General features: G+C 42.9%; 3 protein-coding genes across 14 annotated transcripts in view; 1 reads left to right on the forward strand and 2 right to left on the reverse strand.

The window, feature by feature from the left end:
* Positions 1–12,496: 12,496 nt before the first annotated feature.
* Positions 12,497–16,966, reverse strand: CD24 (CD24 molecule). Its single transcript, XM_083830170.1, has 2 exons — positions 16,760–16,966; positions 12,497–14,528 (listed from the first exon to the last, which is right to left on the reverse strand). The coding sequence occupies exons 1-2, from the start codon at positions 16,826–16,828 to the stop codon at positions 14,346–14,348; spliced, it is 252 nt and encodes an 83-aa protein (XP_083686296.1). The 5' UTR covers positions 16,829–16,966; the 3' UTR covers positions 12,497–14,345.
* Positions 16,967–28,659: 11,693 nt separating this feature from the next.
* MTRES1 (mitochondrial transcription rescue factor 1) lies at positions 28,660–32,818 on the forward strand. 3 transcript variants are annotated; one of them, XM_083830184.1, is made up of 5 exons: positions 28,660–28,801; positions 29,267–29,356; positions 30,113–30,548; positions 31,309–31,381; positions 32,467–32,818. In XM_083830184.1, exons 3-5 carry the CDS (start codon positions 30,121–30,123, stop codon positions 32,641–32,643), a joined length of 678 nt encoding a protein of 225 aa, XP_083686310.1. In that variant the 5' UTR covers positions 28,660–28,801; positions 29,267–29,356; positions 30,113–30,120; the 3' UTR covers positions 32,644–32,818. The 3 variants fall into 3 exon arrangements, with proteins under 3 accessions (XP_083686310.1, XP_083686308.1, XP_083686309.1); XM_083830182.1 differs by lacking the exon at positions 29,267–29,356 and having other exon boundaries at positions 28,685–28,801; XM_083830183.1 differs by lacking the exons at positions 28,660–28,801; positions 29,267–29,356 and adding an exon at positions 29,372–29,808.
* A 5,419-nt stretch (positions 32,819–38,237) lies between these two features.
* The window catches only part of BEND3 (BEN domain containing 3), a 151,161-nt gene continuing 118,208 nt past the window's right edge, over positions 38,238–71,190 (reverse strand). The window contains exons 1-4 of one of the 10 annotated variants that reach the window (XM_083830171.1): positions 59,008–59,114; positions 48,976–49,020; positions 48,287–48,510; positions 38,238–43,186 (exon numbers count right to left, since the gene is read on the reverse strand). In XM_083830171.1, the coding sequence (XP_083686297.1) occupies positions 40,934–43,186; positions 48,287–48,510; positions 48,976–49,009 (2,511 nt within the window). In that variant the 5' untranslated portion in view covers positions 49,010–49,020; positions 59,008–59,114 and the 3' untranslated portion in view covers positions 38,238–40,933. Of the gene's footprint in view, positions 43,187–46,228; positions 48,029–48,286; positions 48,511–48,975; positions 49,021–52,845; positions 53,001–59,007; positions 59,115–62,560; positions 62,758–70,374 lie in introns of those variants that run through there. The other 9 variants (XM_083830174.1, XM_083830175.1, XM_083830176.1 and 6 more) reach the window with 9 other exon arrangements.

A 71,190-nucleotide genomic window follows, 5' to 3' on the forward strand; every position in this document is an offset into this window, starting at 1 on the left:
GTCCTCGAGAAATGCTCCTGTTATTTCACAGGTATAAACCCCCCCCCGCCCTCCAAACTCTCCCCTACATCGCAAGGGAGGGCCATGGACAGAAGTTTAATCCATCCATCCATCAGCGAGGTGCAGTACCTAATATGTAGCTTGTCCTTCTCCCTTACTCCCATGGATCAATGCAAGGTTCTGTTTATTAGTCAGAATAAGGATCATGCCATTAGCAGAAACCATTTGTTACAGGCAGCTCAGGCATTTGCCTTCCCCAGAATGGTAGATGTTGTTTTTTGCTCTAGTTCCAGCAAATTAGTGATTAACTGGAAGCTACTCAGATTTCCAGTGCCAAAGTGGGTAAAAAACACCAAACAAGATCTTCTGAACATCTTTTTTTCTGTTACTAAAAGAAAAAAAAAAATTCTCATCCAGGGTAGCTGACACAATTCATTCTTGAATACATTTCTGTCTCTTTTTTCCAGTCACAGGTGAGTGTTATTTGATGCTAGCAACACAGTGCATGTTTCTCCATTCACTGGGGACAGAGAGTGCTGCCAAAGGGGAGCTGCACCATGGGCTTGAACTCGGAAGGAAGTTCAGGTACGTGTCCAAGTACCACTGCCAAATGTAAAGCTGCAGAGAGCCGAGCAAAAGTGTCACACCACCACGCCACGTTAAGGACAAGCCTCTGTGACCCCAGTCCCCATTGTTCAGTATCTGACAGGAGAAATTCCCCATTTTCTTGTTCTCCTGTGATCTCCTTCTCTTCTGGGTGGAGGGAGGCTGCTTCCCCTCTCCTGGGCATGCCCTCATGCACCAGATATGCACCCTATACCAGCCCGTGGAGGGAAGCACCTGCATTGGCTGGAGAAGGAGAGGCAGTCAGAGACTTAACTTCTGGAAAAGCATGGGAGGGGGAGGAAGCCTGCTCTGACTCCTAGAGTGTTTTTTAGCAGCCCAGTCTCCAGCCATGTGCTGGTTCAGAAGTCGTGGGAAAGGGAGTCTTTGGCTCTGTAATTAATGTCCCGGACAAAAGAAGTGTCAAGCTTTGAGGTCACCTCAGATAATTCTTTGTTCCTGTTGCTCTTGAACTGCAATGTAAATGGTACCCCGTCCTGTTCACTGGCTCTACTTTTGGGAAGGAAATCTTTGCATTTGGTATAGGAGTAAAGAAGACCAACTAATTTAGGCTGCTTCTAGACTTAACAGGAGGGGCAAATGCAGAGTGAGGAACAGAAATAATTTAGCAGGATGCCAATCTCCTTTGTGCGACATGCTGTTTCGTTATGAGATGAACTGTATTTTGTTCATTTCTTTTATAGTCTCTATAATATGACTGATGGTCAGCTCATTCCACACCCTCAGTCTGGCCTGTGCATTTTTTGTAGGCAGTTTTCGGTTTGCTCTTTTCCCAATCTTTTCTTGTTTAGTTCAATCACTTTCTCCTCCCTTAATCTGAGAAAAGCAAAATTCTCAGGTGGTGCCAATAACATGCAAGAAATCCTTCTTGTTAGTAAGCTGTCCTGTAAGAAAACTATGCTTGTGACTTGGTGAAGTGTATATACTGCTCTTTCAAAGTTCCCTGACAAATTCAGGTGGCTGAAACACAAGGGGAGAAGTGGAGCCTCAAGAGAATTATTCTTCCCTCTGCCACTGGCTCACTGCTCCTGTGTGGTAACAAGTCCTTGCCTTGGTTCCTCTCTCAGTGAGGACTCATTTGTCTTCCGGGGTGTTTTAAGATGTAATGGATGTTTTATTACACGGTACCACAAGCCTTTCGGATGAAAGGACCAATGTAAACTCAAGGAACTTACTAATGAAGAGCATTAATAATAAATGCAATTACAGAGCTTTTGTAATGATTCAACAAGTTCAGAATATTCTTACCATCTGTATTATCAATTTACGATTTTAAAGCAGAGGAAAATAACAGATTTTTTACAGAAAGCTGCAAAAAGAATCAGTTCTACATAGTTATTTAAAAAATAATTTCTTCTGAGAAAAAAAAATCCTGCTAGTGGGGCAGAAATGAAGGGAACAAATCTTTAAGATACAGTACAAATTTCTAGGTCATAAAAAAGACTCTCAGAAATATGCACAGTTTAAGACTGGGGAGGGGGACATTATAGCTGATGCTAAAATAGTCAAAACCAGACACAGATTCATGCACTGAATATCACAGGAAAAATTTAATTAACACTAAAAATAGAACAGTGGGGAAGAAAATGGTTGAAATAGCAAAAGGAAATAGTTTCTAATGGAAAATATGAAAACAGGAAAGGTCATGTAAACCAAATAACATATAATCAGAAAACTTCATATCCCATTTGGTTTTCCTCATTGCATTTTTCTTACATACAATGTTGAGCATTCAGCGATAAGAACATGTACAAGGGTATTACCCCTCCTTAGAAATCTCCCAGGTGCAGTTTCCTCAACTTTTCCAAGTTATTTCTTCCTCTGAGATGAAGAGGTTTTCATTTTTCTAACCACAACACACATCATGATTCAAATCGTATTGTTAGCGTCTAACTGTTTCTGATATCAGGAACTGAACAATCAACTGCCCCATTTCTTTATCACCTTGCCTGGCATCACAACCTTACATCTCTGATAAATGAGAGCTCTTTATAAAATAAGTATCCCCCTCCCAACACAGTTTTATCACAACAAACCTCCAAGATATAAAGTTTTCATACTGTATTCTCTGTCTTTCTTGCCAGGCTCAAGACAGATTTTTACTTCTCTTGATGCATCTTGAAAGAGGTAGGAAAAAGTAAGTAAAAACAAGAAGAACTAGTAGAGTCCCAAAAGCTTTTCTCAATCCCTATACATTGCAAATAACAAAACAACTGCTTCAATCAGAATTCAATGCTGCAGTCTTTGGCTTCCAACAAAAATCCCAGCTAAAATTAGAAAACCAGACCTCAGTAGTACTAAGCCTTCAACAGACAATGCTACTAATCACAAGAAATCCAATGGGTCTTAGCTTAGTTTCTCAAAAAGGTCTGATTTTTCCCTACTTAATATCTGAAAGGCTTTAAAATTAACACCTGTGTATAATGACTCCCACAAGATTATACAAAGAGTGGGGATCTGTTGCTTGTATTCAGCTACGCAAGTATTCACTGGAGAAACACAGGTTGTTGATATGCTTGCTGATATTCACAAAGCATTTTGAAGAAAGTATCATGTGCTAAGTATTAAGGTAGTCTGACCATCTTCTTGTTACAGCACAGATAGACAATCTGTCAGAGCAAGAAAAACAGGACACAAAGCTGGTCTGGTGAGGATCCTGTTTTGCTTTTGAAAAGATGTTAAAATAATTGATAGCGTTGACAATAGATAGTTTCAAAGCATTAAGCATTCCTTTGCTCACTGCTTCAAAAGAGTCCCCAAATACCTAGAAATACAGCCATTTTCCTACTTGTGTTTGATAGGAAAAGTATTTAAAAGTCTCTTAAAAATACAAAGAAAAAGCTCCATACATTTTTTGATTCACCCTTATCTGAAATTAAAAAAATAAAAATAAAAATTGTTGAGTGCTTTGCATGTCCTCCTGCAATGAAAAAACTCTCATAAAGACTCTGATGTGGAACTGCTTTGCATTCTGAATATGCTGAATAGACTACTACAGAGACTATTGTAACCTTTAGAGAATCTTTATTGTTAAAAAAGTTGTTCATATTATATCTCCTTCCACAGAAAATGAAAGGTTGAAAGATGCAAATTCAACGAAACAAACAAACCTTTCATAGTGTATTATGAGCCCCAGGTCTCCTGTGCATTTACTAAAATTTCAGTAACTCCTCTTTCAATTTCAAGCACAGTAAATTCAGGCCATTTGACAATGCTTTATCACCATGTTAAGTGTTGCCACATACAGAAGCATATTTCAAGGAGAGCATCTACAAACACCTTCTTTGAACTTGCTTTCCCCTTCCCTACACCCTCCCCCATGCAATCAAATGTATGGCAGATTTTTTTGTCATTTAAAACTCCCTTAATTTTCAGCCAGGCTAACTGACTTCTAGCTTGTGTGATCGTGTGGTGCATGTACATCTCTACATTTCTTCAGTTCATGCATTTGAACCCAATGGCCATCTCAACTGGATTTGGCAGGGTGGTTGAAGTCTCAAACAAAATTAAGTTCCTACTCACCCCATGAAAAAAAAAGTTGGGAAAAGGGAAATATCATCTAAAAACCTTGATTAAGAAAACGGGAATCACATACACTTATCTCATATAAAAAGACAGCAAGCCTTTCTAAAGGCTCGTCTTGCAAGGACGGTGTCTGTTATTTCTGATAATACAGAATAATTACAGAAATCACAATCTATAGGAATTCCCTCAGCATCGGTGCTCATGGGGATGTTCATTAGAAGATAATAAAGTTAACTTCAGAAGCAAAAGAATAGTAATTTGATAACAATTCCTTATCCCCACCCTGCACCGTCATTAAAATGATGTCACTGTCATTTTTACCCCTGCAAGACGCCCATCTTTCTTTCTTTCCCTTTGTCCTTATACCAGCTCTGCTAGAGCTCTGTGTAGCTATGCCATTTACTGAAACAATTCTGCATATCCCCCAAATCCTTGGCTGCTTTGGCCTTTTGTCACGCACTACACAAATTTCTCTGCAGACCCGAGGTAAAGAGAGCACCCGCTGACACCTGCTATGGAGACACTAGCCTCTCTGACACATGCTTTGCAGATCTCCAGCTCCAAGGAGTGCTGTGCAAGCTGAAGTTTCTCCTCCTGCTTCTGAAGACCGACGTCTACTTGTGCAAGAGTCTTCACACCTCCCACCTGCCATAGTTAGGGCTGTGGTGAAGTTGTGATAGCCCTTTTTCAAACGTGCCCTGCAGAGCTCTACCCCAAGCACCTGAAAGGACTATCTAGCTATGAGGATTTGCTAACTGGAGGCATGGGTAGGAGCCAGAGACATATATCCACAAGTCTTGCTAGCAGGTGTTGGGGAAAGATGCTTCCAAACCTCCCCTGATTACTGACAACTGGTCACCACAAGGGGAAAATGACATAGTAAATGCACAAGCCTGGAGTTATCTGTGGCTATATTTTTTATATTAACATAGTTGAAACAAAAGAGGTTGTGTCTACTTTAGGCACTAAACACACACACAGAAAGCTGAAGTCTAACTCAGGCATGACATTTAAGCTTGTATTATCCACCTGAAAATAGCCTTTATTAAATCTCAGAGGATCCATCTGAACGTTCAATATCCAAGCAACTGATTTAGGAAGGCAGTGCTCTCAAAAGTGGGAAGCTAGGGCAACTCGATATTATTCATTTGGATTATTTTGTTTAAAAGGTCATTTTTCACAGAAGAAAATTCCCATTTACAGGAACTGAGGGATGGTAACAATGCTATTATTGCAGAATTAGAGAAAAGAAAGGGCAGTGAGAGGCCATCCAGTTCTCCCTTTTCCCAAAGGCATGATCAGCTAGATCTAAACTACTCCCAAATGATGTTTATTGAACCTGTTTTCAGAAACATCCATAGCTCCTCAACAACCTAGCTCAGCACTCATTCTCTCCTCCACTTTCTCCAGAGGTTATTTCTACCTTGCCCATGAGCTGACGTCCTCCCTGAGGCAGCTGAAGTGGGTGATTTTTTTCTCTTGAGAGCACGCACGAAGAATGGGCAATTCCCTATGTCCTAGCAGCTGCCTCTCACCTGCAAGTTGCATTACGCTTCCCACTTCTATCTCACAACTGAATAAGCTCTACTCTTTCTATTTTGTCCATCCACACCTCTCATGGTTTCTATTGCTCAACTCTAAACTCTAATGGCTTGTACCTCTTAAGTGCAGCGTCCAAAACTGAACACAATAACTACATCCTTGGGGCTTGTTAAGACTTCTGGTGAAGGATTTACTATAAACATTTTTCAGATATTTCTCTTTTTTTCAGTCCCTTCATGATGTTGTCCTCTTCCACAGCAGATCCTAGCCCAGCTCTGCCTTCTCCCAACCCACCCTCCTCTTCAGGACAGTGAAAGACTCAAGGAAATCCCAGTTTGTCCTCCTTTTCCCAGGCTGATGAAACACAGTTCTCTATGCCTCTCCTCTTACAGCACACGTTCCAAGTCTGAGACCACCTCTGTGGCTTTCTTCTGGCCTTTCTGTCTACTCTTGTGCTGGTGGGATCCCATGCTGCACACTGTGTTGTGAATGTGGTCCCACGGTAGACAAATGAAGGGTAATAATCATTTCTCCCAACCTGCTTTTGATGCTCTCGAGCTGAGGAGTTCAGAAGTGTGTGCCACCACCGCGGGCTCCAGCTTCAGCTTCCACCCTGGGGAGAAACCTGCTTCTCAGGTCCCAGCCCGGGGCTTGCCCTGATCCTAATCTGCAGCCAGCAGCTCCCTCTCGCCCCGAGGGGGCTGCAGGGCAGTGGAGCCTTGCCTGCTGCAGGTGGGAGGGCAGAGGGCCTCATTGCCCCCACGGCCCCAAGGCTTGTGACTCTGCACTGCCACTGCCTCCTTCAACCCTGTCATTACTCTGTTTTCTCCTTGTTATCCTAATTCCAGCCCCTTTTGTTCTCCCCCTCTCTACCTTCCCCAGTTCTCCTTCCCATCCCAGTCCTCTAGGCAAACAACTGGATCCTGCTGCACCAAGTACCTCCAGACTTGCATTTAAGGCAACCTGTTTTTAACAGCAGAGACAATAATCATCCCCCATTGCCCCAGAGACAATAACCATCCCCCACTGCCCCGCAGTGAGGAGGTGATTACCCCGAGGGAGGTGGAGGGGACAGGGAGGAGATCCTGTGTGGGCAGGCAACATCGTCCCTTGCTCCCAGCGAAGTCTCACCATGAACCTGTGCCTTGCTGGGTGGGTTACTGTTGTATTTTCCAGAAAGTACCTGGGTTCTTTCTACCGCTTGTTCTCTCAGAAGTAGTATCTGGTAGATATTCACAAGCTCACGCCATTCCTCTCCTTCAAGCATCACTTCAAGCACAACTTTGACGTGAGGCCCTTAAGATACATATCAATATATGCACTGTGGGTGTGTAGAGATGGTTAGGAATCATATTTTTCTTTGTCCTTCTCTGTCTGTACATCTGTTATGTCTGTTTTTGTAGTAAGGCTGCAAGCTTTTCAGGGCCGAGACTATGTCATCTGATAGTTTGAGTGTGACAATAACATAAATGATAAGAGTAAATACCATACCTCAGTGTTCCTGGAATTCAAATTTGAAGGGTTCATCTGGAAGAAAATGCAGCCTGCAAGATTCCCAGTTCATCAACCTCTCATTCAAACCTCTCTTTCAGCAGCCAGTTTTTTCAAAATCAGCACAAACCTGCAGTTCAGGTCTTCAGTACTGGGTCAAGCCCAAACCTGGGGCCTGACCAAGCCCCCAAGGCATCCCTGGTCTGAACTACCTAAAGAGCCTGGCTGCCTGCAGGGCACTGCCTCCATCATGGGGGCCTCTCCCCATGGCAGGAATGCTAGCAAGCGATGGAAAACAGGCAAAGCTGAACTCCAAAAAAACCTTTCGTCACCCTGTAGCACAGGTGAGAGTTGCCACCTTGATGGAAAGGTGTTTCCTTGATGGAAAGGTATTTCCAAACAAGAACATCTCCTGTAATAGAGGAAGCAAGAAAAACAAAAAAGAAAGGCGCTCAACCATTGTTTCCCTGAAAAGTGAGCAGAGACCCCAGAAGATCCATAAAAGCTTTCAGTATTGTTACTAATTTACATGGAAAGCAGTCAGACCGCAACCCACAAGGATACTAACTTCAACAGGAACTAGAAGTCAGACACCAAATTACCTTTGAAGACATGGGCTTTAATTATGGCTGTTACGGAAAGCAATGTAAAACCTTCTGACGAACAGCTAATGGCTGGTAGGGGTTTTGCAGACACTCAGCAGTGACTGCCTCTGCTTTGAGGAATGCACGACATAAGACTGGAGAAAAACACAAGCAAAGTAGAAGCTGAACAGTACCAGCCTGCATCGCTGAGTGAGAACAAACGTGCTAAATGGAAACACGTTGAAATAGTAATTCAAATCCCAGACCCATATCAGCTAGATAGCAATACCCACAAATCCCTAGCATATAGGATCACATGCTTTGGGATCAAGCCTGACATCCAGCTCAGGTCACAGGAGTTTATGTTTACCAGTTTCTCCACCATGTTGGCAATGTCCTTTTGCTTACTGTGAAACTGTGGCAGAGGGCTTAGATCAATGACACATTACCAGGGCTAAATTAATGTGGAGTTTGCATCGTGTCCTAAAAACAACTGAGTGTTGTTTTGATAATTTAATTTCAGTAAAAACACAGACTGGCAGGGGGAAAAAAAAAAAAAAAAAAGCACACGCACACAAATCTGGTAATATTTCATGATGGTTCATCTACTGTTAGTATTTTACAAGAGTGCACACCTTATGGGAGCCTAAGAAGTTCAGAATGAAGGCAAAGAATAATTTCAAGTTGAAAAAAATCAGCCACGCTGAATGTAGTTTTCTATTAGTTTCCTGAAACAGGAAAGAGCAAAATAAGAGTAGTGAGATTAGCCTAAAAATGGGATTTGATGATACCGCTGTAAGCCTATGAAAAGACACTAGCTGCCAGCAAATTTTAGAAAACACCAAGAAGAGTTGTAGATAGTAAGTACAGTAGATACGTGACAGCAAATATCATCATGTCTTAGGGTATTAATGCCATCATGGCTTTGCATTACCCTCACAGTCCTGACAAAGCCTAGAGCCTCTTCTTGCTGTTTTTTAAAGACTTCTTTGTAGCTAAGCGTTAAAACCCTGGAACTGCCACGTTAGAGCCAAGGCTCCATCGGGACTGCTTTCATGCTATTAACATGCCCCCAGACCAGCTTCTCAAGGGAGAAAGCCTTAAACAGCTAGCAGGTCGTCTGCTTGCAGGGGAAATTCTCCCTGACTCCTAACCAGTAAAGGTCCCCAAAACGTGAGAGTTTCCATCCAATTTAAAATTTTTTAATCCTTGCTATTATAGCTCTGAACACTATGATTAACTGCATGTACACAATCAGTTTTCAATCCTACTGGTCTGGTCAATCAGACAATCTGCATTTGTTATTTTATTCTGGTAGACATACCTCCCCAGTCTCAAAGCTGTGCCTTACCTAACAAAACCAAAATCTGTGTTCTGTATAATTCAGTAGAAAAAAACATGCAGGTTTTGTCATGTGAAGCTTACACGTTTCAGTATTATGACTGCAGCCTGTAAGTCCAAATTGTGCACCGTAAGCAATCTGAAAAATGCCCAAGCTGTGTTTTCAGCGGCAGCTGTTGAAAAGAGGGAAACAGAACAATTGCTTTAAAGAGGCGTTGCTTCCTTTAATAATTTGTGCCACATAAAGAATACTTTTCACACCAGGTCATTCAAGAGAGATTTTGGTGGAATGTGATCATTCAGTTTATGCAGCAAAACCAAGCTACCACGATTTAATTCTGCTGCGTGCTCAATTTTTATATTGTATCCCCATTAGTTGTTAAAGCACAGCTCCTGCTAAGCTGAAAGCATGAAAGGGTCTCGGATCGCTTCTGAAAAGCTTGAAAATGTTTTATTCATGTATTTATAGCGCATACATTGGAGGGAGTACTGCTGGATTCAAAAGAGATTTGAATGGCCCTTCCTAGACGAGATTTTTTTAGATCAGGGTTGTGGTTGGGCTGGATTAAATTAACTATGTTTTTCTTCAGCTCCAGGTCGTTCATTACAGACGTTTTGATGAAGACTAAACCGGAGCAATTATGCATTCATGAGCAGGAAGCTGAGGGCTTCACTTGGAAAACCGAAGGCTGATAACCAACGCAAGGATCAAGTATCTTTCCCAAGGCTACCGCATAATGGTGGAAGCAGCACGTCTTAGAGCACGTCTTGCAGACAGCCTCGTGCTCTTAGAGCTGCTGCAGATAAAAACGACGGATTTAAAGTACCCAGCTTCTCCATCCGTCAGGGCACGGTAGACCTGTACGGCGCGCAGAATGCAGCGTGGGCTATATAATGAAAGGCTTTGTGCTGCTGCGAGGCAGAGCCGACAGATCCCATTTCAAAGTTATCTGTAATGCAAAAACAAGAAATGTTTCCAATTGTATCTGTTACAATACAGACGCTGAATGACAATGTCTGCCACCTAGGTCATTTTAGTCATATACGGGCAAATCGCATCCCCGTGAAGCCTGAATGCACACCAAATGCAAATCGCTCTGAAATACCTCTAACACACGCGTGTTTATATACGTCCTCACTTGCAGATAGAAGGTGTCACTGAGAGCTGTGCTGTGGAGCCTGATGTAACCTGAGTGCAGGGAAACGCTGACTTGGGCAGATGCATGACAAGGGCCAGGCCCTGCAAGTGTTGGTTCCCAGGAGCCCTCCCACAGCCCAAGAGGCTGCCTCAGAGCTGCTCTCCGGAGAAACCACTCCGTGCTAATGAAATTAGTGTGCTCCTACCTCGAGCTGGCTTGAGAACATTTGCATTGCATGGGCAAATCCTAAGCATCTGAGGACTTAGGCTAAAAGCTGGGGATAGTTTGGCAAAATAGTGCTGCGTTCATCTGAAAAAGTCTTTTATTGAGACATCAACAACATCACGTCTCCCCATGGAGAGAGGGGGGCTATCCTTAGCACAGCACCACAGCCCCACGCGCCCTGCCTTTGCACACTTGGAGAAAGGCTCAGGGCATGCCATTTCATCTTGCTGCAAACAAGGAGGCCGCTAGCAGAAGCTTATGGGTTGTTATGAACAGTGCCGTACGTGGCCTGGGATACTTCACCACCTGGAGATTTTCACTGCATGAAAGACGCTCAAAGCCCCTGCATTTTTCTGAAACAGATGAAAACTGATTTGGAAAAAAAAAATTAAGGAATATGATTTTGTGAAAGAATGAACAGTAGGCTGCACACAAATTTTGAGTGCTCCTTGTGGGTCATTTCGTTCAAACAATAATGTTATACTTTATTCGGGACATATGTGGCTAGCACATTTACAACAAAAGCAGTGCCATGCATCAAACAGAAGAATCGTTTCAGTCATTGCAATATACATTATCCAGACACGTTCCAGCTGGGCAGATCTGTGAAAGTGAGAGGCATAGGTGAGAGCTGGTTCCACTTATTAGAGGTGTCATTTTAAAAAATGGGATAGTCATGAAGTAGGGAGGCTATATTCTCCTCCCTTGCCGTCTGCCTTCCCCTTCCGTTAAATAAATCCATCAAGTTCTCTTTCTCCATGTGGATTTCTTCCTCAGTGATTCCATTGTTCTGCAATGGAATGGAACGGAACAAAGGTGACCCCATCATTTTTCTAAATCAGTCAACTGGTCTGGTGAAAACTCGAGAGAGTTTAAATATGCCTAAATGCTATTAAAAACCAATCTGTTCTTTTTTTTTTTTCAAAAAAAATAAAGAGAAAAAAGGAAAACACACCACCAATTAAACCAACCATCCTAGTTCATTTAAATATTTAGCAAACGCTGAACTCCAGGCACGTTCCTCTGTTTCATTCATTTTACTGATACATCATAGAATGAAGGCCTATCATCGCAGCCTTTGTTCTCAGTCTTTGAATATTTGTGTTTTCAAATTTGTTTTTCCAAAAAAATACACAGCCAGGTAGCAGTTGCTATAACATTTTATCTTCATGCTTCCTTCTAGAAGCATTGAGAGGGAAGCTAAATAGGGGAACAATGCACTCCGACAGTCCCCGCAGATTCCAAGATATGCTCAAAGGGCGAGCTTTGATAAACCCCTTCTGCTTCTTGGGTTTGTTCAGCCTACTGGAAAAGTAAAGGAACACAATCAAAGGGCTGCCGCTCTGCCTTCCCTCCTGAGCCTCGGGAGGCCTCTCTGGGGGCCTCTTTCCCACTGAAAAAAATAGAGATTGTTGTGCAGCTTGCCTAAGTAGCTGGGCATTTTTAAGTGCATTGCTCCACATCTAGGGAGTAAAGATGATCATGCAGAATATAGGGTTATTAGAAAGGAGCATAACTGAAAAAACCCCACAACTCTGGAATATCATGAACTGTAAATACCTGTATTTTGAGTTCTGATCCAGTTTATTTTTTGCTTTTCAATGAAATAGCGCACATATTACTGCTTCTTCTAGCCTCTGTCCTTCATTAAGCATGGTGAAACTTGTATTATTAGAATATTCCTGTTATATTCATGTAGTGTGTGGGAGTTGGGAGTCAGAAACCTCAAGCAGTTAATTCACAGGCTCGATAACCACAAGCTGAAAAACAGCTTTAGCTGTTATAAGGGAAATAACTCACTGCCACAACAAGAAACAAAGGAAAACTCTGTTTAAGCACTGTTCACCTAAAATGAAAGCACACTACTTTGAAAGGGAAGAGGCTGGAATGAATACAGAAAAGCTACTAGTTATTAGAAATATTAACAAAATCTCACTCACTGATTTACTCACTGATTTCAGAGTAGAACCCAGGCTTTTAATATCACTAAACCTTAGAGAGAAATAAAACTAACACACATCAGTGTTTCTAGACCTTGAGGTTTTTAATCACATACACTGTCTTGCTTAACAGCTCATTCACTTAATGCAGGCAAGTTACAAGTTCTTGTAGGAGTGTCTGGAAGTGCACCTAGAATGCATTGCCTGTCCACTGTTTTATTTACAGTTCCCCCCCCCCCAAATGAAAATCAGTAGCTAATAAATCAAAGCATAATTACACAAACACAAAAATACAATCATTAACATTTTACTCAATACAAATGATAAGCATAAGGAAATGCCATGTATACTCACTGACAGGAATGTGTGTTAGTTTGCTATTAATATCTGATAACCTGGATTGGTGGTAATGTAACTGGAAGATGTTGATTTTAAAAAAATTGGGAGCCACTTTCGTTTGACATGATCTTATACTGAGATAGATATCTATATACAGAGTGATATGATCATATATGCTCCTGTTATATCAACTTTTTTCCTTACCAGCTGTTATTAAGGTAGTTGAACTTCCTTAACAAAGCTTACTTTGATCAACTACCAGATGCTATTATCTAAAGGGTTGAATGATGCAGAAACAATCTGTGCAAGTGTAGCAATTTTGATTCAGAAAGTTTTTAAAAAGTATTTACAAAGGTCATTTTTAAATTGATTAAGTTGAGACTCTAGTCTTCAGATTCCAAACACCTAATCATTTAATGTCTTATTTTTTGGCGTTTCTCTCTCCTCTCCCCGTTCCTTCTCCCCACCACAAATATTAGCCCATGTTTAAAGTAAACCATCACAATGAAAACTCTTCAAAACAAAACAGTAAGTTATTTACTTTGTGCCAAAAAAAAAAAGCAGCACTAAAACATTACTTAAGAGGTTCTATAAATCCTTCATAATTAAGGAAAGTTCCAGGAGCAAAAAGGACTTGCACAACTTGTAGAACTGGGAGGAGAAATAGGGGAAAGAGGAGATTGTTATCCCTTGACTTTTTTTTTTGTCTGAACTTCATTTACAAAAAGCTCCTGGTACTTTTCCCAATGTTTCCACACCTCATTACTCTGGCACATAGGGTTTAGTATATGAACAGTTTAAATAAAGTGTCAAAACCAAATCCCCATGGTAAATAATTCAATTCTTAGGAAAACTGTTGATTTTCAACATTTCAAAACTAGTCCTGCCTGACTAGCCACTTGGTTAGAACTCAGGAATTAAATAAAAATAAGGATTCTTACAAAATTTGGTGTTCTGTTTTAGCCTCATAGCAATTTCATACAAATTAAATCTAGAAGAAACCCTTCTCACTGTTACTTTGTGTCTTTTGCATACCTTCTTACTACCCATTGATTATAACCATACAGGCTGTGAAAGGAACAGAACCATTTGAGCTTTTCTGTGTTTTCTAGCATTTCTATGAGCTACTGACTTTAATGAACTTAAAAGGAAGATAAAAATCTCTTCAAGTTGTCATTCTAAGTGGTAGATAAAGTCTCTAGCCTTCTGCCTTGAAGTGTTACCATCCAACACTATTACAAGGACACTGCATTTCTTCTCAGCTTTAAATCGGGAGTTGTCAATACTGTCTTTTTGCTTCCATCTTGTACTTCGAATTCAAACTCATTTGGTGAGAGAGGTTTTGTTTGTTGTTTTTTTTTAACCTCCGTGCTGAAGTTGGTCACATCCTTTTCATATTGGGTCAGCTCTGGAAAGTGAGAACAGCAGGTGATTCTCTAGGTCAGACTGGTGCTAATTACAGTATGGAGTGGAACCAAGCCGGTTTGATGCAGAGTTTGGACTGATTCATTTTCATGCTGGGTCGAAGATCTAGCCATCTCAGATGGTTCAGGAAACTGGGTGGGGAGTGGTAGCCATTTCCCTGCCAGAGTCTCTTAACAGCAAAAATACAGAAGAGAAACTGAGAGAATGAAAAGGAGGCTTGTGGCAGAGTGAAGGCAATTTCCATGTCCGTGAGGGGTGGTACTGTTCACTGAATTTATGACAGCTGACAAAGTGGAAGCTGCTGAAGGGTTGTTTGAAGGTGTTGGACTTGTTCCATTGGGATTGCAGTAGATCTAGAATGTGGGTAGAAAAAGTTAAATAGAAGTGTTGTTTATTTTTTTTAATCAAAAGACATAAATTAGTAGTAATTAGCAACATGTAACACCGCACAGTCACAGTACTCATATAATACCCACAGTTGCTCATGCCTCTTGTTGTACAGAGAAGGATAAAGTTGTTTAATAAGTCCTGTTTCTTGAATTCAAAGGAAATAAATCTAAAATTTTTCTAAATGTTTGTTATAGAGCTATAGTTTTACCAAAACCCTGCAACAAAACAGAATAGAGAAGTAGGTTTCTAAAAACCTCATCCAAAAAAAATATCTATGAAGTATAGAGCAATTCTTTTGATAAAAAAGACTTCCAGATAACTGCATGAATCCATTGTCTTAGCAGATTGAGCCACAAACAGAAATATGAGCAAACAGCGTAGAATCTATTGATTTTATTTCTGTAACTGCTTTGGGTATTCCTTTCAAGCAACAGTGAGGCTTGTGTAAATGGACTTTTCAGCTTCACGTCTCTTATCTTGCTATGATAGCACTGAACTGCAGAACTTAAAACAATGGAATTATACTGATTAAATCACAACCTATTGGCATGCTAGAGCAGACATAAGAAATGCAGTGGAAAGTCTGTATAACAATAAATAAAGATTCTGACAGAAAGCAAGGTAAAAAACAGTCTCCTTCCACCACCAACCACTTCCCCCCACTCCCCCAAATTATAGGCATAGAACATAAAAATTTTGCACTTTAACTTCAGCATCAAGCTATGTCCTACACATGTACAGGACAATTTTCAAAGCTAAATTAATGTGTTCTTCTCTTCTAGTGAAGAATGTGTGATATACAAGGATGAAAAGCAAGGGCAAGAACAACGTATCTGCTCCTAAAAAAAGTATAGTTTGGCAAACTTGGCTTCAGTTCTACGGCAGGAAACTTGCATTATACCAGCGCTTTCTGGTACACAATGGTAGTTAGCTAAAGTAAGAACATTTTATAAAAGAGCACCTACTTTAGTAAATTCTCTCCATAAAAGGTCTTCATCATATTTCCAGTGCTACTGCAAAGGTTAACTACCCTTAACAGAAATATATATATGTAATAGCTCAGTGCTGAAGCCATTAAAACAATGCTAAATTTGAAACTTGTATGACCATATCCTTAGAGCATTTTCCACCGAACAAAAGAAAGTCACAGAAAAATTTCATGACCGTATACAGCTTCTAGTACTTAGGATTCTGGGCAACCAGGAACATGCTGGAAGCAATTCAGGACTGCAAGATTTTAAAATAAATAAAGATTAAAAAATCACAGTGAAACACACTTCCACACAGTGTGAAAGCAGTCAAAATGATAAATACTGAATTGCAGAGAAACCTCCTAATCAGTTTGCGGGATTTAAGTCCCAACCTACTCCGGATTTTTTCTGTCTTCACACAATACCCAGCACACTTGAGTTATATTATTTTAAAGTTATCTTTGCTTTGAACACAAAGCCTAGATTCCTGGTGGGTGCATGCATGCCTACAGAAGGGAGGGGTTCCACAATATCATGGTATAAGGGACCTCAGACAAACCTCCCTGCAGTGCCCATTACAGATATCAGTACCCATAAGGTACGATCCTGCTCTACAGAGGACAATGGAAAAGGGATGAAGTTCTTCCTTACAAAGAAAGGGGTTAAAAATATTTAAAACAGCCTCCAGAAAGCTCTTTGTTGCTTGTTTTCCCAACGCCGTCTTACCGACCCTTCCCAAAAGGAGGTCTATAGAGCTCATCGCTTCAGTGTCCGGGAGCAGTTCGGCCGAACCGCTGGCATGCAGGCAGGCACAACAATACTGCATTATCTGTGCACCGAGGCTAAGACCCGGCCAGCAGGGTAGCAGCAGCAGGAGGCTGATGCCGCTCCCCCTCAGCGAGCCCCCCACTCCTGCCATGCCCTGAGCACCGGGACCTCACCCAAAGCCTCAGACGCTTAAGGGGGGGCTCGGAGCAGGGCGTCGCTGCCCCTCAGCTCATCTCTTCTTGAAATGAACTCAGCTTTGGAGGGCTCCACCGCCGCCCCCTGAGCCCTCTCCCGCCCCGCTGCCGCCTCCCAGGGCAGCGAGATGGCGGCCGCCGCTCCCTCAGGAGCCCCCCGACCCTGAGGGGACACAGCGGCTGCGGGGCACCGGGCAGCTGAGGAGGGCTCGGGCGGGCCGAGGAGGGCTCGCTCGCTCCCGTCCCACCGCCGGGGCTCACCTGCGTGGGTAGGAGGAGCGCCAGGAGCAGGAGCCCCAAGCCGAGCCGCGCCGCCAGCGCCGTCCCCATGCCCGTCACTGCTGTCCCGCTGCTGCCGTCCCCACCACCGCTTCTCCCGCCGCTGTGGCTGCGAGCGACACGGCTGCGCCGCTCAACCGCGCCCGGCCTTTTTATGGCCGCCGTGACGCCCCTCCGCCGCCTTCCCCCTCCTCCACACACCTCCGCCCCCGCCCTCAGCGCCTCCCGGCCCGGCACGGCTCGGCACGGCCTGCCCGCGCCCCCCGCCGACCGCCGCTGCCTTCCCCCCGGGGCTCCTGAGGGGGCCCGCCGGGCTGCCCCCGCCTTCGTGGCGGAGGGCGTGAGGCACGGCGCGGCACTGCGAGTACTCCGAGATAAATTCTTACGTTGGCGGAAACATCGAGCTTTTTATTAAAAAAAATCATCAAATGGTGGGTGAAGGGTGGGGACAGGTAGAGAAAGCTGTGCTGCCAGATGGCAGCAGCAGGGCTGAGGAGGCGCGGTCCTGCCTTTCCTCTGCATCTTGCTGAGGGCGCCTTACCACAGGCACGGTGCTCCGGCTTCAGACCACAGGTTGCAGTTTCAGGCGCCCTCTGGATCTAAGTATTTTATTATTATCATTATTTCTTAAAGAGCAGGAAACCCGTGTAACAAGTGGAACAGAAGGTTCTCCCAGTTGTAGCCGGTGCTACAGGTTCGAGCTTCTGGCACAGCCGGCGTCGTGGCTGTGTTGTATATCCTCCCCTCCCTGTATATCCTCCCTCAGCTCACCGAAGATAGTCTGCCTCACCAAATAATCAGTCAGGTGTCTTGGTGTACAGACAAGTCAGCAAAATGGTCTGTGTCCACTTTATAAGGTACAAAAGGGATGCTGACGTGACGGTTTCGTTGTGGAAGTGGTTACTTCCATTTAAAAGAAGATGCTCAGTTGTCTTTAGTTCAAGCTAATCAATAGGTTTTAAAATGTGTTCGTGTTTATCCCAGAACAAACGGAAAAGATCCGTATGTTAAGCAATACATGCCTGACTCATTTGCTGTCCCCAGGGCCAGGACTGCTTTCCATGAGCTTCTTCAGGCATTGCTAGAACTTGGTCTTGAGGCGCTGGAAACACGGATGGTTGTGCTGCAGGACCAGATGCTGGGACTTGCGTTAGGCAAAAATATATAATTCTAAAGCCAGTCCCACCTTAATTGTTTTAGAACACCTGACAAAGACATAGCCGCTTGATTTTCTAGGAATAATGGCGTTTTGCAAGCTGTACCACCCAAGATGCAATCCTTAATCTATACCAAGATGAAAGATCTTCAGAGTTACACAATGCCCAAAGCACTCCTGGAGTAATGTTTCCCTGGTTTCAGTGGTTGTTTGCGTTTTAAATCCCTGAACACAGTCAGAGTCAAGTTCCTAACTGTTAGAGGCATATTCTATACATAGGGTAACTCTGAGAAGAGTCATCAAACTGAGGATTTTCTGTTTCTGAATATTTGCTGGTTGTCCGCTTTAAGCTGGTTATTGGGGAAGCTGGGTTTTCGTGATTGTAGAGAGATAATAGAAGAAAAAAGGGAACTGCAATCAACTTCAAATAAAAGAAGGATGACAATGCTGAGAACATTCTTGTTACCACTTTTCCTTGCAAACAGTTTGCTTTAGTTGTCACAGTTAAAATGAAACCACAAATGGGAGAGAAGGTCACCTTTTCACCCTGCGGACATGGATACCACCACAAAAGGTGAAATTCCCTGTGGGAGAAGTCACATGAATCACAGCAATAAGGGAGGTCTCAGACTGTTCTATCACCAGATCCCTGTTCTGCCACTGGAGGAGCTGCCAAAGAAATGCAGCCCTGCTGGGGCTCTCCGATATTCTTCTCCACAATGAAGAATATTCTTGTGTGAAGTGGACAGAGACAGTTTCCATTATAACCTCTCCCACCTTGTATGGGATGAAAGGCAGAATTGCATGATCCCTTTGGGACCATAGCTGGCTGTTCAGGTTACAGCAGCAGCTGAGACGCTTTAAAATCAAAGCTGGGATGCATGGGAATGATAGAATAACACCCAGACGGCCTTTCCCATTCTCTGTACCTGGTGCACCTTGCCTGAGGTCTGGAACTATGTCTGTAAAAAGTGAAGCCGGTGCAAGGTTCTTGTAAGGTGATGTGAACCTATACAACATTATATCACTGCTAATTACTATTATATAGTATATCACACTTCTGCCATTTTAACAAAATACACTAAAAATAGGGATACCTTCTTGCTAAGAATATTATAAAGTCTGCTCCTTTAATAGTCTTTTAAATAAAGAAAAATGCAAATGCTTTAAAATATTTGGAAGAAGTGATAAATTGCTAAAATAATGTAACTAAGTAAAGGTTGTGTTCTGAGGCCAAAAACCACACCTTTCTGATATATTCCTGAAATATTAATGCAAATAAGGAAATATATTAGCAGCAAGGAAGAAGCACTAAAATATTTAAGTGCAAGATTTGCATTGAAACTTTTGTCATTGGGAATGATAATGTCTGCATTCCGTTGTATTTCTACAACCAACTCCCCCCACTCAGCAAAGCTGCAATATCCATGATTTCTCCTGAACACATAATTCCTAAAATGATCTAGGATTCACCTAATCACACCTAATTCCAAAATCTTTACTTTTTTTTTTTTCATCAGAAGTCTCTAATGAATTCTGTTAGAGATATATCTGAGCAAGACACTAGGACCCAACATATAAATATTTCTACAGAGGCAAGAAGTACTGTAATTGAGTTTAGAACTGCAAAAAGTGAAGCACTGCTATCTGGTGGCCAATAGGCACTTCTTTTTCCCACAGGAAAGAAAATATACTCTCTCAGAACAATCACATGCCCTTTGATAGCTGTGTGTTTTCATGATGCTGACATATGTTGTTAAATACCATTGTTAAATCTCTCATTGTTCTGCTTCCTTTGTTTTTCTAGGTTGGAACAGCACTCAGCATCTCTCCCAGTTAAATACAGAATATATGACGAGAAAGCTTAACAAAGAGAAGGGCTAAAGTTACTTCAATCTTTTGGGTTAAATGTAAGTTAATTTGTATATCCCAATGATGAGTTTTAAGTAGATTTAACTTTGCAAAAGACAATTCACAATCTAGTGAACAGAAGCAAAACTTGTGCTGTTTTGTATAATACAATAGCAAACAGGATTGGCTGAAATGACAGGCAGAAAAAAAATAGTCATCTATAAAAGGAAGCACAGAAGTAGTCTCTGAGAATAGTAATGTAAAAGTACTAAAAAAGTAATGTAAAAGTACTAGAAAGCAATGTAGTTAAATTTGGACAAGCTTTAGTTAAATAGGTGTAGTCAGAGCACTGAGTGGAGTTCATGAGAACTAAATTTGACTTAACCATTAATTTACTCTGGCTTTTATCTGCCAGTCTCAATTCATTTAAGCTTAAATATTTTAGGAGCATCAATTGCCAATGAGAATCACTGGATCTTGTGCTCCCAACCAGCTCTTCACTTTCCTTGGCTGTGTATAGACTGAAACTTTCTACACACTGTGGCACATCCCAGGGTCTTCATCCATTTTAAGATCATTCTAGGGTGCACTACAGCTCTCAGTACTCACTCAACTATATTATGAGCTATTTTTGTTAATCCCCGACTGTGAGCATGTTATGCATTTATGTGTTAGGTTCTGATCTTTTTACAAAGGAGATCTTTGAAGAGGGAAATCCAGCTTGCCAGTGTGCACTGTCTAGCCTACATATGCTGATCTATGCTGACATCCTCTGGCGATAAGTTTCTTTGATGTCCATTTTTGCCATAAGGATTTTGCCTTGAGAAACTCACAGGTCCGTATTTTCTAATCTATACAAACGCTGTCTTTTCATAACCTAAGCTGGTTCTTCTTTTGCTACTTGTTAGTGGGAAGGACTCACCTTGTGGGAGCATCAAGGCTCCAGCCACATAATCAAAACTTCGCAGCTGCTTTGAAGCATCCTTTGTTACAGTTGCACCTTTCTTACAACTGCACCTTCACTGGCATTGCAGATCAAGACTGAAATACTGATGGGAGCTGGCTGGCTGAAACGCATTTTAGACATCTGGACAATGCAGTTTGGCATAAATCTTGGTTAAGCACTAGGAACATATTTTGAGGATTATATTCCCTCTTCCAGTGGAGAATTTATATTCATTTTTTGTTAGCAGAGCTTTTAATGGAAGGCAGGGTTGGTGGAGTTGTAAATCTCCACTTGGTATTAAATGATGATTGGATTCAGCTATACGTGTCTTCAGACATGAACCTTGTTGCCGTGATTCAGACCATCACTATACCAGGATTCCAGCGTGGTTTCTGTCTTATGTCAACCTGAGGCAAAAAGCATAAGGCTGCTTAATTAGAGGTAAGTAGTTATGGAGGTAAGCAAAACAATGATTTCCAGCCCTGGAATCATAAGACTGAAAGTTTGACCAGAAGTGACATGATGATTCTGGAAATGTTCTCAAAAGAAATGCTGAGGATAAGAATTGCTGTTTGTCCTGGTTTTAGCTGGGATATTCTTGTGAATATAGCAATGGGTCGTATGATTTCCCAGTCAACTTCAAGGGATGGTGTCAGCTTGCATGGTACAGTGTGGCTACAGGTCTGTTCAAAAGCACACCTTTCTCTCTAAGTCAAATAAACTCTTGGGTGACATCAATACAAACAAATTAAAAATAACAGAGCCTGTTCTTTGGCCTTCAGGCCAACTGGCATGTCTAGCCACCTCCATACTATTAAACTCTCTTAGCCTCCAGAAAAGAGTGGCTGAATCTAAACTGCCTGTTGGAAGGCAGCTGTCCCTGGCCTGGGCCAACCCCTGAATCATGCTCAGGAATTATTTGGTATCATGTTACTGGTACAAAACCAAGCCAGGGTTTTTCTTTAGCTCATGAGGCTTAATGTCAGATTAGAAGTCTATGAAGACATAAAGAGGACCAAAAGTCATTTTCTCCATCTTCTGATCGGAGGCAAGTTTAAACATAATTCTCAGAAAACTTCAGTGAAGGGTATTCCACAGTCCATAGGTCCCCTGTTTCTTTGTTAAACTATCTGTACAGAAAATGTCCCTTAATAGATAGTTGTCCTTGTTGCAAATTTAAAGTAACAATCTGCTATGTCACCATGGTAAAGCACACAGATAGTAAGGACGGTCAAATTTATAACAAACTGTTTTAGCAATTGAAAACCTATCAACCACCTCGCATTGAAAGGAGGAAGGAAGGAAGGCTCACCTTAGAGCGACCGTCTACATCAAGTGGGTCTCCCCGGAAACCCTTGATAGATGGTGAAGAGAAGCGATGTACTTTATCTCATTCCAACATAGACATTTGAAACAGATTAATCACATCCTGGAGGTGCCTACATCACTCTCAAAATTGACTAGATGGTTAGTTCAGACGTTTGTCACTGAGTTTTTTCCTTATTTTGAGGAACAGGTCCAGTTTCTTCAATCTTTTCTTTTTAACAGGATTTCTAAACCTCATGCATTTTTGTTGCTTTCCCTTGCACTCTCAAGTCCATCAGGTGCAGAGAAAGTTTGAGCCCTTTATTTTAGAATGCACACACACAAATATGATTCAAAGATGCATAAATGAACAAGATCTAGAAGCTACTCCTCCCATTTCATCTTAGAAATAGGGACCAGTTGGGATTTGAAATGATGGACTGCTGAATCCTGAATCATTGTTAAGAATTCAGGTATCTCCCTTTTATATGAAGAACTTCTCACCACGTGGTATCTTTAGGCAAGGTGCTGAGAAGGATTGGTGGCTTATCAGTGAGAACACCCAGAGTTTAAACAGCAAGCGTTGCAAGGACACACATTCATAAAAGATAGATCATCCCAGATTTTCCTACTATGTGATTTACACAATCTTTTATACCTCTGGACCTGGACACTGTGAAAGGACAAGATGTCCTCGACTCCAAATGATATGATTATTCTGACATTCTATCCATCCCTATTGCACCTTTATTTATATTATTTGTTTTTTTTAAATATCAAAAGTGTATTGCAGCCTACAGGTACATTTCTATTTCCTGATGCAATAATGTTTACAAATGCTGATCAAAATAATGTTGTTCCTGAGTCACGATGGAAGCTGAAGTACTTCGAACATCCTTTTTTCTGCTTTTAAAAGCAAACCCAACACAAAACATTGAAAGAAAGAAAGAAAGAAAGAAAGAAAGAAAGAAAGAAAGAAAGAAAGAAGAGAAGAAAGAAAGAAAGAAAGAAAGAAAGAAAGAAAGAAAGAAAGAAAGAAAGAAAGAAAGAAAGAAAGAAAGAAAGAAAGAAAGAAAGAAAGAAAGAAAGAAGGAGAGAAAGAAAGAACAGAGAATAATAAATCTTCAATTGTACACGGAGGAACAATCTAAAATCCCTCATTGGAAATTAATTATGTTAGACTCGTACATGCATATATCTCAAATTAGTTGCTATTAATTAGAAAAGAGAACATTATATTCTAAGTAGTAGAGCCATTATTCTGAGGAGAATACAGAGGAAACAGAAGTAAACAAATAATTCAAACTAATTAACATTTGCTCATAGAATATATAGTTGTTAAGGCTAATAAGTAAGTTTCAAATAACAAATGCTTAATTGATTAGTTTTTATTATGTTTGCCACCCACTGTTAGTGGGAGCTAGGTAAATCCTAGAGCAGCAACAAAAGCCAGCAGGACCCGAACATGTTCACTGCATAATGAATGAAACTCTGAAATCCAGTGTTAAAAAATAGTACATTAACTTATACTTCAAAACCGAAGACATTGTATTTTATATAATTAGCAAACAAAGAAGTGAGAGGAAAAAAAAAAGGAAAAAAAAACCAACACAGGTTTTATTGCAAAACTCTCACCAAACTGGGGAGATTTAATTAGCAGTGGAACTATGGATCCTTTAACCTCTGGGTAGCTGGATTGAATACCAGGCTGACTGATGGAAGTTACTATTTTCCTCTCATGTACTTAACCACTGGTGTAACACTGATTTTCACTGTCGAGGAGACTATTAATTTCTGGTTTAGGTGGGTCACTGGTCAGATTTATTAGGGTGGCCTCTATCAGCTTCTTTAGCCGTGGTCAGAGCAGTCTGCACTGCCTACCCCTATTTTCTTTCTGATTATAGCTCAGTGTGGTGTTGTAAAAGAGACAATTGTTTGGCTGACAAAAGCTGAATTAGTCAGGTAGTGAAAAGGATGAATAAAAAAAGGAAGGCTACTTTAGCAAAAGGCTATATCTCTACCACTTAAAAAATGTAAAATCCATCTATGATGTCCAAGTTGAGTTTTCAAGGAATAGGTAGGCTGCAAGGAAAGAGGGTCTGTGAGACCTTGTTCACCTCCAGAAAGGGATTCTGTGTGCAGGATGCCAAAGTGGCTGCGGGAAAAAGTGACAGAAATTTGTAACACTGTTGTTATTGGAAGAGATGAAGGGGTAACACAAAAGGTCAGAAAGAGGGCCATGTTTCAGTGTACAAGGGAGCTGAAGACATTAAAGGAATCTTAAAGAGAAGAAGGAAAGAAGGAAAGAAGGAAAAGAAGGAAAGAAGGAAGGAAGGAAGGAAGGAAGGAAGGAAGGAAGGAAGGAAGGAAGGAAGGAAGGAAGGAAGGAAGGAAGGAAGGAAGGAAGGAAGGAAAGAAGGAAGGAGGGAGGGAGGGAGGGAGGAAGGAAGGAAGGAAGGAAGGAAGGAAGGATGGAAGGAAGGACGGAAGGAAGGACGGAAGGACGGAAGGACGGACAGAAGGAAGGAAGGAAGGACGGAAGGAAGGACGGAAGGACGGAAGGACGGACAGAAGGAAGGAAGGAAGGAAGGAAGGAAGGAAGGAAGGAAGGAAGGAAGGAAGGAAGGAAGGAAGGAAGGAAGGAAAGAGAGAGAAAGAAAGAAAGAAAGAGAGAGAGAAAGAGAGAAAGAGAGAAAGAGAGAAAGAGAGAAAGAAAGAGAGAAAGAGAGAAAAAGAAAGAGAGAAAGAGAGAGAGAGAGAGAAAGAAAGAAAAAGAAAGAAAGAAAGAAAGAAAGAAAGAAAGAAAGAAAGAAAGAAAGAAAGAAAGAAAGAAAGAAAGAAAGAAAGAAAGAAAGAAAGAAAGAAAGAAAGAAAGGAAAAGAAATTCTATAGTAAAAATGGCACAGTTGGGTATATATATATATATATATATATACATATATGGGTAAAGGTGTAAGAAAGGGAAAACAGTTTAGAGCGTTGTACCAACTGGAAAGGCAGCAGTGGAAGGACCAGAAGAAGAATTTCTGCTGCATGCCAGATTAGTTTTCAGAGATGTGCTTTAGAGAAAGAGACAGTAAGGACATGGATTTTTATGCAAGCAACAAGCTAGAGGAATTCTCTCCAGACTATGGACTAAGAAAAGAGAGCATCTAAGCAGTTACAGAAGGTATGTAGTACTGGAAGAAGTGAATTAGTGGTCAGGGAGATTTAGCTCATTATTCAAATGAATATGGGCAAAGTTAAAGGTGGTGCTTACACAAGGACACTCTGTTTTCCTAGGCCATATGCATGCACAGAACTGTCCAGTCACCTCCTCACTGCACCTTGAAATATTCAGCGTCCTTTAAAGGGTGTGTGGTTCCAGCAAAGTACTGCTGAAGATAAATCCACAGTGAGAAGTAATCTGGTGAGATGGGCATTGTATGGGGAGTTATAGCATTATAGATAATGGTGGAGTTAATAGCTACTAACAGGGCTAGAACAGTTATATGGTGGTCTCGATGTTATTTCGAGATGCAATGAGTATCAGCAGATCTACTGCTGTCACTTGACTGACCTTACAGAAAAATAAAGGCAACAAAAATCCCTAGGCAGTGGAGAAGGAGTTCTCAACTACAGATTCCAATACACAGCTCAAATGTTATTAAGAATTTTCTCTCTGAGCTATCAAAACAAGATGACCAAACTCCTCATGACTGAACGTCGTAGAGTGTATATTGCAGTGTACAAAATGAAAACGATAAAGAAGAGAGGAACTCCATTGAAAAAATGAAGCAATTGTATGAGAAAACCATGGAAAGGTAATACATCTTGGTCTGACTAATTTCTCACTTGATCTTCAAAAGGTTACATAGATTACTATTAATCTGCCTGAGATGAATGATCACTGTTTCTTATCAAAGCTGAAATTTTCAAGTGTATGTTGCTGAGGTGTCATGTGATATTAATATATATATATATCTTAAAATCACTTGAGGGCAGTTTAAATAACATATTTGTCTGATATGTCTATGACTAGCATGTTTTTGAGAAAAACTTCTGAGTGTGCAGCCTGAGCTTGTGAGCCTTTTACAGGGAGCTATTCACTGCCATCTAATGGTAAACTGGAAAATGAGATAAATTACACTACGGGCTTTACCCAGTCTGAACATTGTGGTTACAATTACGGTTTGATATAATGAAAGTAGGAATAATGAATATTACCTTTATTTTGGTCTTTTTGGTCAGTAAAAAAATGCACTTAATGACACAGGTTGGGTGTTGCCAAGATGACACGTGACTGGAGTACAAATCTTAGATGAGGGCTTTCATGTCTCCTTGTACTCTGTGGCATGGAGAGAATTAGGTGGCAAGGAGACCTGTGTGACATGTTCCTCTACGACCCAGGGCTGAATGAATCCTGACAAACCCCCTGGTAAGGCCGGGCATCGTGGCAGAGACAAAATATTAATATGATGTACCTTCTAACTAGAACAGCTAGAGCTGGACCGTGTAGCTGGACTGGGAAATGAAGCAAGTGTGACAGAGGTGATGTCTGTGTTTGGAGTTGTGCAATGAGGAGATAAATCAGATGCACGATGCCTGTTCATGACAGCCAAGTTACATTTTCTCTCTGAGTGCAGAGGGACCTGTTTGAGGGCAATGCAATTAACCTTCTGCAAATTCTAAGGCCTGCGGGAAAGGCTACTGAACAGTGAATTGATTGCTTTCTGTTTTTTAAAGGGACCATTATATCACGGTATCTGAAAAATACAAAAGACAGAAACACTTTAAGCAAGTTCTTCACATTGCCTTTCAGTATGAGGATGCAATAAAAATGTGTAAGGCCAGATTAGCCTAGAAAGGTTACATTTAGTAAACAAAGATATCTTTACTCTTAGCAAAGTTAGAGCATGACTTTAATCTTATGTGAGGTAAATCACATTCTAAGAGCTCTGAAAAGAGTGGGTTGTATGAAAAAGTTGTTTTGTTTTGTTTTGTTTTTTGCTTTTGTTTGTTTTTGTTTGTTCATTTGTTTTGTTTTGTTTCGCTTTGTTTTCCACAGGGGAGCTAGCATTTTTGCTCAGGGATTCCCCAATGTTCAGAGACTCATTTTCTGTTCTGACTCATGCACCATTGTGAATACAAGAAAGTGACTTTTATTAACTTTTTTTTTCTTGATAAGGATGTATATATATTTTAAGACATATGGATGGAAAGTATGAAAAAGCTAGCAGCTATATTCCCAACTGAGATTGGTCAGAATCTCGCTGAACTGGGCACTGGGATATTCAAAATACGAAAAGACATGAAGATGTTTGCAGCTTCCTTTCCAGTGAGGTTTCCAAGGAGGGGAGACAGCTTTGCAAAGGAATTGCTCCATTATAACATATCCCTGACATAAAAACTTCTTATTCAAATGTTTTATGACAAAACTTATGCAAGTGTAAAATTAAGCAATCAATTATAATGCCCATGTTAATTGCACAGCTTCTGTGCAGCAGTAGCTCCACAGCCATATCACTTGCCATATTTGCTGGTAATTTGCCAAGGGTGGATTGCTCTGACAGGTGAGGTGAAGGGCATTTTAAAGTAGAAATTGAAAACTGTAGAGTTCTTCCATCTACCAAAATTACCCCAAACCTTGTATAGCAGTTTACATCAGGGCAAGATGCTGCCAATTTGATGTGGTTGCACCTGTACCCATTTTGTATGGATATGGAGAATCTCCCAAATGCTGAGCAATCAACACATTGAGAAACACCAAGAGAGGTGTGAGTGGGGCACAGCAGAGAGAAACCTGGCAGAATACAGGAGGAGGGATGGACTTTGCCTCATTTCTGAGCTCTAAAGAGAAGGGGTTATGGATTACCACCAGTAGAATCACAGAATCATTAAGGTTGGAAAAGACCTCCAAGACCATCTGGTCCAACCGTCCCCCTGCCACCAATGTCACCCACTAAACCATATCCCTAAGCACCAAGTCCAACCTTTCCTTGAACACCCCCAGGGACGGTGACTCCACCACCTCCCTGGGCAACCCGTTCCAATGCCTGACTGCTCTTTCTGAGAAGAAATGTCTCCTAATTTCCAACCTGAACCTCCCCTGGTGCAACTTGAGGCCATTCCCTCCAATCCTATCGCTAGTTATCTGTGAGAAGAGGCCGACCCCCAGCTCCCCACACCTTTCTTTCAGGTAGTTGTAGAGATCAATAAGGTCTCCCCTGAGCAGCCTCCTCTTCTCCAGACTAAACAACCCCAGTTCCCTCAGCCGCTCCTCACAGGACTTGATGTGGAGTGGAAGAGGGAGATGGATTGTGAAGGAAAAAGGGTGAAACCCGGGACACAGCGTGACTGGCATTAGATTGTCACCGTGGCCAAGCCTTTTAAATGAATCGTTGGACTTCAGCATCTGCAGAAAGCATTTCCCTAGCGAGGGATTTCCATCTCCCCCGTTTGCGGGTTTGGAGCCGGAGCTGAAACCGCCCGCTGCCCCTCGGCACCGAGCCCCGCGTGCCTTGCTCCGGCGGCAGCGAAGAGCGGTGCGGGGAGGCCCGGCCGGGGGAGCGAGCCCAGCATCTTCGGTTTGACACAGAGCAGCTCGGGGCAGGAGGAGTCCCGGACCCGGGCCGTTTCCTTCTCCTCCTCCTCCTCCTCCTCCTCCCTCCGCAGCCGGGCCCGGCAGGGGGCGCCGGGCTGGGGCTGAGGCTGGGCCTGCGGCCTGCCAGCGGCGGCGAGGGGACGGCGGCGGCGGGCCCGGGCCTGAGGCGCCGCGGGGAGCCAGGTAACCGCGCCCGGTGCGCCCCGGCCTCCCGGGGAGGCCTCCGGGAGGGAGCGGGGCCACGGGGCCGGGGCCCCGGCAGCGGGGGAGCCGCGGGCTGGAAGGAGCCCGGCAGCGGGGCCGCGGCCCTTCGCGCCCGCGGGGGGCCCTCGGAGCCGCCCCGCTGCCGCCCGGGGTGCCGGGGGGAGCCGGCAGCCGTGTTTCGGGGCGCTTCGGCAGCCGCTGGCCGGCAGGGAGGAGATTGAGGTCTGAAGATAAGCAGTAATAAGTGTGTGCGTGGTCACACAGCCCCGCCGGGGATCTGGCCCCGCGCTGAGGAGCGGGGTGGGTCTTCCGCGAGGAGTGCACCCACCTAGATTTTCAGCTGTGTCTCGTATAGTTTATAATAGCGTATAAAAAGAAGAGAAAAGGCACGGGGTTGCGGTCGTGTTTTTTTGGCCGATAATCAAGGCCTTTTCCCTCCCGTAGCTGAAGGCACACAGCAAGGAACTCCTTCAGGTTTCGGCAGCGTTCCCTTGGGCAGAGGGAAGACAGACTCCGGCCTGGTGAAGCAAACAGGTGTCTGTCTGCACACACGCGTAACGCCGTAATAAAAGCAGTTTCACAGCCGGCCAGGAAGGACTGCAGACCAGTTGCTAAGAACCTGGGGGTTTGTGGGCGTTTCTGCCTGCTTACACCCGTTAGAGATGGTCCCAAAAAAGGAGCAGCTGCCGATGAGCGTGTTGTTTCTGGCCTGAGTCCCGTCGCAGTTTATAGAGCAGCGTTGTTTCTCCTAACTCCACAGCGGTGCTGGTTCCCCCTTAGGGGAATATGACGAGCCCTTTGCAGCGCCCTGCCACCCAGGAATGCTCTGCTCTGAGCAGAGGCTGAAGTTCAGAAACTTTCGACTCCTCTGGCTTTATCTGCAGCATTGGAAGAGCCGCTTGTATCGAGAATGAGTCATTCATGAAATAGTTAACTCGGTTTCTTTTACAAATTGCATGTCAGGTGGAGGAAGGAAAATGCCACGAGTAAGTTTGGACAGTTAATATTAAACTACAGAAAAGAATTGAGATCAGAGTATTCCATTGGGGGTTTTAGCGTCGTGTTTCCATTTGATGCTTTGGGTGTTTGTCATGGTGGGCTGGCAGTGTCTGAGAAAGGTCTCTACAGCATCGTGGTGCCTCTATAGCCACGTGCTTTTCGATGATGCATTGCTCAGTAGGAAACTTGATAACCATCACTTTGTAGTAACTGTTATGCTGTGCCTTGAGAAATCCTTCCAGTAGTCAAAGCACTGCTTGTTTTTACATAAGAGTGTTTATTTTATTTTAGGGTATGCTATGACTGGCTTCAGACTCCCCATCACTGCTTTTAGAAAACTGAATGTCTGGTTTGGACTGTGGGAGAAATTCCCCTCTAATAAACTGTTTTCCTCGTGGAGAAAAAGCATATTCTGCAGCTGTCAAGCAAGCACAGTAGACTACAGAAGATATTTCAGCTTTTCCCCAGTAAAACGATGTGCATTAAGACTTTCTCCAGAGTATATCTCAGTACTTTCTCTGCGTAACAAAAGTAGCAAAAGTTCTAAAAGGAACAGACAAACTGTACAAGAAGAGGAGGAAGAAGAGGAAGATGAAGAAGAAAGTGATTTGGAGGATACATTTGAAAATGACCCCAATATAGTAAAAGATTATAAAGACCTTGAAAAAGTAGTGCAGTCTCTTCGGTATGATGTGATCATGAAAGCTGGCCTAGACGTTGCAAGAAAGTAAGTATGGAAGAAAACCTGCTAATGAGAAAGATGTCATGTATTTAAACATTGAGTTTTGATACCCCTTTTTTGCTGGGATAACTCAGTATTTTTTCGGTGTAGCTGTTTTGAGTACCTAAAAACAGTTTTTGGGTGTATGAGGTGTTCTTGTTTGTTTCAGGCATTTTCTATCACTTATCATTTACTTAAAATGAAGAAAACACAAAATGGTGTGCTAAGTAATACAAAAAGATCCAATTTGAGAGCGAGGGAATAAATAATATGCTTTTTAATGGTTGCCAAAATAGACAAGGATAAGTATAAACCTAATGTACCAAGTCAACCAGGTATATGTACACTATAAATAATATCACAAAGTATGATCTGATGCAACCTACAGAAGCCTTAGATTGCAATGTTGTTAGTAACTGAATATTATTATAATTTGATCACTTAAAATGATTAAACTGGCTGGTGTAGGACAGGGGATGTTATTTGTTGGATATTCAGCAGGCAGGTCTTTGTAAACAGCTTTTGATTGCTTGCACCCGTGGCACAGAGCACCTATGGTCTACTATTTCATTTAATATCTATGAAAGACTTCTTTACCTCCAGCTCAAGCCTGTCCTGTACTAAAATAAGCGTATCCCTTATGCGCAAATTAGATTTGTGGAAATAAGCCTCGCATGTGAACGGTTTTCTTGTGTATCTGCAAAGAAACGATTGCATTTGTTCTGCTGCGTTACTGTAAATGCAATAAAACCTTGTTTTTCTTCAGTAAAGTAGAAGATGCATTCTACAATAATGAACTCAGGCTGAATGGAGAAAAACTATGGAAGAAAAGTAGAACTGTAAGACTTTTTCAAATTTAAATATTTTAATACAGTACAAGAGAATTAACTAAGGCGTGACCTCTTCTTCTCCCTCCTTTTACTTGGGTCAGAAGAGGTAACCACTAAATTGCTCTGCAAATGTGAATGGCATTGCTAACACCACTTCCAGCTTTGTGTGTGTGCGTGACTGTGATTCCTGGGGTAAAACACTGTTCCCCGAGGCAGACAGGAGAGTTGTGGTATTAAAAAGTAAAAATTAGGGCTGAAAGTAAGGAGAAAGCCGGTGGCAGCAATGACAGAACTTTGCAAGTTGCTGAAGGAAGTGATGATACTTATGAGGTTGATGGAGTGGGAATGATTAATGTGAGATACTGATGGAGCAGGCGTATGGTTAAAGTTTGATGATAGAAAGGAATTGAAACTGGGGTAGCCAAGGAGAGGTGGTTTTACCAGTAGCAGAGCACACAAGAACACACATAGAAGAGGTGAAAGGGTTGCGGGCCCAGCTGATCACGTTCTTTCATGCCAGAGCTCACTCAAATGGTGACAGACATACCTCTATACACGTTTTATGTGAGGGTGATCCTAGGTGGCAGTTACCGTGGTCGAAAGGCAACAAGAAGATAAGTTTTTAATTCCTGATCCCCTAAAGTTAGGGCTGGTTTTTGAGAGGCATACTGCTTTTGTGGCATTTGAAAGGAGCACAAACAGTGGACCAGCACTCTGTCCTTTACATCAGTTTAAGGTGTTTTAATGGAAGGAGGGAAGATTTTGCGTTTTGCTGTTCCTGGTCGTTGATAGAAGAAGATTGGCAGGAAACATCATTCAGTAAAAATGAATAAAAAAATGCTACATTACACCTTTTTCGCAAAGTTGGGTGTCAGCCGTAAAACAGCAAAGGCAAAGCTTTTGGCAGAGAACATCATGAGAAGACAGTTGCTTGTTGCTAGGGCTTTCCTAGAAGGATCTACAGTGGGTCTAGTATAGCCTGTCTTCCTCCTCACCTATAAGAATAAGACTATTACGTGGAAAGAAAGGAACAAAATTAAAATTGCACTCAAAGAGAATGTTTATGATCGCTCATGTTCTCTTTCTGTTTCCAGGTGAAAATTGGTGACACGCTGGATCTCTTAGTAGGTGAAGATAAGGAAACAGGAACCGCTGTAGTTATGCGAGTAGTCTTAAAAAAAGTATCTAACAAGACTGAAAGTGAAAAATACAAAGTAATTTTGAGGCGTTGGAAAAACTTAAAGGTGCCCAAACAGGATGTACTTAAGTAACAGGGAGTTGCATGTGGCAGCATGGGCTTTTTTGCAGAAAACCATATCAGTTGTTGTTAAATACAAATTTTGGTTAAACAAAATTATAGTGCCCTTTTTTAAGGGCTTGCGTTAGAATGTTATCTCCTTATGCTGTGTGCATCAATATTGCTGCAATAAAAACCTGTCACTTTTTGCTGTTAGTCTTGTTTCATTATATTGGGGAATAAGACACCCAGCCCTTTTATTTCCAGGCAGTTTCCTTACAGATATTGTAAGTAATGAATCAATAAAGACTAATTTGATCACTGTTTAATTGCTGTCTAGTTTTATTAATCAGGTTATATTAAAGCTGGTACCACAACAAGCAGAACTGCTTTCTTAGCCGTGTCTCTAGAGTCATTAAATATTTTGGATTAAAAAAATATATGTAAAATTACTTCCTTTCTTAATTACTGGTTTGATCCTGGTTAACAATACCAACTCCCCTTGCTTCTGTACGCTGCTGCTATACCAAGAATACAAAAATTATTTATTGCAGCTGCATGTTTTTAAGCAGGAAACTTGACAGTGACAGAGAATTAATCAAGGCAGAGGTGCGCTCTTGTGGAGAAGGCAGCTCAGCAAGGAGACACACGGAGTGCTCATTTTCACCATTCAAGTAACCATGCAGAGGAAAATGGAGTCTCAGTTTCTGTCACATACTTATTTCAGCATGGACTTTAAAAAGTATTTATTAGTTAGGTGGCTGCAGACATTCGAGCAAAGGTAGACAATACTGTGATTAAAAGCTTATGTCTGTATTACTACAGGAAAATGCTGTCTCTTATGGCAGGCATCTCGAGTAAGCACCCACACTTGCAATGCTGAACATATGCTTCCTCCGACAGAAACAACTTATTTGATGAGTGTGGTGCAGAATTTTTATTCTGTCTATATGTGCTTCACATCCACACGCAGGTGTGTGTGTACAGGCAGCTGGCCTGTAGGAGCAGGCAGCCACTGTTCTCCGGTCCACACTGCTCCCGACGTAACCCGAAGAACCCAGAGGGAAGGAGGTAGCCTGGAACGGGCAGCAGCAGCATACGCCCGGCCGCTTTTTGTTGGATGTTCCTGAAATTTAAATGTGCAGGCAAAAAAATCAAACGTAATGCATTGGAATAGCAGGTAGACGTGGTACACACCAGTAAACGGCCGGATTGTCGCTGCGTAAAACGTCTGTGACATTGAGAGGAAGCAGCGGTGCTCACCTTGCTGGGAGCACATGGGAACTGTCAGGTTCAACCACCAGCAGCAGGGCTGTGACCGTGTGTGAGCAGCTTGTGCCTGCCCATGGCCTCAGATGTGGTGGCTGCGGATTGCATTATTTAAAATCATTTCTAGCTTCCTTCAGACAGAACTACAAATCCGTGCCGTTGTGGTGAGCTTTTTTATGAGTGTGTAGGTGTTTAAAGAGGCAGACAGGTGTCTGGTTAATGTTTCAAAGCCACAGTGACCTTTTAAAAGTTTGGTTCTTAGGAGGACATGATCCTGGAAAGCTTTCCTTGAGGGTTTTGGTGATCCTCCAACTGCAGAAGTGAAAGGAAGCAAGTCATATTCAGCATTACAAGCATCCAGAGGTGAACATGGGAGGCTCTATATTTACTGGAGGCATTTCTATCTCTGCTGTATTTATTTGTTGCAGCTTGCACCTAGCACTGTGGAAATACACGAGGTGCATCCTCTGTTCCCCAGTCCCACTTGCCATTGCTATTCTAAGTGGTTCCCATCATCTCCAGGGATGATGAGGGAAGTGAGTAGAAAGACTTGTTAAGAGTAACACGTCAGGGAGCTCCAGCTGATGAAAGACTTTTTTTTTTTTACAGTGAGAACAATCAATCACTGGAACAACCTCCCCAGGGATGTGCTGGAGTCCCCATCACTTAAAGTTTTCATGACACAACTGGGCAGGGTGCTGGACAATCTCATCTAGGCTCCCTTTTCCACAGAAGGTTGGACCCAACGATCTTTCACGGTCCCTTGCAACCAGGGCTGTTCTATGATTCTGTGGGTAACAACAACAAGAAGCCTACGCCTGCTTGGCATCCAAGATGGGCAGGGAAGCTGCATCACCGAAGGTGGGTGACGTAAGAGAGCACAGGCAGGGCCATTTCTTGAGTTGGACAGAATATGAAAACATTAGGGAAAAACCTTAGGTCTGAACTTTTGGCAGAGCCTAGTAGGAAGTAAAGAAGATGTGTCCTAAGGTGACTGCCACCAAAACCAGGTCTTCAATGACAAAGGTAGAAACGGGCCTCCATCATTTAAAATGCTGATCCACTTGTAGTATCAGCGAAGGGGAAAGAAAGGAAGACTTCCTAATGAGTCTTATGATGGGTAAGAGTGCCCTCTTTGGCTTCGGGACTGAGATAGCTGAAGGGAGAACTGTACCAGTTTGCTTCAGAAAAGAAAGCTTCACTCACAGGCAGGGTGACCTCAGAACACAACTATGACAGCAGGAAGGTGAGTAGTTGTTCCGCTTGGCTACACTGATCTGTCCTGGATAAGGTTCTCTATCGATCAGAGATTGATTGGCCTGGTATTGTTGAGCAGGTTGCTCTAGTTCCTACAGCCTTCAAACATTTAGACTGCGAGCTCAAGAAAGGCAAGGCTTGGTTAATGACTGACCTGAGCGCCAGGCGGGCAGCTCCAGCGTGAGTTCTGGGAGGTGAAGGAAGAGGCACACCACAGCCACAGTGCCGGACCTGCGGAGTGTTTTTAGACAAGGTAGGCTCACAGGTAAATCATACATTCAGCTCCTATGAAATAGTTCATGTTCAACGCGACGGTCAGTCTACAATGGCACACATGGGGGAAAGGAGAGAAAAAGGTGTGGGTTGGCAGGGGGAGCAACACAAATCTGAGTGCTGCTGAACCAAAAAAAAATAAATCTTCATTTCCAATGCTAGAGCATTCAATGCACATACGGACAAGTACTTCAAGGAGACCTCAGGTTTCTAAATCAAACGAGGAGGAAGCAGGAGAAACAAGGAGCAGCATTGCATGGCATCAGACTCCTAGATTTTATACAAGGGATCAAATCTCAAAGGTACGATGTGATCCCATTGAGTGTCTCAGCCCTGCTGCTGACATGTCTTGGGATCTTCATCCCACAGGAAACATTTGTAGACCTTACCAACATGCTTCCTTCCATCGTACGCTTTCAGGGATGTATCACTTCAGTTAACTCATAAGGTAGAGTTTGCCTTCCAGGGAGGTGAGCTTCGTCTCCAAAGCACTAACACATGATGCTACAAAATGCCTCTGGAAACAAAGACAAACTGTTGTTTCACCATAATGAAATTTGGGAAGGAAATTGGGAATGATTATTTGACATTTGTGTGTGTGGGAGAAATATTAATTAGCTGATCTTCCTCCAGTCTTTGACAATCACCATTTGTTTTGCTTACGTCTATTAACACAAATTTTAGTGTGACTGGACACATGATGATTTTGTCCGTTTCTTAACTGAGGGGTTATGCTAGGTTGTTTGTTTGTTTTCAAGGAAAACCTGGTTAAAAAACAAAAACCAACCAGACAAAATCAACCACCACAACCCCACATTTGTTCTATCTGTGTTTATCTTTCTGGATGAGGGGGCTGGGGGGGAAACAGAGCGTATTATTCTCCAAAACAGCTTTATCTCACTCCTATTACAGCTCTTTCCGTCCCATAAGAATTGAAGTCTTTTCAGATCGCTGCTAATGAAAGCAAAGTGCTCAGTGGGGACCATGGCCACATCATGAAACAGATCAGGAAATGGAATAAGCAGTGGCCTGTCCACGTCACAGGTCTTTGCTTATATGCCCACTAACTAGCAGAGACACCACCTGGAAAATGCCAAAAAAATAAGAAGGGATATGCTGGATAAAAATAATACAGCGTAGGGGCTAATCTGTCAGTCGGATGAGGTACAAGGAAAATGTTCTGACTATGATGGGATGTTGATTTTGGTAGGAGGGGTTTGCTTCCAGCAGTGGGACAGCCTTCTGCTGCAGAAGACCACCCCTCACAGCTGCGACAGATAACCATGAGAATTGTGTAGCCTGTAAGAAACGTCTCTAAGAAATTAAGACTGGCACTACCAGTGGGACGTTTATGTGAATAACTTCTATAATGGAGAAGATCAAGTTTCAAAAGTACTGTAAATATTAAGAGTGTATCTTGACGCTTACTAGGACAAGCGATTAGGTAAGACATATAGATGGGAGGGGGGGGTGTTTCTTTGTCTCAGCCCTTCTTGCCAAAGACAATCCTAAGACAGAATTAAGAGAGGGCACTAAAGCTATTCATTTAAACAACTTCAAGCACATTTAAAGGTGTTTGTTGTGGTTTTTTTTTCAGAATGTTACTGAAGTAGAAAACATACCTGCATTCCTGCGTTAGTGCCAACAGAACAGCAGTAACAATGGTTAAAAACAACCACCACCACCACCCAAAAACAAACAAACAAACAAAAAACCGAAGTCAAACAGAAGAAACGAAGAAATTTTGGCAATGACAGTGATCAAGTTTTTCCTCAGGAAAGTCATAGGCTTGAACCTGCCACCACACTTGCTCTACCATAGATTTTAAATGCAATCAACTGAAATGTGCATGGCAAGTAAGAACACCTGTTAATTTACGCCACATCCTCAGTACTGGCAAGCTTAAGACATATTGAATTTTTTGGCTGTTTCACATCCCTTTAATCAGTGAAATAAAAGCTAAATAAAATAAATTATCAACAAAACCTGCACATTTCTTTTCTGTGCTTCTCGGGGCTGTAGAATTAATGTTAGCCTCCTGTTCCAGCATGAAATTAGACCTGGTGTGCCTTTGTAGTGTCGAGGACACAACTCTGCTTCTCACTCTTATAACACAGATATCAAACAATAACTGGAAAAAAAACAGATTAAATAAAAATCTAGAAATATATATATTAATTTCCTGGAACATGAAACACGGGTGGCTATGATGCATTAAGCATAACAAAGTGGCTGACTTCAAGTAGAGCTCTTCCTCATTTGAAAGCTTGTTAACAGCTGAGTACAGTTAATGGGCAATAAATTAACGTGTACCTGATCTCCCTTTTGACGTTTTGTTTTACATCTTTTACAATGCTTCTAAACAAGGTTTAAATCTGTGTGGGATGGGAAAGACGCAAAAACACGCAGCTAGGAGGTATTACACTTTTTCTTTCAGAAAGCTGTTAGAGGCGAGCTATTCGGTGCTTATCCAAAGGTGATACATTTAAATTATAGGTAGACAGAGACACAATATTCACCTCAGCAGGATCTTCTGACCCAAGAGGCAGAAAGTAACATCCACCTACAGGGAGTTAGTGTGTGTATGTTCCAGACATTTAAGTATCTAGCAATATTCCTACTATTTCGAAAGGGCAAGTTTGCTCTTTTAAACAAAAGAACTCTGAAAGACAGAAAGAAATGGCTGCAGCAAAGCAGGGTATTTTCAAGTATGTAGTCAATCTGACTAGCTAAGTTTATCTCAGATCTTAGTAACAGACTTTATAGGGAAAAAGTCCTGCTCGTGTAACTGTAGTCAGGCAATCACCAGACAACATTCCTCTTGTATGAAAATAATATAACTTTAATTTATTTACAGGACAGACCAACTGGATGAAGTGGCTGTACTTCAGATGCACTGCAAGGGTGAGCTTTAGTGAGCTACGTCACTACCCATACGTCTGTATTTTCTTGATATCGGTCATAAAGCATACAATCAAACAAATCATGAAAGGTTGTGAACAGTGAGATGAAAGGAATGTACACAGCAATTACACAGAAGTTCAGAGAAAAAACAGTGAGGATCTTTCCATACCCACTTTTGAAAATGCCATTTCAAAAGGTGAAAATCTCTTTTGCACTAATTAGTCTATAAGATAAATGGACTGATTGTGCCTTATCAGGAGAGGGTGATTCAAAATATTCTAAAATATCCACACCTACAGTAAAAGCCAGTATGTCTCAAATTTGCATGCTAGCTAGTAACATCTGTCAATTGTACAAAAGTTTAACATCTATCGACTTCATTTGGGAGCTTCAACATCACTTAGTGGTAAAACATGCATGACATTAAGATAAGAAAATTACAAAGAAAACCTGCGCTTCATATTTCTTACCTTCTGGTCAGGCATTAACAACACAAAATTAAGAGGCTGTTGATTATTTTCTGCCAGTTTATGTCTCCCATAAAAGTGCATGTAAAAAAATTCACAGAGGTGCTAGGTAGCATACAATTACAAGAGAAAGTCTTGGTTTCTGATACATTCAATTTGCTAAATTTATGCACTAAAATGAAAGATGCAGACATTGTGGTATCAGTTCTTTATCTTTGGTAAAATGTTTTCATTTTATTATAGCCGTATTTGCTCTGATATCCATTTTGTGCATGGTCTGCTATTATTTAAACCAACAGGAAGCATTTAAATGGATATAAACAGTATCAGTGTATTATTTAGTACATTCATGACTTTCTTCATACATTCTTTCAGAATGTTGCTAGCACATGGGGAAAACGAGCAAATGCTACCATCTATTATGATTTATTCCTGGTTTAACATGATATACTTTTGCTAATACTTGCCATTAGGACAAAATGTTTTGTTTTGCTTTTTAAAGGGAGGGATCAATATGACTCTAAGAACAATAAATTCTAAAAATCCGAAGTAAAAATATCAATTATTTTGTACTTTCTTACAAATGCTAAAATAGAACATTACACTGGAACAGACTCAGAATTTGATTCTATGACCCACCTAAGTAAACAACAAAAAAGGACCACAGAGAACGTCAACAATTGCTCCAAGGTGTTCCAGTGATGGTCAGTAAGCAATCACCGTCCCTACTGACTTAAAAATTCATGTCTGACTCCCTATTTCATTTATTTCAGTATTTAGGGAAAAAAAAAAAAAAAAGAGGAAAACTAGTTTTAAAGCAGTGCTCTCCAGTGACAAATCATACAGCAGAGTCACACTGGGTTCTGGGTGGTCTCTGTTACACTTGAACATATTAATGATGCAAACTTGACTGTATGAACCTAAGTTATACATACACAATTATGTCTCCAAATAGATACTAATTACACTAAATCAATTTTGCGAAGTGAGGGAGCTCAGTACCCCTACACCTGAAAAATCCAGATGGCGCTGCACTGATGCAAACCATGAGTTACATTACCACAGCTCATACGTGGGGACCCTGTAGCATTCAATTCCATCGCAGAACCAATCTCTGCATGTAATCTTTGCAATTTTTATATATTCAATTCATTATTAACGCTGGAAACCTTTGGAATCATGATTTTGACAGAGAGTAAGGTCTAAAATTTTTCTAAGTTCTTGTTGCTTATTATGTTGTTGTTGTCGTTGGCATTTTGCAAATAGAGTGGCAAGCAGGCAATGGCAATACATTCCACGGGTATAGGCCTGGGGCTGTGCTGCTGGCTTTACTCGCACAAGCCATCCTTAGTCGTGCCAGCAGTGACACTGAGCAAAAAATAAAACTCACAGGGGCAGGATCAAGCTTGCGGTGTCAACATAAAGAAACATAAAGAAACATTCACATTGTGTCCATGCTCACATCTTAATTCTTCAATAGTTCAATTCTCAGAATGTTTAGAAACAAAACATGGGTAACAGTCAAAAACGGAAATTACATCACTCTGATCCATTCTTTGACACAGTGTTACTACTTTCAGTATCTCAGTATGGTCAAGAACAAAACAAACGTAAAGCTGCAATTACTGCAGAAGTCAAGTCAGACATTCCAATGATTTTCAATGAATATGGCACTTTCAAAAACAACTAGACTAGTAAATTTAAATTAAATTTAAATTTCAAACTCCAAAAGAACTAACATGACTGTTTATAAGTGTAAAATGAAAAACTGCCCCTGAAGAGCACAATGATTTTTTTAAAAAAAAAATCTTTATTATTAGAAAGTGATAAAAAAGGAAGATGCAGAAATGGGGAGTGGAATAATACAGTTTCAATATATGTATTTGCACCAGTGAAGGTCGTGCTCTTAACGAGTCATTAATAGCTCTGTCACCGATGACTTGTGATCTTCACCCATGTACAAATGTAGTAAGCCACTTCCCACTGCTGCAGTGCCCACATAGATGCAACACGCATGTTAAAATGCAACAAACTTAGTGCCTAACTGTCCTAGATGCTGAGCAACCCCAGCCCCTGACAGGCCCCTCAGGCTAAAACAAAGCATCATCCTGACAATAATTTAGTGGTCAAAGTCTTAGGAATTTCAAGAGCCTGTCACTTCTTGGCTTTCTTTGCTTTTTTCAGTATATCACACTTTTTTCTGTTAGGACGCCGGCATCTTTCGTCAATGCTCGGTATACATTCATAATGCCATACTTCTTCCATTTTCTCCACGGGGTAAACCGCTTCCACGTAATGACGGATCAGTCTCAGTCTGATAGGATCAAGCTGTTTTTTGTTACAAGCACCTGAATGGTTGTATTGCAGTCTGAGATTCTCGGGAGTAAAGAGTTCTGGAAAGAGTCTTACAAGGAGCCTGGCAGCAAAGTTTCCAACTGAAAGGCTCTGCTGTACTATCTCTCTCACCTCCTTATCAGACAGCAAATACAGAGAAGGCACAGGGAAGTCTGGGTTAGGAATAACAAGTTCATCGAGTGGTATCTTGCAAAAATCCTTGCTGCTTCTTTCAGGTGGCAGCGGTGGCCCTTCGAACTCTTCTCGAAACCTTTCGGGGTTTATTGCATAGCTGAGAAATTCCCTCCTCTCGGGCCCCGGCACGTGGACCTTCCGCTGCTGCTGGTACGAGCGTCTTTGCTCCGTGTCTCTTCGCCGACACCTCTCGTCAAGCTTCCCAACAAATTCCAACGTCCACACTCTGTCATTCTTTGCCCTCGGGTACAGTATCTGCACGTAATGTCGAATTAATTTAATTCTAGTGGGATCGAGCTGTTTCTTGCCTAAAGACCCACTACAGTTGTATTGCTTCCGTAAGTTTTCATGCGTAAACAGTTCGGGAAATAAGAGAACAAGCAATCGAGAGGCAAAATTGCCTATGGAAAGACTACTTTCATATATGTTTTTAATCTGTTCTTTGTTCAACAGATAATCTGGGACAGGGACATCAAAATCAGGAGGGGGAAAGTCAAGTTTCTCAAAGTCAATGGGCACAAGCCAGATTTTTTTTGAGCGTCTACCGGGTTTTTCGTATTCAAAACTATCTTCCACTTTTATGATGGATACATCATCTGGTAAACTAGAGGAATCGTAACAGTCATCTCTCAACTGATCGCATTCACTTCCATCCATATACGTATTTTCAAGCTCCTCGTTTATTCGCTGAACACACTGCTGCAACCAGGCTTCTTCTTCTTGCACGTCTGGAAAGTAAATTTCAGTGTACCTACGGATTATTTGAAGCCGATGAGGATCCAGCAGTTGCTTCCCAGAGTCTCCATAGCAGCTGTACCTTTCAGCTAATTTTCTGTGGTCAAAGAGTTCTGGAAACAACCTATGTAACAAAAAAACAGAAAATTCCCCTGGAGAAGAAGCTTCATCTAAAAATTCATTGAGATCCTGAGCATCCAGAATGTAATCTGAGGCAATGATGCTACTCCTGTCCAAGGACAAAGCTTCTTCCTGCTCTTTATCGTCAATAAAATGAGAGGATTCTACCTGCTCAGTATCATAAAAACTAGACGATTGCACACTCTGCTGACTATTTTCCATCTCCCTTTGAGCCCAAAATCTATTGAAAAAATCATTGACTTGAGGCAAACACTCCACCTGCCAGACAGCTGTATTCTTCACAGAAGGATAACAAACTTCCACATAGTTACGGATAAGCTGCAGATGAAGAGATTCAAGTTTCCTTTTGTTAAGAAAGCCACACGTGCTGCAGTTTCTGTTGAACTCGTCGTCGCTGAAGAGCTCTGGGAAGAGCTGCACTAGTAACCGGCAAGCCAGGTCTCCCCCTGACGTGCTTTGATCCATGATCTGTTTGAGCTCTGCAGAAGTCAGCGTGTACTCGGGGGGAGGCTTGAAATCTGCAACGGACTCCACCGGACTGACTTGCTTTTTAATTCTGCTCACCTCCAGAGACAGCAGGTCAACTTTACTGTGAAGTTGAGTCATATTGGAATTGAGGGTGTTCAGCGTGTAGAACATTTTCTGTATCAAAGAATATATATTTGGGTCAGACTCTACAGCAGCAGCTGCTGCGGCGATGGCTGCAGCAGAGTCCCTCTTGCGCTGGTCATTCAGAGTCCGAAGATGCGAGGGACTGCTGGGATTGATTTTTTCATACAGGTCGTAAGAGGCAAACTGCTCCGCTCCTGCGGGGTTCTTCTTCTCTGTAATTTTGTGTGAGATGCCATAGAGAGGTTTCTTGTAAGACGAAGTGGTTATGTCACTGAAGGGTTCTTCTTCACAGAGCCACGTTATATTAGGATTCTTGTTCTTGCTCGGCTGCTCTGTATTTACCTGAGTGGGCGAGCCAGCGTCTCTGTTCTTCATGTTTGAATTGCAGCCCTTTGAATGAACAAATATTGTATTAGTAAGACTGCCTTAGAAATACTACCTATAGACATGTGCCCCTTAAGCAGGCACTGTTACATGAAAATTATTTGTTACACATATCAAATTAATAAACTCACTAGAAAAATACATCAACAAAAATAAGGTAAAGTCTTATTTGTTTGTCTTTTTCATTTTCTCTTGTCTCATGGCTTTCACCATAAGATATAAATTCAACTATAATCCTTAGCACTCTTTACCCACAGAGCTCTAAATACTCTCCCAAATTAAGTATCATTATGCTCCACCTTGTGCATGAGAATCTTGAGCTGTAGAGGACTTGGGTGGCAACAAGTCAGCAGGAGAGCCAAGAATAGAATCTAGATTTTCTGACTCCTCGTCCTGTGACCTTGCCACTGCCTCCACCACCTACATTTAATGTTTCTAGCACTCTCTTTAGGTTAGGTTTTGAAAATAACATAAAGGCTACACCACAAAGACACCAAAATTATTATTATTCTCTTCTTTCTGATGTGAAAAGTTTATACTGTGTTTTTCTTTGTTGTTGTTGTTGTTTGTCTTATCTTTATAATGGTGTACAACTCTTAAAAAGTTCTAAGAATGTAATTTTTAAAAATATTTTATTGAAATAACATTTTTTTAAAAAGTTAGGATTATCTTGATATTGACTTTTTAAAAAGGGAAGCTTAATTAAGACCTCTTTATTTCTGAAAGGCAGAGAAATTTAGATTCATGGCTTTACAATTTTCAAAATAGTTTATATAAAAAACAGGAGTCAGCTCTTAAGAAATTCATGTTCTCGATCATTTCTAACTCTACCTCACTGTTTGAAATCTGAAGCAAGCATTTTCATCAACTCGCAGTAAATATGCAGGGCTTGGGGATTTATTTTTTTTTTCAAACAGATGGATATTGCAAATAATTCTTATGAAGTTAAGTAGATACAACATAATCAAAATTCACCATACAGAATCCAAACATGAGAAAACATTCACAGATTTTAGAAAAGACTGTACTAAAACATTTTGGCTTGGCTTGTTCCGCAGAACATTAATTAGATTTTAAAAAATACAGAATTTGCATTCAAGTATTAAAACGAATGGAACACAGACTTGAGGTCTGAGCTGAGAGCCATGAACAATTTGAAATGCTAGCAAAGACCCCACTACATCCTACAATGAGGAACTCGAATTAATGTTCCTTTCTGAAAAACAGAACCGTGACACCCACAAAATTAGCCCGGTCCCTATGTGTCCTCATACTTGGCATCTGCCTACTCCAGAGACAAACTGAATCTAATTACTTTTCAATTTCTAAAGCAATGCATGCTCAAACAGAACAAGCTGTTTTTCACTCCAAGATTAGGAACCAGCAAACCCAATGAAATTGGAGTTGCGGTTCCAAATTCTGCTCTCATTCACATCGTGCAGCCCTACACATGAAAATTCGTGTGTGCACTCAGAGATGTGTGGATGGACAGATGGCAAATGAAAGCGTAACATAAAGGCAATGTATTTCTCGGTGCACACAATCCTTAGCAGCGGTGGTGCTTAGGACACCTGACTTTTCAGGTCCCATTTGGAAGACTGTAGATCACATTTGTTATGGGGACAGCAAGAAGCCAGAATTGGGGTACCCCACCACCAGCACCTCAAGTGTGGCTTTTACCCCAGCAAGAGGTATGATATACCCCACTGAAATCAGGTCGCTGTGACTTATACCAAAACACAAGAGGCTGACAGATCCAAATTGCTCCCAGCTAATCGTAGGCTCCTATTCTGGCCCTGCAGTCAGCACAGATGCCCTGTGCTTGTCAGTGGAGAAACAGAGGCATTTCCAGATGGTAAGTTAGCTCTCCCAAGCGGACATCACCTGAAAGCAGGTCATGACAATCTCCTCGGACAATAGGGACCCACGGGCTGTTCTGCTGCCTAGTCAGACACCCAGGCTGAGCTACAAACTTCTTTAACCATTTTGGATCAAAAGAACAAAACAGAATTCCAATTCTGGAGAATATACTTCTTTGATACCAAGTGAAATCTCTTTACCTAAGCAGCTAGCTTTTTCTGCTAGCATTCCTGTTTACAGAGAATATTCCAAATATTCACTCACAGACAGAGCATGATTCATTCAGATCCTTTACTAAATAGCTTGCCAAGGTCACCAACAGTCTGTTAGCTCACTTCAGAACTCCTGCTGCCTTTTTTTTTTTTCTTATTTAATTATACAATAAATCTAGGCAATGTGAGGGTACCTTCTATTACTGCACACCCCATACACAGAGCCAGGATAAAGCGATATTGGAATGTGTATTAACCAGCACACATTGTTGACTGCAGCATCTTATGGCACTTTGACAGTGAATATTCTGAAAGGCTGCGTTCTCGGATCTGGATGCGGTGCTCTGGAGCAAAAGCTGCATTCATGCCAAGAACCACGGCCGACCTCTGCTGCGACGGCTGCAGAACTCCTGCCCTTGCACTAAGGCAGCTCGCAACGTTTGGATCTGGCTGCGGAAGGGATTTGGGTATCTGCATTTCAGAAGCACACAGTCAACGTTCGGCTAACAGATGACAACACATTTGGGCCTACGTTTAAGCCTTTCCTATTTCAGAAGCAGTCTCATCGTCCTTCCCTTTTGCTTTCAATTATTGTGTCTTTATACAGTTTCTATCTGGGAACAGCACTATTCACAGCATAAATATGGGGCTTTTCTTCAACTCTCCAATTACCCTAGTATTTAATATTTTAAATTAACTGTCTGTAATTTTTAAAGACACTGATCTTTAGTGCCTTCAGTGTCTTTACTGCATTTCAGATAATACCACTTCCATTTAAGATGATCAGTTTTAATGTACGGTCAAAAAACAACCAAAGAGATTTTTTTATAAGATTCAATATAGATAATATTGTGCTATTTTATACACCACATTTGCATAGCAAATTTTTGTTTTATATACGTTCTTTGAAAATGTCCAAAATGCAGCATTTTGGTAAACACTGACCAATATAATTCATTATGAAATAATCTCTCACATTATCTCTTGGAGTCCTAAGCCAAGTTTTAAAAGTTGTTTAGCTATTGCTCTCCTCACTGTTAAAGTCCAGGTAATTTATGAGCTTTATCACACTTTATAAACAAAGTCCCAATATCTGTAAAAACACAGAACATAATACTCTAGCATACAAATAAAGAAGAATAAATATATTTGAGCAAGAAAAGTATTTTTAAAATCTATCAAATACATAAGAATTTGCAAATGTCTTCTGCATTTTTTTTAATTTATATTCTCCTACTTGGGATTTTTTAAAATTATTTTAAAGGAATTTAGGGACAAATATTTTCTGATTTTGAAATGACAATCAGAATGATTAAAAAAAAGTTTAATGTCTTCTCATAGGAAGTCATTCGGTAATATAATCACCAACCCAATAGAATAATTATATAACATAAAAAGTACAGCTCTAATTATATCCTATACAGATGCCTATGTGATATGTAGTAAAAATACACTACGAGCACAATATTCTCCAAAATATCTTGTTATCTGTTTAAACAGAAATAGTTAATGAAGTCATCAACTGAAACAAAATATTGGTACTAGAAAAGCAGTGCACTTTAAAAACGTTGTTAGCATTGAGGACTATTTCTGGTTGTTAATTTAAGTAAACATGCTGATTCACTGAGGTCAGTCAAGAATGATTTTTCATCATTGTTACTGGGTCACTTTCTGATACAATAAATCCAAGGTTATAATTCATTTCAGACAAATTTTTTAAAATGTATTAAAGGCAAACAGTGAAATACAAAGAAAGCAGAGTTCAGAGACCATTATGCAGCTCTTTAAGGATTTCTATTGTAAGTAAAATAATTGCAAAAAGTAAAGAGAAAGGAAAAAAGAAAGAAACGGTGTTATAAGATTAAAACCTACCTACCACAGGAACTCAGGAATAAAAACAGAGCCCCAAGAAGTTACAGAGATGACAGTCAAGAAAAACAAATATGAAGAGCTATGGCTAGAAAGGAGAAATGAAATGCACAAACACAACACAGAGTAACTGGCTAAGTAGCAGAACAGCAGAAAAGGATATGTGCATTAGAGTAGGTCATAAACTAAATATAACCCGGGGCTTGAAGTTATTCAAAAGAGGATGAATTTGAATCTGGGTTATTTTAATAAAGTGCTGAGTGTGAAAAACAGGAGGTCATTATACTGTTCCAGAGGGTGTTAGGAGAGATTTGACTATCCAACACTGACCACTACCCTTCTGGGAATCTCAAAGAGAACAACAAAAATATAAGGTGACTCCTGAAGAAGAGCTGAAGAGACAGAATTTTAGTCTAGAAAAGGAAGGGCCAAGGGTGGACGGCATCACACCAGTTTTCCCACGTGCAAAAGACTTTTTTTTAGGAACAGATGGTCACTGCTCTCCCTACCGGAAAGAACAAGGACAAAGAGAAACCTGCTCAGTTTCAACAAAGATTAATGAAAACGTCTCCAATCACTAGGGAGGTGAAACACTAGAAGGCGATAACTGAAGAGATTTGGAATCTCCTTCACTGGCTGGACAAACGTCTGGATTGTCACAACTGGGATGCTGAAGAAGTTGTAATACATTCCATTCTTGGTATGCTGAAGTCTTCTGCATCCCTGAATTTTTACTGTTCAAGTAATACATAAAGTTATGCTCGTCTCACTGACATCTGTGTCACGGAAAGAAGAGAGTTACAGCCCTGATGCTACCACTGAGGATCCAGCTGAAGGACTGTGTGACATGAGAGGGACTGTACTCAGAGTCATACTCAGTCAATCCAAATCCCTAGCTGCTCCTATGTTCTCTGAAAAGCAACAAAAATATACTTCAAATGAATGAATTAACCTGTAAATGTATTTCATAGATACGATTGCTCCCACGTTAAGAAATGCCCAGACAAGTATTGTTTGTGAACTGGGTCAAGATCAGCCATATTTGACTCAGACTCATTATTAATGCAAATCTAGTTAAATGACTTGCATTTTGCTTATAACAGCAATGAATTTAGCCTATAAAATATGAACAGAAAAATCACACAGTCATGTATAGAGAAGTCACCTCTTGTGTAAAGCGTCTTTTCTTCACACTGGGTAAGACATCTTGCTGGCTCCCTGAACCATCACAACCAAGTGAGGTCTGTTTCCGTTTGTTGGAATCCTGTAGGCAAGTAACTGCGCCATCCAGTGAGTGTTTCTCAGAAGATCTGGATGTTACCGAGCAGTCTAGAGCTTCATCTTCATTTTCTGTTTCTACTTTCACAATATTTTTTTTAGGAATTTTTACTGGAAAAAGAGAAGGTTTAGAAAGATAAAGCACTCTCTCCAGAAAACCATGACAGCCTTAATACAATCTTTTGTGTTTTGTTTCTTTTTATGAAAATGTGTTTTGAAGAACATCATTTTTTTTTATGACTTGCACAATAAGTGTATGCTGAGGCCACCCCAAAGTCAAGCTTTTATTATGCTAGGAACCAAACAGTCATCCAGTAAATGACAGTTTCTTCCCCGAAGAAGAGTCTAAAGTATAAACAAATAAAGTTACAGTAGGAAGATATTTTGGAGGGGGAGGAAGGATGTAGAGCAGAAAATATAATGAGTAAAAAAGATAATGGTGTATTTTAGATAGCTTTTCAAAAACCATTAAATTAATTTGTCCTGATCCAAGTGCATTCGTTGTCAGGTTACAAGGTTTCCATTCAACAACTGTTTTTGCCTGATTGCAAGTTACACAGTGGTACAATATTTTACCTTCGTCATCATCAGTGATTTCAGCTGAATTCATCTTCTATCTCACTAAAAAACAAAACAAAAATACAAAACCAGGTATCAGCATCTTTGGAATCCGGACACACCTACATCTGTTTTGGTAATTACTTTTACTCCACAGCCATTGGGCGTTAACAGCCCATGGATACGGACTTTTGCAGTAACTAGGGATTTTCAGTAAATTTCATTGCCAGCCATAGACCTGTCAACACGTGAACTCGGCCGCAGACAACACACGACGGCTAGGAAGTTATTTAAAACAACGTGTGATTTTCCAGTATTGAGAAAGTTGTTTTAACCATCTTTATAAAGTATCTTGGCAGCACAGAAATGAAAGTTATCTGTATTGAATTCTCCATCCTGTACTAAGTTACCACTTCTTATTACAGTCAAATGTTTTCATGCAGTCATTGTGGGTGACCCAGAGTCATAGCAAAAGTAAAACTCATCATAAAGTGGAATATACATATGCTGGAATAAGGTTTCACTTTAAAATCGTTGATCTTCTGATACAGATTGCATTAATTGGAACTGAGCAACCTGTAGATCTGCAGTAACTACCTTTTTTCTTACTGTAAGCCAACAGCCTCTAAATAATGTAAGAATGTTTTGTGGTTTTTTTTTGTAAGGAAAAGAAAATAATCTGTCTTATCCTAGCATGATTTTAGCATTACTTCTCATATGCAAGACTCAGTTTTATTTCTGTTTCCTTGAAAACTAATTTGGATAATTACTCGGGATAAACATCAGTCTGCGGACATGTTCCCAAAAGATATTCTAAGTCTTTCGGAGATCTGCAAAGCAAACAACCTGAGAGCTCCCTGGCCCTCAGGAGGTACACACACAGCTGCAACCTGACACTCTCAACTGGTAAACTGGTGACTGGAAAACTGTCACACACCACTCACGCTCATCTACGCCCAGCCTTATGTTTACTTGGCCGGATTATTATTACTTTACAATTTCCACAGTTAGATTCCTTCTTCGTACAGTTTTATTTCAACTGTTTGTGTCTATCCTTTAACCAAGGCCTGAAATTTGTCGGTATTACTAGGAAGAGAGGCTTGTTTCTAGCTGGAGCAGGTGAATAAAAGCAAACAACCCATCAAAAGTGTACACACAGCCTATGAGTGAGGATTACAATGAAATCTAAATAAGAGATTTGAGTAAGGAGGGGGAAGACGGTATGTTTTAGGAAAAAAAACACTTTCCCTTATTTTCAAATAGTGTTGAATACTTTAAAAAAAATAACCTCACAATATTGTTAAAAAAATAAAAACATTTGAATATTGAGTAGCTGTGAATTTATTTTTTCTTTGTCACCCATGGATGGCTGTTAATGGTAAGCATGAGATCACATTCAGAGTAAGGTTTAGTACAATTGACCACAACAGGTAGCACACATCCAAACAAAAGATGCATGAAGTTAAAATCTGCTCATCCTGGGCCACTCCAGAAACCCAAATATCCTCTGACACACTCGTCTTCAACATGGCCCTTACATACAGCCTTGTAAAGGGCATCCTTAAGAGGATAACGTGAGATTGTCTTCATCTCATCACCAGAAAAAGTATCCCTCAGCTGTACACGGAGCTACTATAAACCCCTCAGATACCTCCTCCTACCTGCCATAATCCCCTCTTTTGGGACTTGCATTTATGAATTGATCCACACACAAATTATGCCAGCCTAACAGTACTAAAATCACTTTGCTTAAATTTCTAGAAGTTCTGTAGGGGCCCACACCAACTGCTGAACCACCGGGTAAGAACGGGTGAGGACTAATACCCAGCCTTACTAGCTCAATAGTATTTATGAATTTAGACACAGCCACTGAAGTCCTGTATGAAAAATCCTACGAAAACATTGTATTTTGTACAGCACCATCAAAAAGCTATGTTGGACTTTAAGAAAAGCACACTATACTAGCAGTTCATGTTTTGCCCTGATATCCGAGATACACTGACATTCAATTTCCAGACCTTCCGTCCACTGCATCAGGCTTAGCTCCAAGGGACGTGGTACAAAACCAAAATGGGGAAGCGCCCAAGAACTGTGAGACACAATCTTTTACATGAGGGCCTAAGGTGAAAGCAAGCAAACCAGCTGCTGCTACTGCCGAGTGCTCTACGACAGAAATCAAACCGCTCAGGTCTTCCAGCCGAATCCTGGACAGCTCTATCAGAGCAGATCACTGCTAGCTGGTGTACTGGTAAACACAGAGCCAGAAGAACAGAATATAAAAGCGGGGGCGGGGGGAACAACACAAAATATTTAGGAGAGGATATATGGAAATGTATTTGTCTTGTAACTATTGCTACTGCTGCTATCCAAAAAGGAAGAATGCTTTAGGAGAATACTAAGAAAACAGAAGCAAATTGTAACGAGAAGATAAATGAGGCTCTGAATAATCACTGTTTAAAACTGCAAAAAAGTGAAAACTGAAGCAAAGCGCATACCCTGGTTAACTGTTAACTTTCTAAAGGACACAACATCGGGCAGGCCAAGCTATCCCCAACTCAGGTCAAATAATATCAAGTCAGAACGTTTTGTTCCATGTATTTGAAACGTAGTGCTACTACTTGAAGCTTTTTTATTTGAAAACTGCCAGAATGAAAATAAAAGCAGATAGTAAAGAAGTGTCAGATTGGATGAACCCAGGAAATACTGGACTTCGTATTTCAGCTCTTGGGTGTCAAACAAAGCATGAGCTCCAACCTCTTCCTTTTTGGGATCCCTAGTAATCTCTCTCCTATCTGTTTTCCTATCTTCTGTGGTATTTGTAAGAACTTAGGTATTATGAGAAAATTAAGCACACGCAGCAACTTCTGTTGAGAGACAGGAGTCAGCTGCCCCTGTAGTTTCCTGCCACGCCGTCCCATCTGCTCCCCCTGCCAGGCATGGCTGCTCACCCCACCTCCACCGAGCTCTTTCAGCTCGATAAACTGACGGAAAATAATTCACTTCTTTTTCTGTTGGGTCACTTGTCTCCTAATTCAGAGAAGAAACGGGGCAGGCAAGCAATCAGGCCAGGCTCCGAGCAGCACGGTCATGCTGGGACACCGCCGGGCTTGCATCTTGTGAAATGGGGGCCTGGACGCAGGGGTCCAAATCATGCCAACACCTGCAGGAGCGGGCACCTTAACAGCCAGATCTTGATGCTAACGAAGTCGACTGGAGCTGGCTGTGCACATGTATGTCTAAATTTTTGCTGAAACTTCTCGTATTTCCACCTAAACTGACCAAAAAAAATCACATTTTATGAATTATGAACATAAACCCAAAAGTTCAAGTTTTAGAGTTTTGCCTGTAAATATTGAAATTAGTGAATTATTTTAGGAGCCTTTCCTGGTGTCCATCTTGTATAAAGAGTTCATTTCCAAAGAACGTGCGAACCTTTTAGAAACACCTAATGCAACAGGCTCAGAATAGGTAAACTGACACATTCTTTTTTATGCTTACAGTAAAACAGTCTGAAAGAATAACTCTTATAACCCTGGTGATGGATCGTGCACCTCCAAACACTAAAGATGAAGCGAACAGCCAGTGCTCTCACTTTCTCTCCCAAAGAGACCGCTACTGATTAGAGGCAGTCTGTTTCTAGTACAGCCATTAGCTAAACCTACCTCACGTAGGATGGACAGGGAGATGTGTAGCACCTGGACAAATTCAACACCCAGGGAAGAAGAGGTAAATGGACCCTATTCCCAGAACGTGAACAACAGATCATTAGACTTTGCTGCCTACGTTTTGTCTGTTTGAAAACTCTCAACAACAATACGCAGTTTGTAACTTCCATGTGATCAGCGTCCCCAAAAGAAATACCTTCCTGACTTATCAGCAGGCACTCACCTTCCCGTCTAAACTGATAGCTACCAGTGCTGGTACTGCAGGTACGTGTACCTCTGGGTGACAGCGAGGAGGCATGAAGTGCAGCCTGCGTGGTGCCAGCCCTCACCTGGGAAGAAGACACAGGCGTTCCCCTCTGTCCTCTAGGCTCACCCTTACAATTCTGAAATGGTTAAAAAAGATGAACCAAAAAGGAGTCTTCTTAAAGTAAGAAGCTTTGTTTAAAGCTTTGTTTTTCTAACAGAAGTGAATAGATTTGAAATGATTTGAAAAAACAATACTATTCTTTTTAACCTAACGTATGATGAGCTTATTTGCAGGGAACTGATCTGATAGATAGCACTGTGCCCTCCTGTTCCGCGTTCAGGCTACTTCAAATACATTAAACACGCATTAGTCTAACTCTAGACACCAGTCTAAGCATTTGATTTGTGATCTTGAGACTTGCAGCAAGATCCCGAAATCCCACTCAGCTACCAGCTGAACCTGAAGGTGTTTACAGCTTCTAGATACCAGGTTTCTGCTGAGATTGCTACACGAGGAGCTACTCTGCATCTGGCCTACTGCCTGAGACTCAACAGCCGTTTTCAGAATGCGCTTGGTACTTCAGGGCTCTCGCAGAGGACGGTCATAAATAAGCATGGGGTATTTATGGTTAAAGAGCTATTTGGGAGCTAGAAAACCTGTGGGGCTGCTTGTTTGTTTACTTTCCTGCTCTTGATTTTGCAGCAGAGACAAGGCTGCAGGTCCCCAAATCCTAGAAGAGCGGTCTCACCACCGGGCGACGGGCACGCTGGAGGGCAGGCGGGACGGGGAACAGAAGGCTGGGGTGCGAGGGCGCTGGGAATGAAGAGGGGTCCCAGCACACCTCGGCTGTCACTATTGCCCAAATCCCCCTCCCACAGATCCTGCCCTCCCTTCTCAACAGATTAGACATGGGAAAGGGAGAGCTCAATGAAGGGAAAGCACAATCCCTGCTCCCACTCACATCACTCAGGCACATGCCTCTATTTCAAGGACTTCCCAGGTTATGACACTTAATTTTGTTGCACCATTTTGGTAACAACATCAAACATTCAGACGGAAATACCCATTGCTAATAGAAAAGCTCAACACATAGCTCCGTGCTGCAAGTTCCAGAGCTTGGAAAAATGCCTTATAAAAAAGAGGTTTGGGAATGTTTACGCTCCCCCGTGCATTTAGTGCTAACTACTACCCTGCTGCTGCTGTTGCAAATAGAGCAAAAAATGTGATCCATCTGTCAAAAATGTGCCTCCTGAAATATGCATAGAAGCCTTAAGGATTTAAAACACTTAGGTACAAAAGATTTATGAATAAGGGAGCAAACTGCAAATCATGCTCCAAATGTATTTCAGACTCATGTCATCTCGTATGCTACAATGCACAATGTGTAATGCTACTTTAAAAAGTAGCACAAGAGCTTACTTAGTTACCGATAATAACTTAGGTTACTTAGATATTGATAATTGATACAAAAGCAAATTGAATCATAAGCCTAACTTAAATCATCCCATGATGGACGTTCTCCTCCTATTTATACCTAACAATTACTAATTAGTTGGCCGTGGAATATGTTTTTCCTACTTGTCTTGTGAACAAAATGCAAAGGGAAAAGATCGCGCTGATAATAGAGGATCAAGGCAGTTCTCCGAGATCTTGCTGATAATTCAAGATCAAGGCAGTTCTCTGCCCTTGCAATCATTCTTGAAGAAAGCCTGATTGATCACTTTTAAGCACTGACTTAAAAAACAAAAGCAGAACAAAAACAAGAACAGGAAAAATATTGTTCCTCTACTGTTTGTAACTAAAAGGTAACTCTTTACAAACACCCACATCCAGTGTAGTAATTTCTGACAACTGGGGAAAAAAATGTAGCATAAAAAACATGTAGGAAAGGATAAAAGTGCTCAGATGCGGTATGCAATTTTGATTACATACCACAAAATTAAAATGAGTCTTAATTATCTTAACTAGTATACTCTAATATAATAAGAATTTGTTATCAGTTTTATAGAAGTTTTCTATTCCTAATTTTAAATGCTTGCAAAACATTGTACTGTTCGATTCATTAATGCATGGTAAATGTGTAGATGCTGCTTCTTGAACGCACATGATCCTACTAACTATTTTAGTATCCCATGTGGGTTGGAAGGAACGTCTCTATTTCTTCATTATATGTTATTATTAATAACAATTAATAATGTAACAGGTTTTTTTAGACATTGTGTATTGTGAGACGTTTATTCCTTTTATTGCCTCATGGTGGTACATTGCTTCACACAAAAAACTCACAGGCTTCAGTGAGAAGTATTCTACTTGAGTTTTGTTTGTGTCTGAAGATGTGAATTGTTGTTTACACTTTGGTCAAAAGATCTGACACAGTGTTTGCTAGCAACACTAAGAATGTGTTTAAAGCCTACCTGGAATACACCGTTCAATTTCTTTGCTTTCGGCATGCAGTGAAAGGTAGAACACTCCTCTTAACAGGCAGGTAGCCTAGTAAAGTTAAATAAAGGATGCAAATGCCAAAAAAGCTGATAGTCTAAGGAGATAACACTGGCTAAATTTTACAAGATCAGTACACTGAAATGCTGTTATTTTGCTTTGTTTTTTAACAGAAATTAAAAAAAAAAAAGTAGCAGCTCCTTCTCTTACACATGCCTCCCTGCAACACAACTTTATCACAAGATAACAATGCTCCGTAATTACCTTGTGGTTTTCCTGAAGCCAACCAAAACTGCTGTGTGTATACTCATCTTTTGCAAGGGACAGCGATTACTCATGAGACAGTAAAGAGCCTGAGGTCCTGCTCCTTGTCTCGGGGTTTCTGCCTGCACTTCACGTGAAGCACGTGTTGGGGAAAACAATTCAAAACCTCACAACCCAAAAACAAAGACGCAGACAGACTGGAGAGCAGCCAAAGGCAGGCCACAAAGATGATCAAAGGGCTGAAGACCCTGCCCCATGGGGAAAGGCAGAAGGAGTTTTCGTTTTACCCACCCTGCAGAAGGCTCGGGGGGGACTCATCACAGCTTTCTAGTAAAGGGTGGCTACAAAGAGGCCAGAGGCACTCTGTACCCAAGGAGCCACACAGAGAGGATGAGGGGCAATGGGTACAGGCAGCTCTGGCAGAGGTTTTGTCTCACTGGGAGAGGTTTTGTCTTGATGTAAGATATTTTTTACAGAGGAACACATTTCCCAGAGACATGGTGGAGTCCTCTTAACCGAAGGTTTTCATGGCACAACTGGACAGGGTGCCAGATAATTTCACTTAGTCTCCCTTTTCCAGTGAAGGTTGGACCCGACGATCTTTCAAGGTCCCTTCTAACCCGTGCTGTCCTGTGGCTCAAAAACACAGAAAGCGGCTGATCCTTCCACAGGGAAGCCCGTGGTCTTGGAAGCAGGCGCGGGCAGGGCGTGAGGGGAGAGCGCTCTGACAGCCCGCTGACAGCAGATGTACTGTCCGTCATGTCTCAGAACGAGCCCTGCCCACCTCTCTGAAATGACCAGAGCAAGCACCTGCTCCTAAGGGGGGCTCCTCCAGCCCTTCCAGTCCCAGGAGAGACTGTCCAAAGTGCCTTTCTCCCTTCTGCTGCGTCGTGGGACCAGACCTGAATGACTGAAAACTCTGGGTCTGGCCTGGGAGCCCAGTCAGTCAGAGCTCCTACTTCCTACCCGCAGCACTGGGTTCGGTAATTTCACTATTACAATTATTCTTTGGGTACATTTGATTCCTTCGACTTCTAAAAATCCAATGCCACCCAAATTCAATTTAACAGAATCACACACAAATACCACTCCAAAAACTGAGCCCTCGAGTGCACTTACTAGAGGCAATGTTTGCTTCCTGCTCAGGGGGTCAGTGACTTGACTGGAAATCTTGCAGAATATTGACAAGGCCTTCTCAAACACAACAAAACAAACATTTTTTTTTCTGGGCTTTCTGGAATTTTCATTAATGTTTTTATTTCCTTTCTGAATATCCTCCTGTTGCTGAAAACCTCACCAGCATCCTCATTTGCCCGAAGTGCAGAATAAGTAACTGGAGAAGGTCACTGTCAGCATACTACCACCTGAAACACCTTCACTTACTGATGCCAAGTTACACCTAAAGCTACTGCAACAAACAGATAAGAAAAAAAGAAAGAAATCTGTATTGTTCGCTCTGAACGTCTGACTGTGCTTTGTATGCATTCAGTCAAGTCTCCTTAGAAATTATGACTTTTTTTCTGAAAAGGAATTTTGAAAAGGCATGGGAAGTCACTTGAGCAGGTAGCAGGTTGAAGATGCAAGTCTGACACCCTAAACTGAGTCAATTAAAATATATATACCATCTGATTTCAAATAGTCCACTCATCTTAAAGAAACCATGGAATAAGAACATTGCTTCAGTTACCTGAACAAAGGGCAAAATGCACACAGAGAATATAAAGAATACTTAGAGCAGATGGCTTCTATTCTGTCAATTTTGTGATAGTAGGGGTGCTGATAGTGACCCCAAAATGAAGGTTTTCAATAAAATGTATTCTTGATATCCTATACTTACAGAAGAAACACGAAGTGCCTTAGAAAACAATATTCCAGCATTACAATCATGTTCCAACTAAAAATGCAACCACAGCAAGTTTTAAAACCATGAAAAAAATATCTGTAAAAGAACGAGCAGCTGCTGCTGGAAGCTTTGCCCTTATGGACAATAAAATCCCTATACTTAACATAGTTTGAAAACCTCCTTTGCTGCCCAGTAGAGGAGGACAGGAAGCTTCAGGTCTCCACTGAAGCCAATCTGCAACGACGGCACTTTGCCAACAGGGCAACATTTTGCTCTTACAGGGCATGCTCTCAAGTTGGGGCTTTTTTGTGTTTCATGTTAAACTGTGTGCACAGATGCAGTTCAAAAGTGATAATAAGAGAATCAGTGCACAGTTTTCCTACGTGGTGCCTGAAGATGAAATTTTCTCCTCGTCTCCTGTGTACTTTCTCTAATGCCAACCTCAGTGGTCGGTGTAGCGCTAACCCAGGTTATTTCCAGCATTAACGTGCTAGTTTGGTTTCTCCTCTTTTAGATCTGCGTGAAGCAGCCCGTTTTCCTCAGTGCTTCACCCCCTCCCCTTATCCTCATGTTTTACTTCAGAATACCGCCCTATCCGATCCCCAAACGCTTCAAACCCCCTCTTTAAGATGATAATAAAGTTAGTAAGTTATTTTTATGCACTGGCTTGACCCAAGCCACGAAAACACCTGGTAAAAAAAAATAAAAAATAAATAAAAATAATCACACTGCGTGGCTGCCTGATGCTGGGAGGGGGGGTGTTTGGGGGGGAGGGGCGTTTAATGAGGGGATGTTTAATGAGGGGGTGCTTAACGGGGGGGTGTTGTTTTGCGAGGGGATGTTTAGTAAAGGGGTGTTTTATGAGGGGGTGTTTAGTGAGGGGGTGCTTAATGACGGGGTATTTGAGGGGGGGGGCGTTTAATGAGGGGATATTTAATGAGGAGGCGCTTAACGGAGGGGTGTTGTTTTCTGAGGGGCCCTTGTTTTATGAGGGGGCGTTTAGCGAGGGGGTGCTTAACGAGCGGGTGCTTAATGACGGGGGCTATCTGACGGGGGCCGTTTAACGGCGGGCCGAGGCTGCCACGTGGTCGCGCGTGAGGCGCCGTGAGGCGCGGCCCCGCCCCGAGGCGGGGGCTGCGGCTGGGGCCGCCCCGCACGCGGCGGCCGGGGCCGCTTCCGCGGTGGGAGCCGCGCTCCGCGGGCGGGCAGGCGGGCGGGCGGCGGCGCTTCCGGTCCGAGCGCCCCGCGCGGGCGGGTCCATGCGGCCGGTGGGGCGGGGGGGGGCGGGGGGCAGCGAGGTGAGGCGGAGGTGCCGCCGCGGCCGCCCCGCGCTGTCTCTTTCCCTTCCCCCCTCCCCCTTCCCCGCTTCACGCACGCAGATGGAGGCGCCCCGCGGCCTCGCGGCGCTATGGCAACGGTGCGGGCGGCGAACAAAGGGCCCGCGCCCGCCGCACCGACACCCACTTGGGGAGGGGGGGGGGGGGGTGAAGGGGGAGGGGGTGCGCGCGGCCGTGAGGGGGGGGGGGGCGCGTTCCCGCAGCTTCCCTCTCCCCGCTCCCGGCTCGTTCCCCCCGGGGCCGTGCGGGACTTACCTCAGCGCGGCGTGGCGTGTCGCGGCGTGGGGGCGGGCGGGCGGCCGGAGAAGGTCCCGCCGCTTGAGCGCCCGCCTTTCTCCCCGACCCACCGCCCCCCCCCCCCCCCCCCGGTCCTCCCCCCCCACCACCGCCACACACACACCACGCGCACCACACACACCCCCGCGGGCCCCCAGCCCCCCGCCCGGCTCCCTTTGTGTGCGAGGGTCCGCGCGCTGCGCTCTCGCGTGACGTGACGGGACCGTGTGTCATTTCCGCACAAGGACACCGGGCCCCGAGCCGCCGCGGCCAGCGCCACCCGCCGCCCCGGGGCAGGGGCAGAGGGGGAGGGGCGCGGCGCTATCACCCCCCCCCTACACACACACACACCTTCCTTAACCCCCCCCCACTCCGCCCCTAGACGGGGACGCGCAGGGAGACCCCGCGTGCGCGCCCCCGCGCCGCGCGTCCCCGCCGCCGGGGGTTGGGGGGGGGGGGGGGCTCGCCCACGCGCGAGCACGTGGCCCCCGCGCGGCCGTTGGGCGGCCGTTGGGCGGCCGTTAGCCCGCGCTGCCTCCCCCTCACGGCGTGACGGGACCGGGCTCGGCTCGCCCCCCCCCACACACACACCGCACACCCACGGCACGCCGGTTAAAAAAATAAAAATCCACGGTTAAAAATAAATAAATAAATAAAAATCCACGTATCTCTATAAAGTCCAGTTGTGCGCTTCGCGTGTGGGGACGCGGGTCGGCGGCGTGCCAGCGCTGACAGCTCCTCGTGGCGGGGCTCCCTGCGCAACGGACTTAATCTGGGGACATGAAATAGCTCCGTTTTTTTGTAAAATCACACAGCTTGCCTTGTAATCGCCTCACCTTCTCCAGAGCTGAGGCTAAAGGTGTTACTTTATTAAAAATAAATAGCCGAGGATGGGTCCTGCCATGAAGGGCGAAGGATTCCAGCATAAAGAACCACTAAACAGAAGTAGCAAGGCAACTGAACGTGTAGGCAAAACACCTTTGCTGTAAACTTTGCAGATAAACCTTTTGTTATCTGTGACACTGCATTTCACTCTAACAAGCCAACTTTTTTTTTTTTTTTCTTCTAGTAAGAGCACATATAAAAACATGCAAGTCAAGCAACTGAGAAACAACTTTCCAGGAAAAAAAAAATCTCAGATAAATCTGCTGCCCCCGTTCAGCACTAGATATTTCCAGTTTCCTTCAGACTGAGCAATATGAGGAGTGGATTTTTAAAAAATGTTTCAGGTTTTAGGTGTTTCCCTTAGAAACGGTTCTCTAAAATTTCATTCTCCCATTTATGTGGTTATTCTTCTAAATTTGGAATTTTGGGCTCTTGGCATGTTCGCAGTGTCATACTCGGTGAATAATCCTACCAGACAATAGTTTGTTGATTTTAACTTTGGCTGCTCTTTTTATTATTGTTATTAATAGACAACTGTTTTGAAGGAGCCCTTAAAAGCAGGAACTACCAACTTTAAAACTACTCTGGTGGATCGCTTGAATGAAGGATACATTTTGTTACCAAGACAAGCGTTCGACCGCTAGCAATTCTTTTACTCCTTAGAGATAAAGAGCACTTCCCAGGAACTTTTCTGAGTCTGTTAGCACTATGAAGTTTACGGTATGATTTGCCCTCTGCCTTTATCGTAAAGCTAACTGAAGGTTTACTTAAAGGGTATAACGTTCTAACACCTGGCCCAGCTGCTAAGTAGCGCTGCATCCCAGTTGGCTTTTACTCAAATCCTTTACTTAGTGGGATTAAGCAAAGGCAACCATAAGGCCAGAGCATGCCAAACGAATCCCAAACTCAATTTCAGAGCCCTTGAGAAAATACATGCCAGTTTGAACTCCACCTCATTTCTGCTCTATAGTGCTGGCCCCAGGCATTGTAGCTACCAGGGACCCAAGCCCAGGAGGAGACCTGAAGGGCCTCAGCTAAGCATAAAGAAACACGAGCATATTGTTGCGATAACAGCATTCACTGAAAAGGGAGCAAGCCAAGTTGTCTCCAGGCAATGCAGGCAGCAAGCTTAGATTGTCTTCCCAGCTAGACAACTCCCATTTTCTTCACCATTTGAACTTGTGCTGCACAACTCATTCACTCAAATGTTCATTTTTCTCCCTTCATGCCTTTGGCTCAAAAGCCACTCCGTGACACTGCGGCAATCTCTGGAAAATTCCAGGTCACCGAGACAGGAAGCTCTGGTGCTCCAACAGGAGAACTCATCTGGAGAAAATCACCATTACTCTTGAGTGCAAACAATGGGACATTTCTCACCCGACCAAACTGCAACGAGACTTCAGCCATCAACACCACAAAAAACGTGAAAGCTGAAAACACCATTTGCGGTTGTGCAGAGTTTCACAAGGGTGACTGTGAAGGGTCCTTAGCAGTTTACCTTTAGAAGTTGTCGGGTGCCAGGCCCTCACCCTGGGGAGCCCCATCTCTGCGTCAGCTCAGGGGATCTTCTCGGCTCGAGATCCCCCGACAGCGGTGAAACTGGCGGTGGTCATTGCTGCGGCAGGGGCCCGGCATGCTGAAGGGTGTGGCGTGGTACGGCAACGTGGAATGAAAGAGTGATCCCAAACTCAGAGGCCTCTTTGCTTCCTCTGCCGCATACATTCGGCATAAGCAAGGACCCAAGCCGAAGCCTTCAGCAGGGCTCCCTTCTTGTAGATTCTCGCCATAGCCTGCAGCAGCACCGGGTAGGCAGGGATGCGGCATGTGATGTCGAAAGCACTTTCAACACCAGTTTTGGCAGTTTGTATGTACCGCTATGATACCAGTATGCCGTCTGTCACTTTTCTCTGCCACACACCTTGAAACTAAGCCAACCTGCAGCCAGACCCCAGAGTCGTGGAGTCGGCGAGGAGAGCGGAAGAGAAACAGCCCTCCTGTGTGCAGAGCCAGCGCTCCGCAATCCATCGTACGCATTTCACACCAAGCCCCTCATGGGAAAACAAGTCTCTTGCGGAGAGGGATGAGCCCCCCCCAGCAACCAGGCATCTGTCTGCCTGACTCGTGGTGCTCCCTGCATTGCCAGCCCCCGCGGTGCGTGCAGCAGGCGGAAGGGGGAGCCCCCTCCCACAGGGCCTGCAATTCAAAGTTATAAAGACCTGACATATTTAATGGCAAATAAGGCAACAGTGTATATCAGCGGCTCAACTTCACATACCTCAATACTGTTCACTACCTGTCAGGCTGCAGGGACATGTATGGGCGCATTGCACAGTCATTCGCTGGCCCATGGGCAACAACACCGAACAAGTAACATGCTGTGGGCAGCATCTGCAAGCTGCTGCAACCCAGGCGGAGGAGAGCAGCACCGGGCACCTGAACTTCATTTGTATTTTCAAACTTCCTGTGGCTGCAAGCGGCGCTGGAGGGTTGTGCCAGCAACATGCTGCACTGGTTGGGAAACACTGGTTTGGAGTGGCAGTTAATAAAATTGCAGGGTTTTTCTTCTCAGAAACAAAATCGTTACGTGAGATTTATTTATTTATTTATTTATTTAATAACAACACTGCATCTTGTTCTTAGGCACAATGATAACTGCTGTTGGAAACTTTTCAAAACTGCTATTTAGCTAGACTTTACAAAGACAGGCAAGGAATATCATAATTGTATTGCTCGCTGAACCAAGGATGTCAAAATAGAGAATCCGCATGGCATCTTTGGATTTGAAAAATAAGCCAGTTCATTTCAAAGCACATGTGGGCTGGAAATCTTACGCTTGGAGATTAGCTGACAGAAAAAAAAAAAAAAAAAGTTTTGATGAAATGAACATTCATTATAAGAAAAAAAAAAAAGACCTTCTAGCCTGAAGTACCACCAGAGCATACTGGCAAGATGGCAAATATGTAACAGTTGAGCACCAGAGGAAGGAGAATTTGATATAAAAGCTTAAAATAAAAATCATATCCAAGCTGCAATGGAAGATGGAGCAGGACAGAAATGTAACGGAGCTTCAAGAATAGAGTAGCTGACCCAGTGAGCAATCTAAAATCTCCTTCTGTGCTGCAGCAGTTTACTTATACATCGGTTGCATCCATAGCTGTTAAAAAACTGACAAGTCTGAGCAATTTCACTCTTGGAAACATAAGCCTCGTTTAATCTCTTGGCAATGAAATCGGAGTTCTCTTTACGTTAGTTCAGCCAAGAGCTGTATGCCATTGCATGCTATCTCACAGCTTTGCATTTAAAAAGAAGTAATGCTCACTTAATGCACAGTCATTGTATTATCTACACCACGACCAGCCCCGAATGAGCAAACCTTTATCCCACGAAGGTCTGCTCTTCTAAACTCTGTGTTAATTACAAAATAGCTAAGCGCAGCCTGAGAAATCCTTTCTCTCAAAGACGTTCACATCAAATAATTTCTCTCAAAGATGTCCACATCTCCCAAGCAAGTGTGAACCATACATTCTTGTGAACATAACCCTCAGATCCACATCCTGCCCGTTACTTAGAGAAATAATGCGTTAGTCCTGTCGCATAGTCTCATGCTTCACTGAGATATCTAAATTCAAATATTTGTGACAATATTTAAAAAGTAATTATAACTTGGTAAGCAGTGTAGAAAACTGGGCTGCTTTAGGAATCAGCTGGCTGATTTGCTTTTTTTTTTCCTTAGTAAAGACTTTTTTTAAATGGAAGTAGCAGTGTTCAGGTTGTAGAAATCTCTGTGGAAGGAATCCTCTTTGTCTATTTTCCCTTTTCCTTCTTTACCCTCATTACTACTGGAGAGCTACTCCTGAACCTTGCTCTTCAGGTGGACAGGAACTTTTCCTTCTGAGCTTGCATTAATGTGCATTTCTGGTTGATGGCTACTAGATGCTTTACCCCAAATTACCGTACTGCCTTGGAGAACAGCCATGTATTTAAGAAGTGAAAGCATTTTATACAACAGTAAAGAAATTTGCCTTTTAAATTGGAAAATTTAATCTCAACTTTTTTTTTTTTTTTCTAAAAATTGTAGGTGTGGGGACCTGCATTTACAAGAACTGAAAAACATGCCACATGCTTAATGGCTATTACTACAATGAAATGTGATCAAAAGCAATTGCTTTTCATTAAAAAATTATGTAAGAAATATTTCCAGTCATTGCTAACGTGACTTTTAGCAGCACCAGCCGTTAAGAAACACTAGACATTTAAACCTCATTTATTTTCCTGCAAAGGTATCTTATCTTAGCATAAGTACATCTAAAAGCCATTTACAGCACCTGAGCAGAGATAGGGATGTTCACTCTTATTGCAAATTGATATAAAATTTTAACAAATTAACTTCCATGGGTTGACAAAAGCAAGAAAATTGTTTTATTAAGAATAAGTGTTACTAATGCAGACATTTTTCCTTTAGTGTTCTCCTGCTAAACCCGTGTTGGTTTTTGTTGGTTGTTTTTTTTTTTTTTTTAATTTATTATTATGTTGGTGCTGAAAATAATGATGCAAGCAACTAAGTGTAATTGTACAAAATTATTGCCAGTGATTTGCATATGAAGCGCACACCTTTTACTGCCTCTCGTTAGCATTGTTCAACTAGGTTATAAATAGTACAGCTCAAATGCTGCAAACAGAAAACAGTTTTCAGTGGGCACATGCGATGAATGAAGAAGTGTTCAGACACAATGTGCAAGTTGGAGAGCTTTCATCAAAACTAGCCAAGAGGGAAAAATGCTTTATTTCCTGATCATGCTCTGTTTCGGAGAAGCCGGTCACATAGAGAGAACGTCGCGCTCATCTGCAGAGAGTAAAGCTTTTTAAAATGAGGGTTTACGTTCTTGGGGAGGGGAAAAAAAATAATCTGTTGGTAGTTGCTTCAGATTTTACTAGTTACTTCCAGATAACACTTCCTTCTTATAATTTGACCTTTAATAACTGCTAAAATATGACCACTGCAGTTGATGCGAGTCATTTGGTGTAAAGGTCAAACGCATTAAAAAAAAAAATACTGCTTTTGGTGCAAGTAAAATACTCACTTTTGCGTACAATTTTAAAACTAAACAATTTGACCAATGTTTCAACATAAAGCAGAGTACTTTCAGCCCTTGATATTTGGGGGAAGGGTGAAGGGAAGACGACAAAGTGAAACAGGGTAAAGGAGAACATTTTTAAGCACGATTTTTTTATAACATCACTTGCAGAATTGCGATTGTCCTGTATAACCATATACAGGACAGTACAGCTCCCGACTGGGTGTTATAAATCCGTTCCTTAGGAACCAGATAAACCCGTGGAACACTGCTTTAGTTATCGCCGCGAGCAGCGTTCCCGTACGACCCTGCGCCCTCCTTCCCACCGCACAGAGTCGGCAGCACCAAGCCGGGTGTCCCTGCTGCGCGACACCGCCTTCCCAGCCGGGTGTCACGTCGCTGCTCCTATTTCGGAGAAAATTTTCCTTTTTTTTTTTTTTTTTTTCCTCGAGAGAAGTGCCCTGGGATAAAGCGTTCTGCAGAGGGGAAGGAGCAAGGGCCGGCTAGAGGAGCAGGCTCCTACACACGGGGGAGCCAGAGCACGCCTCTGGCTGGCGAAGGGAGCCCGGTGCGGGCCATGCGCAGGAGAAAGCGCCCGGAGGGGTGGGGGGACGTGGGAGGGCGCTGAATTGTAGAAAAGCGGGTTTACCCTAAAAGAGAAGCATGCGAATGCTAATTACGGAAATAATCAATGCATTTTTAGAGATTGGTTTCTGAAAGGAAGAAAACGAGAATTTAATGCCACGACCATCAAAATGCATGACTTTGGGAACTGGAAATATTCTTTCCTTTGAACTGCTTTGGGACTGAAAAGGTTTAGTACTTTATTATTAAGACAATACACAGGTAAAAGTACTTTGAAGACTACGAAGAATGAGAGAAGCTTGATGCCTCGCTTTTCTGTGAGACTCAAGTAGCTGATGAGCGTAGTGACAGCGAGTGGCCTGACACAGAAGGCCCTGCCTCGGTAAATCTGCTGCGTGACACAGTTGCTGAGTTAGGCTGCTGCATCTATGGCAATCCAAACACTGCCCAGAAGTAGCAGCCATGGAGAGGTTCCACCAAGAGGTTAAACCCCTGAGCAGTCCGGTCTGTCACCTTCTACACCTCTTGGGGCAAGAAGCATTCCCCAGCCACTCCAGAGAGTATTTTCTTAATGTTTCCATTAAACTAAAAAATGTTTCAACCTTATAGCAACTTTATAAGTTGCCTGCTAAGCTGAACATGGGCCATGTGATTGCAAATAAGCAGGGCACATCCTGGGTTACGTTGGGAGAAGCACAGCCTCATGTGACCGTATGATCAGGCCTGCCAGGCCATCAGATCCGTGCAGTCCAATAAGCTGCAGGGTTTCCCTTCTCCTCCTAGGTTCAAGGTGGGTTCACCACCCCACTTCCTCACGCCCTCTCCATGGTCACGCAGGTGCAGCCGTGGCGCCCTCCCCCTGAGGCGCAGAAGGCCGACTTGACGGCTGAGCTGCTGGCTGGTATGGGTGAGGAGGAAGACGCTCTGAGCTGCTGGAGCTGTTGGGACAGCCTCTCCACAGGTGAGACACAGGCTCGGGGAACAAGGGAGGTTCTCCGAATTGCTGGGGCTGGCTAGCCGATCTATCCACTGCTGGTGCTCTGCTGTGTACCCACCTCGTTATAGCCAGGGTGATGGTGTACGTGTGTGCTCTGTACAAAGTTCTGCCGCATGGTCTGCATGTGCTGGACTTCATCGGGGTCTTTGGATTCTCGACTGTTGTCCAGGTTGCTGTGGACCACCTCCACCATGGCTAATTCCCTCTGGTACTGGATACCTCCCCCAGTGGCGGTCCACTTGCCTCGGTATCTTACAAGATCTCCCCTGAGGGGATCTTTCACACTTGACAGGAGCTGCCTCCAGAGGCTTCGGCTTGTTGCCCATTCTCCAATCCCTTTGTCACTGCCCCAGTCCCTACTGAGGGACCCCAGCTGCTGGGCTTCCTTGCCCTCTGATTCCTCACAGTTTGCCCCAGTATCCCAGCACCGGAGCAACCAGCGGGTAATCTGCTTGCCTGGGTGATGGCTGTAATCTTTTTGCGTATCTCAATGCACTCAGGGGTAGTCTGAAACAGGGGGGTTTCAGATTCTTTTGTGATTTCTGTCTCTTCCTCCTCCTATTCTTATGACTGCTCTACTGAAGAACAGGCTGTCCCTTCTGGTTCTTCCTTCTGCTCCTTCTTAGGAGAAGCTTCTTCCTTCCAGACCAAATAAGCTGACTTTAGCTTCTGTTGTTCTTTACTTGACAACAGGGGCGCCTGATACAGTTGTGGGTTGGGTCTCCCGCCGGCTTAGCCGCAGTGCCCTCAGACCCACGGCCCCTCTCTCCCCCCTGAGGGCACCGAGCAGTGCTCGGTAGGTGCAGGCCAGGCTCCAGCACAGTGAGGAGCTGTGTCCCTCAGACACATCCTGAGGCACATCCGAAACATCCCTGTTTCAAGCGTTCTGTCACTTCATCAGGCTCCCGCACTTGCTGGGGGTGAACTCCCACACCCCCGGAGGTGAAAACAGCTCTCGGTGCCTGCCCGTGTTCGCCCACACACCTTGCCACCCATGACCATGCTGCCTCAAGGCACGTCCTTGTGATATTCCTAAATAGTTGGTTAACCCTAGGAAAAGCCAGAAATGCATTTTTGAGAAGCACTGATACAAGCACTCTGATCAGCCCAGGGTGCTCAAGGTACTGAAAAGCTCTTTAACGAGGTAGGAAGCATCTACCCTACAGGAGAACGGGAAGGTGCTGGTCTTCATTTCCTTCACAAGTTTGCTCTCTGAGAGGAGGGAAAAGGTGCAATTGTTAATCGTCTCCACGAGATGGTTCCCGAAGTACTGGGACGGCAGCAACGCGGGGCCCAAATACCAGATTAGGCTCAAGGCCAGTGTTTTCATCATAGTTCTCCCAGGCAAAACACAACCGAGTGCTGCAGAGCACAGCAAACCGCAAAAGGCAAGAACAGCCTTTAACAGCCTCTCAGATTTGATGTACAGCAAGAAGAGGAGCATGGCACGGAGGTAAGCAAACAAATAAACCAGTGGCAGGGACAAGTAAATAAACACTGGCCAGCAACGACCTGAACAGGAGCTCCCTGTAGCATGCTCCAGTTAGATCTGTTACTATCTCGAACCCCTCACGCCCCACGTGGGGCACCAGAAAGGACCGTGGTGGGCTCAGCCGGGATGGCAGCAAAGCACACCCTGCAGCCGCTCACACACACACACGGCCCCACGCTCCCCAAGCAGGATGGGGCAGAGAATCAGAAGGGCAAGAGGAAGGAAACTTGTGGGTTGAGATAAAGACAATTTAATAGGGAAAAAAAAAAACAACAAACAAACAGAAAAATAAAAAAAAAAACGCAAGTGATGCAAAAGCGATGCCCACCAGCTGACTGATGCCCAGACAGACCCAAAACAACAGCCTCCATGGAAAACTCTCCTCCACCATATTTTATTGCCGAGTATGGCAATATGTGACATGGATTATCCCTTCGGTGAGTTGGGGTCATCTGTCCCACCCGTGTCCCCTCCCAGCCTCCTGCCCACCCCATCCTACTCGCTGTGGGGGCAGAGTGAGGAGCAGAGAAAGCCTGGGTGCTGTGCAAGCTCTGTTCAGCAACAGCTAAAACATTGGGGTGTTATCAACGCCGCTTTGGTCACAAATCCAAAAGACAGCACCGTATTGTGCTGCAAGGAAGAAAATTAACTCCATCCCAGCTAGACCCAGTACCTCGGGGTAGACTTTTATTCTCCTCTATGCCATACCCAGCAAGGGCGCTCCTGCAGCGGCCTATTTTGGGCTTGCAGCCCAACAACAGGCACGATGCGAAATGGTGCAGGCCGCTGGAGGGCGACCCCGTTGGTCAGGACCTAGCACACAGGGCCACCAGGAGAGGCAGACAGAGCTGGGGCTGCCCGGGCCAGTAGGAGCAGGTTGAGGGGTAAGTGACCAGCAGCATCCACGTACGGGGTCGGGAATTAAAGACAAGGGAGCCAAACTCCTCTTGGCAGCGGCAGATGTATGAAACGGGCCATCACCACCAGTTGTGGTGAGGGAGGTTCGTGGTGGACATGAGAAAAACTCCTTCACAAGGAAGGTGGAGCAGCACTAGGACAGGCTGCGTGGGGGACCTGCAGGAGCAAAATGCCTGAAAGTTTCCAAGGCTGGACTTGGTGTTGGCAGCAATCTCGCTCTGAACAGGAGATTTGACTAGATGACCTTTAGCAGCCCCTTCCAGCCAAAATTTCTATGCTCCCGTGGAGCTGGAAAAACTAGGCTGGCAGTTGAACAGCTTTCCATCAGACACCTACGCGCCAGCCTTTCTAGCCACTGCAGCTGTGCTCTTTGCAGATGAATTCAGTTTGGTTTAATGACTTGGGACCTCGCATGCCCGTGGAACGGTCCAGCAATACAATGCCTCGGATGAAGTTCAGAGGAGCAGCTGATGAGTACTTCTGGTTGAGCTGCTTATGTTTTGGCTTGGCGTACTGGTGGCAATCAGGAGAAGCAGACATAAAAATTAGGTGCAACTTCCCATGCCAAAGACCTTCTGAAATGCAAGGGCATGGAAAAGAAATGGCTTATGTCCATAACTTTGCTGAAAAACAACCACCCCACTCCCCAAAGCCTTTAGTCAACACACATTCTGAGTTTTTGGTCATTAGAGAACAAAAAATGCGTAAGACATTCAAATAGGTTATTGGTTGTTGTTTTTTGGCAATCCAAGCATGTGGATGATAATTTTATCATATATTACACAGTGTCTGTTTTAAAATGGATACGAAGCAGATGAGATGCTCTGGCATGTCAGCATTTGGAACAGAAAAGGCAGGTCTTAAGGAGCCTGGGTTTCCTAAGAAAGGGCACCTCCATCTGTGCTGATCCAGAGCGCCTGAGACAGGCTCTTGCTCTCCATCCTCTTCTACTTTACCAAGGCAGCTGAAGAGAACGCAGCTTCTGCCACTGAGATGACTGAAACAAGTGAATTCTTTCTTCAACCAGACCCCAGACCTCCCCCTCCCCAGCCTCCCTACAGAGGTGAGTAGGGGCAAGAAATTCAGGGAAATAAAACCAAAAAGCCTAGGTTCCTCCATGGCTCAGAAATTATATATGGTGTGGGGAATGTATTAATGCTCAGCAGTGATAATTCACCCGAAGTTTGACAACACCGTGCTTGTATTTTACTTGGAGGTGACAACGTGACGAAAATTTCTCAATGATTACGGATAAATTTCTTGAATACAGAATCACTTGATAATATTGGCATGGTACAACTCTTTTTGATTTCATTTTAAATTAATGTTATGGAATAGTTTAAGTGCAATCAGAACTTTCTGGTGATATAAATACAAAAAAAAAGTTGTCATTATTTTTGCTGATTTGTCTTTATTAGTAAAAAGTACAAATAGAAAAAGTGTACTTTCATGAAAAAATAAACCAGGTGCACAGAGATTTTTGCATATGTTTGATATTTCTTTCACATAACTGAGGAGAGATGGCTCAGAATACCTCCAGCCAGACCCAAGCCCCTTGCAGCCGTAAATCATTACAAAGCATTCAGTGTAGATATGAGATAAAGATAACGTATGGCTCCTTCTATCCTTAATGAGTAAAAATCAGGTCCAAAAAAGCTGCCTGAAACATGACTGGGGTTGAATTTGAATATTTACTTGCAAGCCCGCTAACGATGTAAGCCATTTACATTTTCACCTGTGAAGTTCCCTCAGGTTCTGCTCAGGCAGATGCCTGCGACTACCGCTGCCTGGGTGCTTCTCTGCTGTCTCCAGCCTTCCTGCTGTGGCAGCAGCACTAACCCAGGCAGAGGTGAGAAGAGAGAAAAAACGCCAGGGCAGGCAAGAAAAAGAAAATGCAAGCAAGAAGGGGTCTGGTGCTGAAGACATTCTCCAAAATAAAGCAAGACCTGAGTTTTGGACACGGCTGCCGTACAATGACTGTCTCAAGTGTCCTTATTATACACGTAATATTACAGTATAATATAGGCATATTTTACACAGAATATTATGTACATCATGCAGGATAGATTTTCAGTACATTTTTAGAGGCTACAGTTTGTATTTATATTTTGCATTCGGTGGAATGCAACACGCTGGTCTACGATAAATAAGCTGTGTGACAGAGGGGGGAGGAGTGCAGGGGGAGAAGGAGGGAGGAGAGAATTTAACAG

This window comes from Anser anser (genome assembly GCF_964211835.1).
Source record: "Anser anser genome assembly, chromosome: 3".
NCBI classification, from domain to species: domain Eukaryota; kingdom Metazoa; phylum Chordata; class Aves; order Anseriformes; family Anatidae; genus Anser; species Anser anser.

What these genes read in the sequence shown, in the direction of transcription:
- CD24 (XM_083830170.1), bottom strand. Translation starts at nt 16,828, where the DNA reads ATGGGGACGGCGCTGGCGGCGCGGCTCGGCTTGGGGCTCCTGCTCCTG. An exon ending in CGCTCCTCCTACCCACGCAG is followed by an intron (nt 14,529 to 16,759) that starts GTGAGCCCCGGC and finishes CCCACATTCTAG; the next exon opens with ATCTACTGCAATCCCAATGG.
- MTRES1 (XM_083830184.1), top strand. Translation starts at nt 30,121, where the DNA reads ATGACTGGCTTCAGACTCCCCATCACTGCTTTTAGAAAACTGAATGTC. An exon ending in GGCCTAGACGTTGCAAGAAA is followed by an intron (nt 30,549 to 31,308) that starts GTAAGTATGGAA and finishes GTTTTTCTTCAG; the next exon opens with TAAAGTAGAAGATGCATTCT. An exon ending in TATGGAAGAAAAGTAGAACT is followed by an intron (nt 31,382 to 32,466) that starts GTAAGACTTTTT and finishes TTCTGTTTCCAG; the next exon opens with GTGAAAATTGGTGACACGCT.